Source organism: Zootoca vivipara, chromosome 10, assembly GCF_963506605.1.
Source record: "Zootoca vivipara chromosome 10, rZooViv1.1, whole genome shotgun sequence".
Taxonomy (NCBI): Eukaryota; Metazoa; Chordata; class Lepidosauria; order Squamata; family Lacertidae; genus Zootoca; species Zootoca vivipara.
In genome coordinates this window covers 33,786,338-33,858,426 of record NC_083285.1, presented here as the reverse complement: position 1 = coordinate 33,858,426, position 72,089 = coordinate 33,786,338, and the positions used below count along the sequence as shown (strand labels likewise).

General features: G+C 42.9%; 1 protein-coding gene across 1 annotated transcript; it reads left to right on the top strand.

Moving 5' to 3' along the window:
- Window positions 1-22,789: 22,789 nt before the first annotated feature.
- Window positions 22,790-65,893, top strand: SLC6A15 (solute carrier family 6 member 15). Its single transcript, XM_035128519.2, has 12 exons — window positions 22,790-23,015; window positions 37,018-37,500; window positions 41,639-41,796; window positions 43,271-43,397; window positions 50,483-50,664; window positions 54,221-54,331; window positions 59,992-60,233; window positions 60,347-60,536; window positions 60,833-61,025; window positions 63,147-63,306; window positions 63,438-63,600; window positions 64,588-65,893. Exons 2-12 carry the CDS (start codon window positions 37,212-37,214, stop codon window positions 64,957-64,959), a joined length of 2,187 nt encoding a protein of 728 aa, XP_034984410.2. The 5' UTR covers window positions 22,790-23,015; window positions 37,018-37,211; the 3' UTR covers window positions 64,960-65,893.
- Window positions 65,894-72,089: the final 6,196 nt, after the last annotated feature.

Here is a 72,089-nt window from a genome sequence, read left to right as displayed (position 1 = left end):
ATGTTTGATGGAGAGTGAAAACCATGTTCAGTTGTCTTAACAAAGCCAATAAAAAGGATACCAGGTTGTATAGAAAGTGAGAGCCTTCCCCCTTTCCTGATCAATATTCATTTTGTGAAATGGTTAATCTGTCCATAAATATGATGTTTGTCTAATAAACACATAATTGCGAAATCCAGGCTTCAAAAAGATTTGCATTTGAAGTTTTCTGATGTTTTTTTCAATCTCTAATCCAGCTGCAGCTAATAAATGGAGGATGAGGTCTTTACAGGTTATGTTCTTGAGTAAAATGAGAGAGTAGGGCTATTTTGGGGTTTGGTTGTAGTGACTGTCCCATCATGTGATTAATTGTTTGAAACACATTTTTCCAAAAGGGGGAAAAAAAACTCCACTTGTTTACTAGAGGTAAAATGCATTCCTGCCAGCAAAGGTTGGATGTGTTGTGATTAATTTGTTTTAAACTGTTCAAAACTATAATGGAAATGACTGGTTAGTCAAAGAAGAAGAAGAAGCTTCAAATAGCTTCATAGGCTGGCGTGCATTTTTTTTTTTTTAAGTCTGCAAGAGACACCTGAAAGTCAAAATTGAAGATTTCAGATTAATTTCTGCTGGGGGTAGTGGGGCAAAAATGATCCTTGTATTGGCCAATAGAGGGCAGCCAACATTTCTCCCAATATGTAAACATTAGGAAGAACTTCCTGACAGTAAGAGCTGTTCGGCAGTGGAATATGCTACCAAGGAGTGTGGTGGAGTATCCTTCTCTGGAGGTCTTTAAGCAGAGGCTTGACAGACATATGTCAAGAATGCTTTGATGGTGTTTCCTGCTCGGCAGGGGGTTGGACTGGATGGCCCTTGTGGTCTCTTCCAACTCTATGATTCTATGATTCTAACTGAGGAGAGGGAAGAATCATGTCCACCACCTTGAACTCCTTGGAGAAAAAGGTGGGATATGAATGCAATAAATAAATAAAAATACATCATAAAGCCCTGCCTGTGCATTCAGGGGAACATGTGTGGGGAGATGGGCAAGGAAGCACATGGAAGCGCCACACCTCCATCCCAGAATTCATGCATAGTTTTAGCTCCACTTCTGTCCTTCCTGCATTGGGTGCAAAAGTCGGAAGGAAGAATCTTGCCATGTTCAGCTGAATGTGCCTAGAATCTGCAATGGAGCTAGTGCATGCTGTAATATGGGTCTTATGATTCTATGATTCTATGTAGCATCATTCCCAGGGCTGGATTTAGGTTTGATAAGTCCCTAAGCGACTGAAGATAATGGGGCCCTTTATCTGTCCTTTTTCAACAACAAATTGTCACTGTTTTTTGTGTTAAATATATGCTATTAAGCAGGAGGGGCCCATTACTTACATCACAGGAGCCTACACAACACAAAACACTGTTGCTGGATGTAGGTTTTATTTTATTTGTTTTTTATCTTATACTTTGGAAATGTACATCCAGGTTTTTTCCATTAATTTTTTTTGGGGGGGCAAGAGAGTGGGGTCCTAAGCTATAGCTTGTTTAGTTTATAAGCTTATATGTAAATCCAGCACTGATCATTCCCTTGAGGGATTATGCCAGGCATCCCCAAACTTTAGCCCTCCAGATGTTTTGGACTACAATTCCCATCTTCCCTGACCACTGGTCCTCTTAGCTAGGGATCAAGGGAGTTGTAGGCCAAAACATCTGGAGGGGCACAGTTTGGGGATGCCTGGATTATGCCCTAGGACCACAACTAAGCTGCTGGTCAAAGCAGCAGCAACATGTTTGTTGTTGTTGTTGTTGTTGTTGTTGTTGTTGTTGTTGTTGTTGTTGTAAAAAGGAAGAAAAAGAACACTTCAAATTTAAAGCTCTGACCACCCTAATTCTTACAATTCAACTCCACACCAAAGCTGGCCACATTCATCGATGAATCACCACACAAAAATCTTTTGGGGTATTTGGTCCATTAGTTTTTCCAGTTTTCCTAGTTGATTTCTCCATTACCCTCCAGAACAAAGACATTTCAGTTGCACATCCTTCTAAAATTGGTTCAAGTGCTCCTCTATGGTGTTTCCTATATCAAATGTTGGGTAGCATGGCGAGAAATTTTAACGAGAAATTTTAATTTGCCCATATTCAGGCAGTTTTCACCACCGTCAAACCCTTAAAACTGACGTACCATTTGCACAAATGGATTATGAATTGGCAAGTTCTGACCTGAAATTTTTATTATGTTTCTCTTGTGGATTTATTACCCATATGACTATGACTTCTATTTAACCACATCTTGATCTCTTTCACGTGGATATTTCTTTCCCAGCCATTTGTCTCCGGACACACTTACGATGGAATAACTGTCAGGCAGAACTTCATGCGAAGTATAACTTCCTGATGAAATTCTGAACTAAATCTATGTCATTTGCTCTGGAACTGATACCGGGTAGTCAAAATGCACTTATAAACCTATCTATAGATCATTAATTATTATTATTTTGGATTTTTTTTCTCTGAGAGGCTTACAATAAATAGTAAAATAATAATGATATTAAGGTAAAAGAAATCACAGGTTGCACCCAACATTGCCCATCTGCTAAAGCAAGCCTCCTTTGCAATGGTGGAATTCTGTTTTACAATGCTCCGTTTCATTTGTGTTATACTGTTGTGTTTTGTTTTCATCCAGCTTTTAGGAAATTTTGTTGGATGTTGTTACTTTCCTTTTTCTTTTTTTATGTAAAAAGGCTCTACACACAGCTCTACTTCTCCATAACACCTGAATCATGAGAGGCTGGGAAAACTCTGGACTGATGTTGAACACAAGGATTGATGCTCTGTTGCAGGGGCGCACTGGTTGAGGGCTAGCAAACTGCGCTTGAATTCTGGAAAGATAAGAGGTTTTGTGGATGGGAGGTTCCGGTGTCTAGGACAGGCATCCCCAGACTTCGGCCCTCTAGATGTTTTGGACTACAATTCCCATCTTCCCCAATCACTGGTCCTGTTAGCTAGGGATCATGGGAATTGTAGGCCAAAACATCTGGAGGGCCGCAGTTTGGGGATGCCTGGTTTAGGAGATCAGTAAGTTAACAGAAAAGTACAAACAGAGCACAAAGATGGCAATAGGTAAGCCTCCTCAGGAGGTCTATTCATTGGAAGGTGATTTACACCCAGTAAGACCACGGCTCTAAGAAGTTCAGTATTGTCTACAGTGACTGGCAGTAACTCTCTGGGGTTTCAGACAGGACATTCCTGAAGATGTTGAGGATTGATTCTGGGGCCTTGACATCCAAAGCAGGTGCTCTACCACCAGGTTATTTTGCCCTTCCCTGTAACCAGGGGGCTACAACCAAAAAGGATCTCCTCTCCCTGGTGGTTCAAGCATAATTTGAAATTGCATGACTTCTTAATCCAAAAGGCTTTTCTTGCAGAACATCCCTCTGCTGAATCGCTGGCATAATATTATGCCCCAATAGCAATATCCTTGGATAGCGGCGTGGTATATTCAACAGGCAGCCCTGTTTAGGGAAGTTTTTATTGACTGATGTTTTAATGTATTTTTAACCTTCTGTTGGAAGCCGTCCAGAGTGGCTGGGGAAACACAGTCAGATGAGCGGGGTAGAAATAATAATTAAAAATAATAATGGTGGTGGTGGTTAGTTCTGCTCATAGTAGACCCAGAGCCACTGCAGTTTGCTAAATCAGCTGTCACGTTTTCAGGCTGCAATGGCTTGTTCCTTTCTACATATGCTTTGCAAAACGGAAGCATGACGTGCGTTTTTGGAGGCCAAAGGGCGAGACATTAAGGCAGGTACCAGGCCTGAGTTGCCCAAGTTGCAATGATACCATTAGTTGTGTTGAAGACCAGAGAGAAGGAAGACTGAATGGCATGTCTGCCTGATCAGTAGTCCCTTTCCCTCTATTGGTGGCTTCTGAGCCCAGTCTCTGAGCTCAGTGACTCTTTGGAATCAGGGCCTCAGAAAGTATACAAAGTTGTGGGGAAGATGTGAGACTCTGTAGCTTGCAGGTTACTCAGGATGTATTAAAAAGCAAGCCCTTTGTGCTTACTTTTTAAAAAAATAAAATAAAAAATAAAAAGCTGTTCTTAAAATATTTCCAGTCACATTTCAAATAATCCAACTCACCGAGCTTTCAATTTGCCATTTCCTGATTCCCTTCCCCCCGCCCCACATGTTTTGAAATAGTGTTTTATAAATAATCTATTTAAATGTGTGTGTCTCTTCCCCAAGGGGATGAAAAGTCTCTCTGAAGTTTAAGTAGATACTTTCAGTAGTAATTAGTAACATTTTCCCAGCAATTATCTTCCCCTTCTGTTACAGTAGTACTGTTAATTGAAATCTGTGGGACTCCACGCAGACTGAAGTCCCACTTCCTGGCAGCACATTCTGACTCTGGGGGGAATAGGAACACACTGTGTTCTCCAGCACTTCGTTGCAGAGGTTTCATGCTTCTGCTTTGTTGCTTAGATTTAACACGAGGAGGCACGACACATACTACTTGGCATTGTACATTCAAGCAGAGAAAGTCTGCACCAAGGAAACCCAGATTCTTTGAAATCATGCATGGCAGCACAGCAAGCCCCTTTCAGATAATCAATTTGGGTTTAGCAAATGTACATTGTGTGTTCAGGGACTGAGGGAGGAGCTTCTGTTTCCAACTTGCATGCATCCACTAGACTAGAATGTGTGTGTGTGGGGGGGGGACCTGTGTGTTTATGTCTTGTACATACATAGGCCCTGTAGGCAGCTATAAAGCCTGGAAAAGACACCAGTTCACCACAAAATCAGATTTGCTTCTTCTTGGCTTAGCTGAATGGGTTGATCCCAGCCAATTAGGGATCATTCTATGAATAGAACCATAGCTGCCAAGTCTCCTGCTGAAAAATGCGGGATCAGCAGCGGCGCGGCACCGGAGGTTGCTTCTACGCATGTCTGGACATGCCTAGAAGCGACTTCCGGTGCCGCACTACCCATGTCTGGCCACCGGAAATTGGGCAGCGCCAGCACCCAAAATGGAGCCTCTGGCAGGTAGGAAATCCGGGAGATTTCCGGGATTTTTTTCCATTTGGGAGAACAGTGGGAAACGGATTAAAATCCAGGGTTTTCCTGTGAAAAACGGGAGACTTGGCAGCTATGAATAGAACCAGGTGGCTATGCTATGTAGCCAATCAGTTTTAACTGTGTGATGACTTCACTGAGGGCAAAATTAATTACCTGAGCGACAGAACAAGGCAGCAAAATGTGAATGAGCAGGTCAATGTGTTTGGTTTTTTGCTGAAATTGCCTAACCAAAACAACAATGTTGATAAAGGAAAGTGTTGTTGTTTTTTGTTTCTGCATTGTCAGAAGTGTTCCCAAAAACAGTGACTAGGTTTATGCCTAAATAAATGGACAATGTTAATGTAATGTGTAATTAGCATAGCTGCCAAGTTATCCCTTTTTTAAGGGATTTCCCCTTATGCTGAATAGGCTTCCTCACGAGAAAAGGGAAAACTTGGCAGCTATGGTAATTAGGCCCAGGACCAGCTCTTTAGACATTTTGTTGCCTGAAATGAAGACTCAGAAGGTGTTTCCCCCACCCCATTCCATGCATGGAGTCTGGCTAGAGTAGCAGTTGACTCTTACATCAACACTGGTGATGGGACATCTCCATCATACCTGAGGCTTAGGGGACTCTGGCAGGATGGTTGGTACCTCCGTCCATCTCCACCACCTGTGAGATGTGTGGCTTTAAAGGAGATAGGGCAAATAAAGGTTTCAGTTTCAGAGGCAGTATGCCTCTCTGCATACCAGCCACTGAGAGACGATAGCAGAATAATTCTGTGGGTGGACTTTGTAGGAGCAATTGGCTGGCACTGTGAGAACAGCATTCTGGAGTAGCTGGACTGTTGATCTGGTCCAACAGAGCTCTCTTATCTTCTTAAGTTGTCACACTGAATTTAACAGGAGTTAAGTCCAACTAACCTTCTTCGGATTATGGTTTTTTACTAAGAAAAATCACCAAGGATATTTGATCTTTCTTCAAGAAACTGACAATAGAAATTGGTCAGTTTAAGTCCTTTATGACATACTATTTCCTTTACTGTCACCATTGGAAAAATCTATCTTGTCTTACAATTGTCTTACCCTTTATGTTCCATACAAGAAGGGATAAATTATAAACTAGCCACAGGATTAAACTTGTAAAATTGTACCTTTGCTGGGAACTTAAATTAGAGGCCTGAATTTACTAAATCATGGTATTCTTTTTAAACATACAGTTTGCAGTTTGTTTTACTCCTCCTTCTGCTGCTGCCCAGAAGCCTTTGGCAATAACATAAAAATAATAATAACTTACATGTCTAATTATTATCATCTGAAACTATCCAGAATTACAGTTGCCCCCACAAATAAAAATTACTGTAGGACTTAATTATTTTGGCCAGAATGTTAAGATTCCTATGTTATGAGAAATATAAACAGATTTTATATTTTATGTCAGGGCATGCTGAGCTAACAGTAAGTCTTTTCATTATGATTATTATTTCACAACAATAAAACTCAACAATGTGGACTTTTAATAATAACTTTAGTTCCACTTTCAACAATCTGAGGTGTTGTTTCTTCGTTTGTGACTTATTTGGGCAACTAGCTGAATAACTATGAACAAAAGGTGCTTCTAGACTGACACCGTTTAGGGTGGGATTCAGTCACACATCAGCAAACTCAGGCTGTGCAACTGAAGTTGTTTGCCACTTTTGTGCATCAAACCTGTCCTCCCAATTGACTTTTCATGATAAGGGGAGTGTAGCAAAAATGCACTAGAAACTGTAAAGGTAAAGGTAAAGGGACCCCTGACCATTAGGTCCAGTCGTGACCGACTCTGGGGTTGCACGCTCATCTCGCATTATTGGCCGAGGGAGCCGGCGTATAGCTTCCAGGTCATGTGGCCAGCATGACAAAGCCGCTTCTGGCAAACCAGAGCAGCACATGGAACACCGTTTACCTTCCCGCTGTAGCGGTTCCTATTTATCTACTTGCATTTTGACGTGCTTTCGAACTGCTAGGTTGGCAGGAGCTGGGACCGAGCAACGGGAGCTCACCCCGTCACAGGGATTCGAACCGCCGACCTTCTGATCAGCAAGCCCTAGGCTCAGTGGTTTAACCACAGCACCACCTGGGTCCCTACTAGAAACTGTAGGATGACAATTAATGCAACATCAAATAACTTCCCTGCAAATAAATCAAAATGAATTCTGAATAAAGAGCCAACATCATCTAACTTCCCAGCAAAGCTTTGGGCAAACAAATCAGAATGAATGCTCAATAAACAGATTGGCTGGGAGTGACCAAATCTCCACGTTATCTTAAATTTATGCTTATCTGGAGTATTTGTGTTTCTCACTCACCTGGCATTTGTGGGCAGGGGATTTCATTGCTTTATGTAATTAGGACCCAACCATCTGACAGCTGTTTTTTCCTGAATGCAAATGGAAGGCACATTTCACTCTTTTAGGGTGTTCAAGAATAAGAACTACTCGCCGCCAGAGAAGCCCATCAGCTCTATTTCTGTGTGAGTCAGTGATCTGATTAAAACGAAGCAAGATCTGAACAGTGGCTCTTGAAGAAGCACAAGAGACAGCCTCCCCTAGTTGTAGGGGAAGGGGCATTACCACCAAGCTATGTGTTGTATGAAGAAGATCACTTGTTCATTTCCAAGTGTCTCCAGTTAAAAGCTTCAGGGGGTAGGTGATGAGAAAGCCACTGCTAAACTTGATCAGGGTGGGGAACTTTTTCAGACTCAGGGTCACATCCCCTTCTGTGGAACCATCTGAGGACCAGGGGTGGGTGTGGCGGAGGCCAAAGTGGGCAGGGCAATGAGTGCAAAATTTACCTTTGTATAGCAGCCTAGTTTTACACATACTCACATATTCTGTGGCCCATTCAGGCAAGTAAGAAGGATTATCTGAATTAAATGGCACTTTCTAGCCAGACCTCAGCTTCAGATTGATGGCACAAGGAGAAGGGGACAACAGAGGAAGATGTGGTTGGACAGTGTTCTTGAACCTACAAACATGAGTTTGACCAAACTGCGGGAGGCAGTGGAAGATAGGAGTGCCTGGCGTGCTCTGGTCCATGGAGTCATGAAGAGTCGAACACGACTAAATGACTAAACAACAACAAGCCAGGCCAGGATGCTCAAGGGGAGTCCCAAAGGGCAGAGGGAAATGTGCACAATTCAGTCCCCATAAACAGAATATGTATGCATTCTCCACGAGGTCTGGTGAATGTGCACAGTAGATGGTTGTTATGCACATGAACCCCTCAGCACAAACCATGTAATATAGCAGAATGTGTGTAAGCATGTCACTTAATATGCACGCTATCTCTTCTCTTTGTTATGTTGTTAAATGATATGCCTAGATGTTTCTGACACTACTTGAATGTGTGGAAGCACTCAGTTTGCTACCTCTCTAAGCACCTCACACTTTCCTAGTCAGCTGTTTCTCGGGGAAATGCTTGTTACTGATAAAGTGAGAATAATTCATTCTTTTTTTAAAAAAACACCCCAAAAACTGAATTAGTTAAACAGAACTTAGAAACAATCAAATTGCAGGTGCAGGGTTAAAGCTCAATGCTAGGATTCTGTCCTGGGATATATGTCTCTGCCCCTCTACACTGGTGTACTGGTGTGTGTGTGTGTGTGTGTGTGTTTGGAGGGGGGAGGAGAGCTTGCATTTAAGTGCAACCTGTTTGTTGAGCAATCATCCTGCTTTGTTTGACCCACATTTGCAGGGAGGATATACGGTACACTATCCAGTGTTTATGGAACATCTATTTTGATTTGCTTAAACAGTGTCACATCAATCAATCATTATCCCACCCTTTCCAAAGCATTACCCTCACCCACATTTCCTTGCTGCAAGTTGCCTAGGTTTTTTTGGGGGGGGGGTTCCTTTAAAAACAAACAAACAGGTTTGTTGCACAAGGGCACAAAATCCACGTCAATTACACAACTTAAATGTGTTGTATCTAACAAAATCCCAATTGCAGAATAGTGACTGTCTTGAAGTGGCCTGCATGATAAATAAACAAATAAAAACGACCCCTGGGTGGTTAGGTCCAGCCAAAGGCAACTATGGGGTGTGGTGCTCATTTTGCTTCAGACCGAGGGAGCTGGTCCACAGACAGCTTTCCGGGTCTTGTGGCCAACATGACTAAACCACTTCTGGTGCAAATGGAACACTGTGACAAGAACACACGGAAATGCCATTTACCTTCCTGCTGCAGCAGTACCTATTTATCTACGTGCACTGGTATGCTTTTGAACTGCATGATAAATATCACATGTAGTTTAGTCTCAAAAATGAGGCTGTATTGGGCTGCAAATTTCACTGGAGCAGCAGGTGTGCGTGTAAGTGTGTGTAAAAGTGTAAGTATTTCCCCCAGATTGAAATAGCCTCTCATGTGCTATTCTACCCTCAAGGGGGAAAATATAGACAATGTCTCATCAGACTGGTTGAAATTGAATGAAGATATTCTTCTCCAATCTGCACTGACATAATTCCTTCCTTCTGAAAACAAAGTAGCATTTCCGTTAGCTATACCACTTGGCATGGATCCTGTCTTAACACAAACATACTGCTTGCTACATTATTGCCAGACTTATTTCCAACTGTAATGCAACCTATGTAAATGTAACTTGGAGCTGTCTTGGGTGAGTGGGGGTTAAGAAATACTACATCACAATCTGCACCGATGGTATGGCATAAATAAGCCAACCTTCTCCAACCAGATGTCCTCCAGATGTTTGGAATTATGACCCTCATCAGCCCCAGACAACACAGACAACAGTCAGGGACTATGGGAGTTGTCCAAAACATCTGATTGGTATCAGCTTGGGGTTTCTATCCTCCAACCCAGGCACCCCCAAAACTTTCATCCCTCCAGATGTTTTGCACTACAATTCCCATCTTCCCCAACCACTGGTCCTGTTAGCTAGGGATCATGGGAGTTGTAGGCCAAAACATCTGGAGGGCCGCAGTTTGGGGATGCTTGCTCCAACCCAAAGTTCATGTCTTCCATGATATGGACATGTTCCGCTATATACTAATTTTAAGAGCTTCTCCCATAAATGCAAGTTTCATCAGCCAGCTCTGTTGCTTTCCCAATTTGTGCTTTTTTGCTAAGGCTGTGTGCACCCTAAATTGTTTGTGGCACAAAAATGTAGAGGTTGGTTGGTTGTTGTTGTTGTTTCAATCTGGGATCATTCATGCTCATCCTAAACATGTAGCTTTCAATCTAGATTGATTCTAGAACAGACATCCCCAAACTTCGGCCCTCCAGATGTTTTGGACTACAATTCCCATCATCCCTGATTACTGGTCCTCTTAGCCAGGGATCATGGGAGTTGTAGGCCAAAACATCTGGAGGGCCGCAGTTTGGGGATGCTTGCTCCAACCCAAAGTTCATGTCTTCCATGATATGGACATGTTCCGCTATATACTAATTTTAAGAGCTTCTCCCATAAATGCAAGTTTCATCAGCCAGCTCTGTTGCTTTCCCAATTTGTGCTTTTTTGCTAAGGCTGTGTGCACCCTAAATTGTTTGTGGCACAAAAATGTAGAGGTTGGTTGGTTGGTTGGTTGTTGTTGTTGTTGTTTCAATCTGGGATCATTCATGCTCATCCTAAACATGTAGCTTTCAATCTAGATTGATTCTAGAACAGACACCCCCAAACTTCGGCCCTCCAGATGTTTTGGACTACAATTCCCATCATCCCTGATCACTGGTCCTCTTAGCTAGGGATCATGGGAGTTGTAGGCCAAAACATCTGGAGGGCCGCAGTTTGGGGATGCCTGTTCTAGAAGCATAGCTGCCAAGTTTTCCCTTTTCTCGCGAGGAAGCCTATTCAGCATAATGGAATTTCCCTTAAAAAAAAGGGATAACTTGGCAGCTATGTCTAGAAGCTGCCATCCACAAGTGTGGGTGCGGTTTCTTGATAACTGTTTGAAAACCCTCCACTTGGTTAGGTTACCCTTGCCTTTTCCTCCCTACCCTAGGTGAATAAAGAAGGAAGTGGTGGTTGTGATCCTGGTATACACCCAGCCACAGCAGCGTTGGGCAGGTGTGGATACTCCCCCCCTCCCCCAACACACACATTTGCTGGGACTGCTTATATCTGTTTTCAAATGGACACATTGTGGGGTAATGCAGAATTGCAAGGGGTTTTTATTTTTTATTTTTTAAAATAAAACCAGTTTCTCAAGAAGCACTGTTCACAGGCAGAAAATATGCAACAGATCTAGACTGCGTGTTAGCAATATAGGAAAAAAACAGCTGTCACCTCTCCTTTGATTCTGGAATGAAATGTTTTGTGGATGCAGCCTAAGTCACAAGTGTGCAGTTTTCACGATGCAGTGAATGAATGGCATGATACCTCTTTGTTGCTTAATGCATGCTGCAACGAACCAATAACAGAAGCAGGCTACTCTCAACCCATCCTATGTAGTCATTTACTTCTCTCTTGAACTCTCAAGCTGCATTATTTCTAACTGCAGAGCCTCATCTTTCTTTTGTCCAAACATTGGCACAGAAGCCCTGGCAATACGGGCAACTATTTTTATGTTTATTTCGTCTTTCCGACCGATAATTAAGGACCTGGATCACCCATGCAGTGCACAGGGAAATCCCAAGAACTCTGATCAATATTTCTCCCCATTTCATTGTGCTTAAAGCTTTGCGCAGCTGATCGCATGGCACCTACACCACATAAGAAGCATCACATGCTTTTCTGTTGCTAGGGGTAACTGAGAAGAGAGTGAGAACTGGCTACCGCCTGTCACATGACATCCTGCAAAATGTAATGCATTCGGGCAGCTTGTCCTTAGATTGTTTAAGCCTTGTTATGATCACATGATTACTCAAGTAATATATGACTGCCAGTTAGAAATAAAGTGATTTACTGCATGTTACTGGAACCAAACTGACTAACGTTGTTGCAAATGTAACCATGCCTGAATGCCCATCTCTATTAAACAGAATTGCTGCAAGTCAAGGGTATGTCTCCATACTATTTATTCCCAATAGATTCGACAACTGCTTTATTTTGTAGATTTTTTTAAGAAGCAGGATTTTTTTTTAAATAAATAAATAAGATCCACCAGCTTGAACACAAAGCTAGGACATATTAGGATTTAGACAAGCTAACAAATCATTATCACTTTCTTCTCAGCCACCTTCTTCGGAGAACAAGTGGAAATGACACCGTTAGCCTTATTCCAGCTTCTGATAAATTTGAGTCCCCACTGCTGTCATTCAGTTTGTGTCTCTGCATGTGCATGACAGTGTTTGCTTAAAAGAGGCTTAGGGGCTAATATAGCAGGGCCATTGCAGGTCAAGCTTCACAGGCATTGGCATAAATACAGAATACCTCTGGCCTCAAATGAACTTGGGAAGCACCCATTGAAGTAACGGAACCACGGGGAAAAATGAATTTAATGACACTTTAAGAACATAGGAATTGCTATGCTACAGAAGTCCTTGAAGACTGGTGCTAATCCAGTCTTTCCCCTCAACCCAGTTTTGGGCATATAGTTTTGGGCAATGATTCCCATCAGTCTAAGCAAGCTTGGCTAAAGGTCAGGTTTCATGGTCCAAGAGCATCTGGTGGAACAAGAACATTAGGTTGTTCTTTGTTCGAAGTTGTATACTGCCTATCCCTTCTACACATCCCTGCAGCTGTTCATACACCTCCCTCCCCATATGTTGAAGGCTGAACTTCAAGTGGACTCTGCACAAGACCATGGGTAGGCAAATTAAGGCCCGGGGGCTGGATCCGTCCCAATCACATTCTAAATCCTGCCCACAGACGGTCCGGGAATCAGCATGTTTTTACATGAGTAGAATGTGTGCTTTTGTTTAAAATGCATCTCTGGGTTATTTGTGGGGCATAGGAATTTGTTCATTCCCCCCCCCAAGGTCTGAGGGACAGTGGACCGGCTCCCTGCTGAAAAGGTTTGATGGCCCCTGATTTAGACCCTGGAAGATCAGGATTCTAAATTGCAGAGGAAACTTGAATACAACAGTTCAGAAGCTCAGTCCACAATATATAATAAAAATAACAATAATTTTTTATTTATACCCCGCCCTCCCCAGCCAGGGCTAGGCTCAGGGCGGCTAACACCAAATATGAATTACAATAAAACGTAATAGAAAAACAACAACAACAAACAAGCAATTAATTAAAATACGGCTTAAAATACAGCTTAAAATGCAGCCTTGTTTTAGTAATAGCCCATAAATCAAGACCATAAAGGGAGGAAACATCAAATACCAGTATTCAACTGAGCCAGCTATCCATGCTGGTCCTACATGAACCAGCAAAAAAGCCAAGGGAAAATTTATATACCAAATCCCATATAAGGGGTCAGAGTGGTGGAAATGACATTGGTTATGTACAGGGGGATGAAGCCAACAGGCCACCCCACTTTCTCTGTTGCGTGGTGGCAATATTATGTGTGTGTGTGTGTGTGTGTGTGTGTGTGTGTGTGTGTGAGAGAGAGAGAGAGAGAGAGAGAGAGAGAGAGAGAGAGAGAGAGAGAGAGAGAGAGAGAGAGAGAGAAGACAGAGACAGAGATGAGGACACAGGTGAGCCATACAAGTGCATATAGAAGGTCCTAGGGTCAATCCTTGGTGTCTCCTGGTAGGGTTGGGAAAGATTGTCTGCCTGAAACCCTGGAGAGCCACTGCTGGCCAGTGTGGAGCACTGAGCTAGGTGGGCTAAACCTAGGCAGTTTCCCGTGTTTCTGTAGTCCCTAAGTTTGGAAACTACTCAGATACAGTGGTACCTCAGGTTACAGACACTTCAGGTTACAGACGCTTCAGGTTACAGACTCCGCTAACCCAGAAATAGTACCTCGGGTTAAGAACTTTACCTCAGGATGAGAACAGAAATCGCATGGTGGCAGTGGGAGGCCCCATTAGCTAAAGTGGTACCTCAGGTTAAGAACAGTTTCTGGTTAAGAACAGACCTCCAGAACGAATTAAGTTCTTAACCCGAGGTACCACTGTATGTGGATTAATTGCTAAAGGAGCTGGCAGTAGACATTATACCCCCTCTTATGTGAATAAATTCAAGGGGCAGCTCTGTTATAAGAATGGCCTAGAGCAGGCACCCCCAAACTTCGGCCCTCCAGATGTTTTGGACTACAATCCCCATCTTCCCCGACCACTGGTCCTGTTAGAATGGGATCATGGGAGTTGTAGGCCAAAACATCTGGAGGGCCGCAGTTTGGGGATGCCTGGCCTAGAGTGTCTAAGTGTGACACTGCTAGCCCATCTGCACTTCTAAAAAGTTTCACCTTGCCAGGCGTATGAACATCCATTAAAAGAGAGTTGATGAAGATAGACGTAATTATGGTTCATGCTCTCAGAAGCCTGAGCTAATGAGATCATGGGGAAATGTGGCCAAGGTCCAGTTGGCAATGCTGCCAATGCCAAGGGCACGGCTCTAGATCAAAAGAAACAGGCTCGGTTTCTAGTCTCAGCATCAAAGGATCATGAAATGTGAGCATACTGGCAGTTTCTGCTTAGATGTATCATTTATTTTAGTCAGGCTCCTGGTGCTTGCTGAAGTATACAGATCAATAGATACATATGCACATTTTCAGAGCAGACTATGGATTTCAGCAACTGGAAATGAGTCTTTATATGAAGACAATTGGCTGTAATATCTGCAAACATATCACATAAATATTTCTGAAGGGGACATGTGTTTTCTCCAGGGATAGGCTGGCAGACTTTGGAAAGGTTCACCTGCAAGTAGTGAGCATAATTATCCTCCACTTCAACTAAAACATAGTGCAATTAGTCTGTGAACGCTAGTCTCAAGGCAGCCACAATAACAGTTCTGGCTACCATGGCTAGTCTACATATATGGGGAAGGCTCAGAGCTCAGTGGTAGAGCATTGCCTTTGCATGCAGAAGATCTCCTGGTAACACTGGGAATGAACCCTGCCTGAAGCCCTGGAGAGCTGCTGCCAGTCAGTGTAGACCAGGGTTTCCCAAACTTGCGTCTCCAACTGTTTTTGGACTACAATTCCCATTATCCCTGACCACTGGTCCTGCGAGCTCAGGATGGTGGGAGTTGTAGTCTAAAAACAGCTGAAGACCTAAGTTTGGGAAACCCTGGTGTAGACAATATTGAGTTAGATCAGGCATCCCCAAACTTCGGCCCTCCAGATGTTTTAGACTACAATTCCCATCATCCCTGACCACTGGTCCTGTTAGCTAGGGATCATGGGAGTTGTAGGCCAAAACATCTGGAGGGCCGCAGTTTGGGGATGCCTGAGGTAGATGAACCAATGATCTCAGTATAGGATAGCTCACTATGTACCTAACGGAGTTTATTGGTTTAGTTTTACATTTTAAAAAATCACGATGAGCCCTTTTGACACTGAACAGGCAGATCAGGGAAAGCCAGATCCTAATGGAAGGACAGGTTCTCCAACTACACATGCTCTTTTCAAGGCTGAGAAGGAGCCTCTATAGCAGGCATAGCCAAACTCTGGCCCTCCAGATGTTTGGGACTACAATTCCCATCATCCTTGACCACTGGTCCTGTTAGCTAGGGATGATGGGAATTGTAGTCCCAAACATCTGGAGGGTCGGAGTTTGCCTATGCCTGCTCTATGGCTATACTTGCCTCATAAGACCCATATCACAGCATGCACTAGCTCCATTGCAGATTCTAGGCACATTCAGCTGAACATGGCGAGACTCTTCCTTCCGACTTTTGCACCCAATGCAGGAAGGACAGAAGTGGAGCTAAAACTATGCATGAATTCTCGGATGGAGGTATGGCACTTCCATGTGCTTTCTTGCCCATCTCCCCACACATGTTCCCCTGAATGCAGGGCTTTACGATGTATTTTTATTTATTTATTGCATTTATATACCACAATTTTCTCCAAGGAGTTCAAGGTGGTGGACATGATTCTTCCCTCTCCTCAGAATCATAGAATCATAGAGTTGGAAGAGACCACAAGGGTCATCCAGTCCAACCCCCTGCCGAGCAGGAAACACCATCAAAGCATTCTTGACATATGCCTGTCAAGCCTCTGCTTAAAGACCTCGAAAGAAGGAGACTCCACCACACTCCTTGGTAGCAAATTCCACTGCCAAACAGCTCTTACTGTCAGGAAGTTCTTCCTAATGTTTAGGTGGAATCTTCTTTCTTGTAGTTTGAATCCATTGCTCCATTGATCCCCACAACAACCCCATGAGGGTAGGTTAGGCTGGGGAGCAGTGACTGGCTCCAGAGTCACCCCATGAACTTCATAGCTGGTCTCCCAAGTCCTAGTGCAGCACTCTAACCACTGCACCACAAGGGCTTTCATTCTTACAGTCATCAGATGAAGGACATGTGTGTGTGTGTGTGTGTGTGTGTGTGTGTGTGTGTGTGTGTGTGTGTACCAGCCTATAGTCAAGTGGCAAAGATGTGACAGTGACAAATAAAATTAAATTCTAATAGAAAATAATAAAATAAGACTTTATTGGGACACATCTGTAACTACAGAAAGCATGCTGACTGCGTATCATAGACTAGACATCACAGCTATTAATAAGTAAGAAGACTGCATGTTTTAAAGATGGATAATGCTGGCCTATTGACAAGCATAAATGGATAAAATAGTATTTTAGCATAGTAGTAAAGCAAGTTAAATTACTAATATAAAGGAGTAGTTATGGAGCACTGCCTCTGTCTTCAGAGTTTGTTCCTAAACCAAAGTTTAAAGCATCCACGGCAATTGGGAACACACCAGAGCATCATTATGACAATGGCACTTAGAATTCTAAGCGTGCCATTTCCCCCTTCTCTGTTAGCAGTAGCAAGCCAAAGAAAGAAAGAATCTGCCCATTAACTGAATAACCTGCTTTGTCTAGCTGCTTCATAATCCTCAATTAATAATGCAAGAACAGAAAGGCAATGAATGAGCCCAACCCAAAGATGCTTATATACATCCTCTCCCACCATTGCACACTTGAATCAGCTCTTACCATGCTGAGGATCTGTTAGGGGAGTGGGGGGGAAGAAAAGGGGGCACTCATATTCCATCCACTGATCAATGGTACTAGAGATGCCAGTGCCGAATTATTGTATGCAGTGAAGAAGATTGTATTGCTTCCTGCTGTCCCCTACTTCAGGCAGCTGATTTTGAATGCTGTGCAAGGGCAGCAAATTATTAGTTATTTACCGTGCAATCCTATGCTTGTCTACTCAGAGATGAACCCCAGGTAATTGTGTAAGGGGATCCAGCTTTCATTTATTATGAAGATAATAAGAATCTATATCATAGTTCTAAAGTCAATGTGCTCACAGCACATCTGAATTAGTGGTATTCCTGTGCAGTGTCTGGATTAGTGAATCCAGTGCAGTTGTGATTAGTGAATCCTGTGCAGTTGTGATTAGTGAAGAAGTTGTGGTCTCTGCATGCAAAATTCTTATTTTGTATCCTTAAGATTACACTGGCCGTGCACTGGATTTTACTAGCTTGTATAAGAGGGCAAGGGTGGCTAAAGGTAACGGTAAAGGAACCCCTGACTGTTAAGTCCAGTCGCGGACGACTCTGGGTTGGCCGAGGGAGACGGCATTTGTCCACAGACAGCTTCCGGGTCATGTGGCCATCATGACTAAGCCACTTCTGCCGAACCAGAGCAGCGCACGGAATGCCATTTACCTTCCCGCCGGAGTAGTACCTATTTATCTACTTGCAGTGGCGTGCTTTCAAACTGCTAGGTGGGCAGGAGCTGGGACCGAGCAATGGGAGCTCACCCATTGTGGGGATTCAACAGCCGACCTTCTGATCAGCAAGCCCTAGGCTCAGCAGTTTAGAGCACAGCGCCACCTGCACTACCTGGTAAGTAATAAAGCAATACATTTCCCCTTCCTCCAACAATTTCTCTTAATCCTTTCATTGTGTGCCTCCTTGATTACAGCTTTGCACATTTGTAAAAATTTACCTGGCAAGCCAACCTTCCATTATAAGGAAAAAGAAATCCCACTGTGCGCTAGATGCCTAAGCTCAAGGCAGAACTTAATTAAAGTTCAAACGAGCATGTAAGGTGGTTAAAAATGTGCGGCATACTTTTTTAAAAAAATGCACAAAGAAAATGTTGCTCATTCATCGCATCACATATTTTCTCTTCAGTCAAATGATGTCCCTCCACTTCTAGGTAGTTCCTCCCCCCCCCCAAAATGCTCCAAGTAGATTAGCACTGGCACACATAATTACATTTAATTTTTGCACTTATTGTGCAGTTTCCTTTGCATGTGACAATTATGCTTGCTGATTAGGAAATTAATTCAAGACTAACTCGCATGTTGTTTCAAATAGTGTTTGCAGCTGCTAAAGAATCTGACAGGAGGTACATAAAAGAAGCTCCTTTATTATTATTATTTAAATGCCTATGCTAAACTCCTCACATTTTGCGTTGCTTCAGCTATGTCTTTTTGCTGCTTGCTGAGTTAATTCATGATACAGTGGTTGCCCACTAAACCTGTGCCTTCCATCTGGGTTACTAGGTTACTTTCTCTGTCTGCTGCTACCCCATCTCTGCTGCCTAGTTCCTATGCTGATACACCTTTTCCTTTAACAACTTTAACAAAGACTGCTATTTTAAAACTGGCGACACGGGGACCAGACCCTCATATACTCAAATGAGTTTAGACATAGAGAACACCCATTTAAATCAAGTCCACTGCTTTCAATTGGTCTCTACACGGAGTATGATTTAGTCGGCTATCACTCAGTCTTACAGACAGATGATGGGATTTCTGCAATCAACCTACCCATGTGTTAATCTGTTTTGTGGCGGATTATCCCCTGGTGATAGATGGCACCTGTGGAATCTAAAGGAGCTAAGATTTGCTGGGAGTCATAATAATAATAATAATAATAATAATAATAATACAGTCAGTTACAGCTGCTTCAGGTTGCGTCTTTTTGGGTTGTGCTCCACGCAGACCCCGGAAGTACCGGAACAGGTTACTTCTGGGTTCCAGCATGCGCGTGCATGCCATGCGCAGAAGTGCTAAATCGTGTTTTGAGCATGCACAGAAGCGCCGAATTGCGACCCGCGTGTGTGCAGATGCGGGTTGCAAATGCTGCGGGTTGTGAACGTGCTTCCCGCACGGATCATGTTGGCAACCCGAGCGTCCACTGTAATTTATTATTTATACCCCGCCCATATGGCTGGCTTTCCCCAGCCACTCTGGGCGGCTTCCAACCAAATATTAAAAACAATACAGCATCAAACATTAAAAACTTGCCTAAACAGGGCCACCTTCAGTTGTCTTTTAAAAGTAAAATAGTTGTTCACTTGGGCAAGAGAATCTGGGCTCGCTTCAGTTCATGGGCATAGCCAGGGGGCAGAGAGGGGCAGCTGCCCTCCCAAATCAAGTAAATCAATACAAAATACTTAACTGAGGTTCTGTCCCCCTAACACAAAGCCTGCCTCCCCACATAAACCCTAGCTACTCCCGTGCTCCAGTTTGAGGATGAGCTATGGCATCTCCTCTCTCCTGAAGTTGGCTCCCCGCAGCTGGTTTTCCTGAGTGTGCAATGGGAGGCTGCTGCTGCACAGGTTCCTTTGGTTCTTTCTCATGGCTTGTTCTCTAGAGTCATTACCTTGGATCAGTGCATGTTCACATGGCTTTGGACCTCAGTTTCCTCTATTCTGCAATTCTCTTTGCTGTATCCAAACTTGCTCACCCATATTCCACTTAGTTTGGGTAGGTGCCTTACTCACTTGGGCACCAAAGTGTTGACCCATCAGTCCCTGTGCTTGACCACAAACTTTGTGAAGGTGCATCCAGGATGGCTATATATAGATCAGGTGCCCATGATATAGATGGCTAGATATAGATCAGGTGCCCATGATACGCTGGTTCATGGGATGACTTAGATATGAACCATTCCTTGCTCTCCTGGCTTTCTTCAATTTTTTCTTAGCCATATATTGTTGCACATATGTGAATATGCAGAGTGTGCTGCATGTTCATTACAGTTTTCTAATTTGTGTTACACACACACACACACACACACACCACCACCACCACCAACAATTGTGTAGTAGATCAAGCTGGAGGAGCAAATCAGAATGAAAAATGTACTCATCCATGAAACTCACTGGGCAGTCTAAATACTGTAAAATAAAGCCTTGTTGGATCAGATCAAAGGCATGTCTAGTTCAGAATCTTGTTTTCACAGTGGCCAACCAGATGCATATGGGAAGCCTGCAAGTAGGACTTGAGAGCAATAGTACTCTCCTTACTTGTGATTCCCAGCAACTGGTATATAAAGACACACTGCCTCCAACAGGGGAGGCAGAACATAGCCATCATGGATAGTAGCCATTGACAGCCTTATTATCCATGATTTTGTCTAATTCCATTTTAGAACCATACAACTTGGTGGTTCTGGGAGAACATTCCACAATTTAACTATGTGGTGTGTGAAGAAGTATTTTCTTTCATCTTTCAACATTCGGGATGGCCTTGAGTTCTAATAGTATGAGAACTATGGTTATCTCCACAACCATTATTTGAGGAAAACAATGTACTGTACTGGTAAGCCCCCTGCTTTGCCAGGATGCCCCCTCTAACTTAGAGAAAATCTGATGAAGCCTCTAAATTGGCCAAGTCAGGTATATAAATACCAGGAAACTGGTTTCATCTCTTGCCTGATCAATAGCACAGTATCCTCTACCTGTTGCACTTCAGTTCTGAGTTTGAGTTATGGGTTGTAGAAACAACCTGGACTGAAAATATCCATCCCACATTGGGATTTGGATATGATTGTCATCCAAATCACAAGTGTGGCCCCAACACTACTAAACAAATCTGCACTGATTTTAAAATAATGATTCACACACACTGAGTGGTGTAATAGCAGGGTAGTTGATTAAGAAACTCAATGGATGATAAGTCTATATAGCAACCAGTGGGCAAATCCACAGTGTTCTTCATTTGTAAGATTTTCTGAATTATTTTCACACATTTCCCTATGACTAATTGATTTACTTGTGCTGGTGAAAAAGGGCCGGTAAATTATTACAAATAATTTTCAGCTAGGAAGCCTTGGGAAATGTAAACAATATTTTTGACCATCAGTTTGTTTTGCTACAACAAACCCTCTTCCTTTCATTAAGCCTGCCTTTAAAACCAAGTGTACATCCTCATAAAGCAGATAAGGTTTTATTATGGCAATTCACCATATTCACACAGAGGGTTGCATTTGGTAGATAAGGTGCCAGAAAATCAACAGATGTTCACACTAATTGAACTGCCTTCCTGCTGGTGCTCTCAGTCAAATCCCATACTAATTATCTCTTTATACATATTCTAAATAGGATCTATTCTTTTGCATGCTAAATGGCTTCAGAACACAATAGGGATTTACAGTCTAGTGTTGCCTGGTTTCTTAGTTTTTGCCTCACTAAGTGATAAGACTGGTTCTGCCAGAAGGGGATGGGAGGCCACTAGCCTCTGAGTAGGGGTGGATCCGCCACAAATCAGCCTCTCCAGACCAATGTATTACTGATATTATTCTTATATGTTGTATACTTCCCTGACATATTTGCATGGAAGTGTGGATTATATACTGCTTGGAATGAAGGACAAGATGGCAACCTCACCATGTCCTAAAGCCAACGGAACTAGTAGTTGAATCTTACTTGCCAACACTTTCCACCACCCTTGAGCAGCAGTTCAGATGGGAGGCTACAGAGCAGCCTGAGCAGCACACACAGTGTGTTCTCCAACAGCTCACCACTGCTGCCCCAAGTCATCTGCTGCCTCAGTCTCCCCAATGGAAGAGCTGCTCCTGACCTAGCTGGAGGAAAGTTCTCAAAGGTGATAGCTGCACAAGAGCGAATTCATTCATGCATATGCAGCACTTTTCAATGACTCCCTACAAATTTCTTGCTACTAAATCCACCGGCCTCTTCCGTTGAATCAATACTTAATCCCCGCTCTGGTTTGTTGTGTTCATTTCTTCCCACCAAGAAACAAGGATTCGAGAACTGACCAAATGATGACCTGCCATTATCAAATCTATTGTTCCTGAATATTAAGGGATGGATGAAACACATTCCGGTACACACACTCCTCTTGGGAGAATGGGAAAACCAAGAAGCGCCAGCAATGGGCCGATATGCGTAAAAGGGCCTTCCGAGGCAACCTTGAATGCCAGCCTTCCGCCTCTCTTCCTCGGCTCCTATCTCTTTGCGCGCAGGGCTTCCTTCACACACAGACGTCTCTCTCTGTCTCTCTCGTCGAAAGCACGAGAGCCGGCCTGGGCGCGCGCGCGCTCCGCAAAGGAGCCGCGGCCGCCGCATCTCCTCCGCGAGCACATGGCCCGCCTGGAAAGGCGGAATGTGCCGCAACGTCCCGCTGGAAGAACTATCTACGAGGGTGGGGTGCGGCTGAGGGATCCGGCGGCGGGGAAGTCGCGGCGGCGGGGCGGGAAGGCGCTTCGCTTTGTTCTCGAACAAAAGCCTCCGGGCTGGGTGGCGCGCTACCAGGGGTGGGGGGCGCCTCCGGGCGGCGGCGGCGGAGAGCCTTCTCTCCGGAGGGAGAGAAGGCACGCGCTTCGCGCAGACGGAAGAGAGGGAGGGGGAGAAGATGCCCGCCGCGCTCTAGCGTGCTGCTGCTGCTGCTGCTGCAAACTGCGCTGCGCCAAGGGAGGGGCGGCTCTTTTCGCCCTGCCTTTCCGCGCCCGCCCCCTCCCCACCTCCGAGTCTTTAAACGCCCCTGCATAGGAAGAGCCGCGCACATGTCCGTTCTCCCTCGCGCAGAAATATATATTTAAATAGCTATATACATACACACACAAGCGCGCGCGCGCGCGTCCCACCGACCGACCGACAGCCTGCCGGCTCAGCCAGTCGCTGATTCCTCTCGCCGACCTCCGCCACATTGCAGGGGCTGCCGCTTGTCGAGTCGCTGAAGCAGGCGGGGCACCCCGGGCACGGAAGAAGGTAAGGCGAGGCGGGGGTGCAGCCAGGGCCCCCGGCCCTGGGTGAGAGGGGCAAAGGGGGATGGGGTGGGGTGGGGGCAGAAATGGCTGGGCTGGAGGAGGCGAGCCTCGTGGTCGCCAAGAAAAAGGCTGAGCCGCGCGCGCATAGCGCCACAGACAGGTTTCTTTGATGGGAAGGAGGAGGGATCTTTGCCATCCGTGGACTCTGGATCGAGCGAGTGGGGAATAATAATCTTCACCCCCCCCCCAAAAAAATCTCGTTGGTTTCTGAAGAATAGGCATGGTGTATATTGAGCTAGAGAGACCCATGGTTTGACTCGGTCGATGGCATCTTCCTCAATGGGTAGTGGCCGGTGCCACGCGCCATCATATGCAGAAGAAGCCCCCGTGTGTCTGCAAGGCAGGGCTAAGTAAGGCAACAGGGATCGCGGGATGAATCCCTAACCAGGCAATAGTCTGGATCCATGGTGGGCACTGCCTGTCGCCCTCGCTTGTTCCAGCACCGTCTCGTACAAGGGATTCTAGGCAAGAGATCCCCACCCCCTGTCTCGATCCCTAGTGGCATAGAAAGGTGCAATGATGGCCTCGGCGAAGACACGCTATGGGGAAGTAGACGCGCAGGCTACATAGATGGACCCTGGGACCACAAGCAGCAGACAGAAAGATGAGCAGCGCATCCTGGGCTCCGGATACCCAGCATGAACTGAGCATCCTTCTTGGGCGAGGCGCGGCGAGGCAGCAGGGCTGGAGGCTGGCCAGAGAGGAAAAGAAGAGCCGTGTAGGTTAGTAGGATTTTGAGGTAGCGCTGCTGTCTGTGTTGTGTCCCTGCTCTCCACCCCCCCCCCCCAAGTATATCCATCTGGCCAATGCAAATCGAATTCGTTCCGATCTGGCGATCCTACTATAAGAAAGCAGCAGCATCTCCATACCCTCTCTCACCCTCTTGGCAGACTTGCCAAGCGTGGCCCGAAATCCTCGTGCTCGTTTATTTTCCTTTCGTGGGAGGAGGTGATGTGTGTGTTTGGATCGCCCGGAGAAGGAATCCGGCATTTTACGCAATGACGCGTGGCGGGCATTTTACTTCCTTTCACTGCCATCAGGTGGGAAAGCGTGCCATTTCAACCCCCCCTCCCCCACGGGCTGAACTTAATGTGTGCTGAACTTGGGTCCCCCACCCCCAATCCACACCGCTTGTGGATCTGTGATGGTTAAGGAGAGGTGCACCCCCCGCGCTTCGCTCGCTCGGAGGAACAGGGGCTCGTACTCAGAACTATTTGGGTGTCTCCGGAGCTTATTACGAGGAAACGGGCGTAAATTGGGCAGGCGATCCTTGTCGATCCTAGAGGTTGAGGCACGCCACTCCAAGGACGCCTGCATCGCTTCCCAGAGCTTTCATTTAATAGCAGGTGGAAAGTGGAAGAGAGACGATAACTAGGCACAAAGGGATGGGGTTTGCTTTGTTTTTTCTGGAATCGGGAAAAGGAAGAGGAACAAAGACCAACCCTTTCCGAGGTGTCTAAAGGGGAAGAGCTCCAGTTGGTGATGCTCTGCTCTCCGTGACATGTTACCGGTTGCAATTCGCTACAAGGACACGCTCTGCTTTCCTAGTGCGTCCCTAATCCCAGCCTGCTTGGAGTAATTGTGGGCGGGCTCAAGCCTGGCACGGGGTGACGTCACCATGTTTGGGTGGGTATGTTAATGAGGAGCCCTGCTCGCTGTCTACAGAGATTGCTTTTTCCTTTTTTGCGGTATTGTGAACCTCACCCCTTTTATGGTTCCCAAATATTGTAAAGGGAATTGTTTTTTCTTTCTTTCTGAAATTATCATCTTGCTATAGACCCCGTTTCTTTACAGTGATGCCTGTTGCCTACATAGGGGTATTCCAAAACAGGCTTGTGTTGCTATTGTTTGGCATGACTTGTAAGCCTTTAGAACGACCCAGTACGGTATGTATTTGCTATGAGCTGTGCTAGTTAAGACAGTGCCTGTCTTATTAAATGATATATTTATTATCGAAGGAACTTTACAATACAATACAATACAAAAACACACACATATGCATTATCTTATCTTAGAATGCAATTATATAAATCAATTTAAAATATACACAATATATATTCTCTCTCTCTCTTGGATACATATTTGCCACCAATAAGATGAGAAAGACTTGACTTGAATCCTTATTGCGCAGTCCTGTGAATGTTAGAAGTTCCATTGTGCTCAATGAACCACACTTCCTAGTCTCATTAAGGTCATCTGGGCTTACTTCTGAGTAGAGATGTGCAGGACAGTGTTGTTAGTTGTTTCTCCATTCACACAAGGAAAGGGGCAGTTTCTGCTCAGTTCTCCTTCCACTTGCAGCAGCTGCTGCACAATATCATACACCATTCCGAAGGGCTCCCCAGTCTGCAGGAGTAGATTTTCAGGGGATACAGGTTGCTTCAGGGAGGATGTGGGCAATGAGAGAGCCTCATCCTGTGGTTGTGTGTACCACTGTGCCATTCACAGAAGGGAGGCTACAATTGAAGCTGTTATAAATAGACCCACCTCTCACTAATAAGCTGAGAAGGTGTAAAATGGTTCAGTTTATTAAAAAGTTTTTATTTTCCTGGGCAACATTAATGTTTTGTTTTTAAGTTATTGCATTCAATGGCAGTCAGTGAGGGACAAATGAGCCATTTTAGATAGTATTTAGCATCGATAAATACTAATCATAGTGGGTATATTTAGATGGGGTTATAAGATGTATATGTTGAAGAAAATTGACTTGAAAATAAGAAGGTACTTGCTATGTCCATCTGAAGACATGGCAGTTAAAATTTGCCTCTCCTGTGATGTGTTTAAAGTAGAAAATTGATGACATAAGTCTAAGATATTTCATCAGATCTTATGCTATGCTGTGACAATGCACTAAGATTTGTTGGGGATTTCCCTTACTCTGTAATGGAAGGAAATTGAAAGGGAAAGATTTTACTTCCTATGAAAAAGCAGATTATTCTGCAAACACAGCATGAAATTGCATCAGCAGTTTGCTTTCATCAGCTTATATACTTGCTTTTGCAGATGCTGTTTACTAGAATTATAGCATCAATATTCTTGGGATCAGCATGAATATATGGTTACTAATTGTTAAGCGTGATCCTGCCAAAATCTGACACTTTGCTCTTCCCTTGAAATTACAGGTAATTCACATAATAGTTGTTAGGCACTATTATTATCTGGAATACCGGGAAGCGTTGTGTGGGGTTTTTTTTTATAAAAAAAATACACACCCACATTCCTTTGAGCCTGAACAGTTGCAAATCCAGGAAGCAATTTCAACTGTTTTTAACCTAGGAAACAAAACTGCAAAACTGTGAGCTACTGTATGCATGAGCTAGTGAGCAACTGATGCAACAGTCTCCTCTCCACCCCAAAATTATTTGTCTTCTTTTGAAATACAGAATCTAAACTGTTCCTTTCCCCCAAGCTTTCAAAAGTTAGAAACAATGAATATGGCCTGGTATAAGTAGTGATTCGAGTTGGACCCTTCTACAATGCTAGTTTTATTGTTATGTTAGTTTTATTAAAATACAGTGGCTCAGTAATTCCCTCTCCCCCTGCAAAAAGGAAGAGAAGAACAGAAGCTAACAGGCTCTAGGGGAGACTTGACCCTTGTGATAGGCGTGTTCTCCATCCTATTGGATCACTGAACCACTGCTTCTCTGGCAGAAGCCAAGTCACCTAAGCTGATTCTTTTCTAACTCCATCATCCAATTGATATGATGGAGTATCTCAAATTACTTTCATGCGCTTCCAGGCACCTTTCTCAGCTGGCTTCTAGAACAGGGGCAGGGAAGCATTTTTAGTCTGTGTTACCTATTGGGCAACCTTCAGAGCACGGGTGGGGCAAACCATGACAGTGGGAGGCTCCAGATGCAGAAAATGGGTGGTTAAATGTGGGCAGGACCGGAAGCAAAAAGTGGGTGGAGCAACAGATATAACTCTTAACTATGTGTTGACAGCTACATCCCAGCCATGCAGAAGTCATACATTTCTACACACAAACCATCTCTCCACCCATCCAAGCAAGAAGCATTATCCTAGTTCAAGGATGCATCCCAGCCAGGCCAAAGCTGTTGAGTGTTGACCAGTGCCTTTAAGGGGCATGGCTTGGGAAGAATTTGGAGGGCCAGATAGAGAGGCATTTGACCTCTGAGCCTGGTATTCCCTTCCTCTTCTCTGGAGTGTAGGCATGAATATCAGTGTTTTTTAAAGAACAAAAAAATGGGCACTTTTAATCAGGCAAATACGTTTTTTTATCCTGTAAAAATACATATTTCACAATAAAGCAATGCTGTGCTAATAGTTGGATTCTAATTGTAATGGGAACTGTGTTTTGTCCACATTTTGATTAGGTCTTCATTGCTTTGTTGGAGGTATACTTCCCACCCCAATTTTGTAATTCCTGAATGTTTTCCCCTGAAACAGCAGGGGGAGAGGCACAACATGTTTCTTAATTTAATATATTTCGCAGCAGTGTCTCTATGCTTCAATTTTAGAATTTGGCATTGTGTGCACCACTCACACGAGCTGCTTTGCTGCAGACTTAATATCTTGACTCAGATTTAAAGCTGGCCTCTTACTCTACCCTATGCCTTCCCACCTCTCACATGCAGCAAAAGCGGGCATAGAGTGGCTTCCTTGCACTCTGATTGGCTCTGAATACAAGTTCTTCTGTATTGGCCTTTGAGTTGCCAGTGTATTCCAGGATATGGGCAAGACCAACTTGTGGAGGGGGGAGATTATAGACCACTCCATAATCTGTAGACTAGGAGGAAAGGGGTATTAGTAAAGGGTACAATATATTAGCATCTCTATAGTAGATGAAAACATTCAGACTCCCTCTTTTCCACTTGACATCCAAGATAATGTCTATAAATAATGTACAGCCATACCTTGGTTTTCAAATGCCTTGTGAGTTGAACGTTTTGGCTCCCAAATGCCACAAACCCGGAAGTGATTGTTCCAGTTTGCGAACTATTTTTGGAAACAGAATGTCTGACGGTGCTTCCATGGCTTCTGGTTGGCTGCAGGAGCTTCCACTTTGGTTTTCAAACATTTTGTAAGTCGAATGGACTTCTGGAATGGATTCCATTCGACTTCCAAAGTACGACTGTATCGCAGAGGAAATCTTCAGCAAGACACCCTTTAGCACCAGGGTACAAAAGCCTGATTGCCTGAGGGAATTGGGGAGCCATTTAGCTGCTGGCATCCCAGAGTCTTTTCTGTCCACTTCCTATTCTAAGATAATTATTCAAGTAGGCAGTTAGCATCGCATCTAAAGGTAAAGGGACCCCTGACCATTAGGTCCAGTCGTGACCGACTCTGGGGTTGCACGCTCATCTCGCATTATTGGCCGAGGGAGCCGGCGTATAGCCAGAGCAGCACATGGAAACGCCGTTTACCTTCCCGCTGTAGCGGTTCCTATTTATCTACTTGCATTTTGACGTGCTTTCAAACTGCTAGGTTGGCAGGAGCTGGGACCAAGCAACGGGAGCTCACCCCGTCACAGGGATTTGAACCGCCGACCTTCTGATCAGCAAGCCCTAGGCTCAGTGGTTTAACCCACAGTGCCACCTGGGTCCCTAGCATCGCATCTAGTTCCCATCATATCTAGCGTTCAAGAATCAAGACAGGGCAAAGGAGCAAAGCTCAGAACTAGGAAAGATGTGATGGAAACTAGAACAGCAGCTTAATTTCTATCCATCTCCCCAGTTATCATGGCCCTTGGAGGAGACAGAGTTAGAGTTCCCTAAGAAAAGGCACTGGATGGGACCCAAATGACGGGCAGGGGACCCATGTTCTCAAGGGCCCTTTGCTGCTGGGGAATTCAGGATGATGGGTGTGGATGATGGGATGGAATTTCCTTATTATTTTATATGTGCTTTTTTACATACCTTCACAGAATTGGCTGCATTTGCTTTACTATGCATGGATTGTGGGTATGGAGACACTTTCTTCTTGGCTGCTGTGCTTCTGTCATGCTTTTGAAAGGAGGAGGGGTCAGTTTAGACTGGGCTGAGGCAATATCTCCTAACGGTGCTGGTAGAAGTTTTGTGGAGCTGCTGTTGGCTGTGGTATCCATGTTCTTCATTGTCCCTCAGGAAAAAAAACTACTTCAGAAGTCTCCATAGAACCTCAAGCTGCATTCAAAGCTAAATGACAGAACCACAACCCGTGATGCTGAAATCGACATATGTGTGCCTTTTTGCATGCAAAAGTTGTGGGCATCTGTCAGAACTGTTACATTCACCCAGCTCCATGCCAGAGGCAGTTTTGAAACTAGAATTACTACGCTTACTGGAATTACTAACTATGTGATAGCTACCTACGTACTCACAGAAGTGTTCACAAAGCATGTAAGAAGAAAACAAAACAGCATGAGACTACTTTTCTCCCTCAATGTTCAAGAAAAGGTTTCTTTCTTAGTTTCTACTAGAACTGAAACTGACATAGATTAGAATATGTGTATGGGATTAGTCACTAGGGGAGCTCACAACATTTTGGGGGCCCTGTGGTACATTTGCAAACCAGCAAATCTTTCATGTGCATCATGCGCACACCACACCACACCACACCACACACATGCACGTGCAGATACTGCCACACTCACTCTCCCCAAACAACATAAATTAAGCTTGAAATCAAGCTTTTTCAAAGCATAATGGGGCTGAACTTTCTGGAAGCTGCTGCTGCAGCAGTTAACCTTCTCTCCCCAGCTGTAATCTTCAGGAAGTTTACCCCACACTGCAACAAATAGGCTCACTAGAAAGCTTTCTGTTGGGATGAATAGAAGGTTTTTCCAAGTCTCATTAAAGCAGGGGAGGGGTGATTTGGTCACAGCTGGGGACATAAGGGCTCCCTGTCCCCTCCCATGCCACAATTGGGTCTGAAGGCCTCTTTCAATCCCCATTTCAGCAGGTGGTGGGCTGGGAGCAGGATCCTGCAGGCACGAGGGCAGGCTGATTGAAAGCTGATGCAAGAGAGTCATCAAGTTCCTTCACAGTTGTGAGGCAGCTATGGCGGGTGCTCTTTGGAGAGGAATCGGTAGCATGAGCAATGGGGATTATTCTTAACCAAGGTTGTCTCCCTTCTCCTTGCGTTAGACAAAATAACAACAACAACAACAACCCCCCCATTTGTTCTGGACCTAAAGAATCATGCCCATGCTCCTGAGAGAAACGTGGGAAGCACCAGATCCTGCAATTTCATCCTCACAGTTATAGTGAATGAGTGCTGATGACAGAAGGAACTCTGCTCTTCCAAACTGGAATGATGGGCATGGAATTTGTATGCCTGCTGTCTCATTCCCAAGGAAAACACTTGCAAGTGGAGATCCTGCAGTCTCCTAAGAAACCAGCTGGACTTGCCTCTTGTCTTGACAATTTCATGGGTTTATGCTCTCGTCTGAGTGTCCTAACCTGGTTCTGACAAGGGCCCATGACCTATGATGGTGGTTTCAGCACCACAGAGAGCTCTGAGTGAGCAACTTGCTCTGGCTATGGCTGGAGATAGAGTGAGGTCTTGAGCCTCTGTTTCCCAGTTTATTGACCAAAGGTTTGCTGTCCTTGCAGAAATACTGGAGACTCTTAAGGGGTCAAATGTTTGGACCAGAGATGTGTGCTGCTTTCGTGTTCCGTGGCCTGCTACCTGCACCACTACCTGCACAACCGTCAAGTGCAGGCTAAGAGAAGGATGTTTGGTGACTTTGATTCAGTGGGCTGTGGTTCAGTAGGCTGAGGTTCAATGTCAGGAGCTTGGGCTAGCTCTTCAGCCGGTGGCCCTGCAGTCTTAGACTTGGTTGGCTCTTTCTCCTCTGATTCTGAGGACAGAACCATGATACCTTAAGGGTTTGACAGGGTGGATGGAGACCATTGTTGCTCAAGCTGCAAATGCAGTGCCTGGTATTCAAACCCTTCCAAACCCCTGGTTGCTTTTGAGAGGTCTGAGACTGGGGCCAGGGTCTGGCTGAGTAGGATCCCTCACATAAGCCTCCAGTGATGCAATTCTGTTATATATGGAAACATCAAAATTCTGTGTGGAGCAGAAATGAACAGCTGCAGTTTAGACAAACAATTAGTGCGTGCACAAACTATGGTTTTCGTTTTCTGATTAAAAGTTTTGATACTTTGATTTGTTTCTGCCATAAAAGTATTGGCATAAAATTACTATTAGTAGGAGCAGGTTTTCCCTTTCTTTTCTTTTAAAGGCAAATGCACTGGCAGTTATGCAGCTCCCTGGAGGTCTTTCATGTGACTAAACTATTTCTGGTTATTAATGTAGAGTGTTTTGACTTTGCCTACTGCATTTTCCATTTTAATCTCTTTTAAAGTATGAGAACATAAACTGTTCTTTTAAAAAGTTGATTCTGTACTTTTTAAAAAAACCCCACAAACTTGAGTATTAATGTGTTTGAAAGTTACTAGGAAATTGGCTACATGTGAAACTATTAAGATGACTGTCAAATGAAGCACATCAGCCTTCCATTGATGATAGCAGGCTATTTTTTTAAAAAAAGGGGATTGTCTATTTAATTTATGTTGATCTTTCCTCCCACCTAAAAAATCGGTTATACTTTATTAAATTTTTCATATGATCTTTGTAAGGTCTTGACAAACTTGTAAGGTGATTGGGGGCAAGAAGAAACCCTTCTGAATTATCATGGCAGTAAAGTAGGAAACTTGATTCAAAACCATTTCACATTCATCAACACTTCTTAATATCTGGTTCAGATACTAACTTTTAAAATGGTCTAATAACACATGAAACAATAAATGGCTCAGACATGGTTTTATGAAGATGAATGTCATGATGTGTCCAGGTTCTGGATAGAAATGTTTTCAGAAAATTTCCATTTCTTAAAAATGCATTGCTTCATTAAAAATATATATATTTACAAATGAGTAAAACAAATGGGGTTTTCAAATCATCCCATTCACATTCACATGAGGCAGGTAATTTAAACAAGCAGGTCAATTAAATTAAAACAAAATAACATATTCAAACATGCTAAACCATATTTAAATTAATTTAGGACATTTCCAAAGTTTTCCAGAAAACTCATGTTGAAAGGGTTGATGGTTTCAGTTTAATTGTATTTATGATAACAGTTTTGATACACTAATATAAAGAGGTTAATTTTGCTTCAAAGTAGAAGCATGTCAAAGTGAAGTTATATAAGAAATACACTTTTATCTGGATCATTTGCCATCTTTCATTAGTGAAAGTTCACATCACATGCAGCTTGAGACTGCATCTGTTTCTAGCAGGTTGGGGGACAATATGTTTTGGAGTGTAGCCTTGGAGACAGTATGATACGACTATATCAGGTTTCCATAGCAGATTTTAGATAGTAGTGTAAGTGGAAATTTTAATACAATGAAGAAAAGGTCTACAACATTCTGTGCTTCAAAAAAAGAGTATTCTAGAGTAGTCGCACTCCAGAACTGCATTAGAATTTGTTTGAGGTATCTGCATACAGACATAATTCAGAAGACAAACTGAAAGTTTGGAGCTGACATAAGTGGACTTATTATTCCCTAACAGTGTGAACTTATCCAGAAGAAATTGTCATTGTCTCTGTAATAAAGGGACCCATGACCACTAGGTCCAGTCACTAATGTCTCTGGGGTTGCGGCACTCATCTCGCTTTACTGGCCGAGGGAGCCGGCATACATCTTCCGGGTCATGATTAAGCCACTTCTGGTGAACCAGAGCAGTGCACGGAAACGCCGTTTACCTTCCTGCTGTGGCGGTACCTATTTACCGTATCTACTTGCACTTTGATGTGCAAACTGCTAGGTTGGCAGGAGCAGGGACTGAACAACGGGAGCTCACCCCATCGTGGGGATTCAAACTGCTGACCTTCTGATCAGCAAGCCCTAGGCCACCCACGTCTCGGTAATAATTTCTCCTAAATCCCGTAGCACTGGTAGAACACGATTCTACATTGGTGGAAATACTGACAGCCAGTGAAGTGAAGTGGCTAAAGTGCTGGGCAAGGACCCGGGATACTAAGATTCAAACCTTCACTCAACCCCCAAGCTCATTGGGTGACCCTGGGCCAGTCGTTAGTAGGAGGCTATCTCCTGTGTAGCCTCTATGCTGGAGGAACAACATTGGTATGGAGGGGGGTGGGGAGGACTTGGTAGATTCCTGTATTTCTGCAGGGCGTAATTTCAACTGCCAATGATGGCTAAAAATTAAGTGTGCATGCACACGAAAGCTCATACCAAAATAAAAACTTAGTTGGTCTTTAAGGTGCTACTGAAGGAATTTTTTTATTTTGCTCTCTATGGAGTTAAAGGAGAGCCCAAGATGACAGTCACAACAGAAGATAAGATTCTGACTAACACACATGGAGAAGATGTGAACTGAACTTGGGACCTGTTGCAATCAAAGCAGGTGCTTTACTAGTGATCTACAGCTCCTCCCCTAAATTATTAGCAAACCAATTGACATTAAATACTTTATTTTAAAATGGTACTTTCTGTGCTTATATTTATTTTCATGATTATTTTACACTTGTGTTGTTATTTAATTTGTATCCTCCATGCGGTATGTGTGTGTTTACAATGCTGTGTCATTGGAGAAGGTAGTGTTTGGTTTTCACTTTCTTTTTCTTTTTTCTTTTGAAAAGATGGGCAAATTGACCGAGGAAACTATTTTTACCGTTCCTATAGCAAGGCATGCTAATTCTGTTTTGGCAGCAGAGAGCAAATCACCGGTGTGCTCCAAGTGTGGGCAATTGGGATTAGCATGCCTTTGACTTGCCTGGGAGAGAGGAAAAAAGTTGACCCCCTGTATAGCTATTAATATTTTTTTAAATAGGCTACTTCTGTTTCCTTCCCATATATTAAATTGCAAAATATCTGTGCTCTTCTAATATTTCATCAGGCACATCTCCCATCTCAGAACAGACATTTAAAAAAGAAAAGGTATGCATATTCAGCTTTTTTGGGGGGGCGGGAGGAAGGGAAAAGAGATTGTTAGCCGCTTTGAGATGCCTTAGGGAAAGTACCCCCAAACTTCGGCCCTCCAGATGTTTTGGACTACAATTCCCATCATCCCTGACCACTGGTTCTGTTAGCTAGGGATCATGGGAGTTGTAGGCCAAAACATCTGGAGGGCCGCAGTTTGGGGATGCCTGCCTTAGGGTATATCAAATCCAAAGCAGGATATCAAATCCAAAACTCTTCTTCTTCTCTTCTGTTGGCAAAGCTGCTCTATAGAAGTTGGCTGGTAAATAGCTCTACTTTCTATTATTTTTCCATTATTAGGCTTTAATGCCAGCTTTTAGTAGGTTCATCCAAGTTATCTAGAGGCCACATTGATCTAAATGTACCAGGATCTAGCATTTATCAGTGTTTATGAAATGAGATACTGTTTTCATCCTTGTTTTTGATGATCTCCCGTGTTATGAAAATGCTTGATTGGTTTGGTACATTTGGTACATTTCCCATTTATATTAATCAGGCAGGTTTTATTCATTCTCCTTTGGCTGATGTAATTCAGACTAAAAATCCTTTATCTACTTACTATAGAGGTTTTTTTTTACTAGAAATAGTCAAATAATGGAATCAGGATTTTCATTTTATAGGGGCAGGTGCTTCTGAAACTTACTGGACTTTTCAGTTATTATTAAGGTCTGGAAGCTAGAAGATAAATGGAATAACCTTGGAACAGCTTAATTTGCATTTTTCTTGTCCTTATAGTAGAAATGATGAAGAAGCCTGAAAACATTCAGCTCTTCAGAAATCCAAAGAGCTAAAATTTCAAAGCCAAGATTGGGTGAATCTTAGAGTTCAAAACACTTGCAAAACCATTCCTGTAGATCACTTCATATGAAATAACTTCCATAGTTTCAGGACTGTAGCTTGAAGGGCATGACACCTGCTTAGTAAAACTGCAAAGTTGCCCTGGGAAATTTGACTACCCTTATCCATTATCTTGTTCTTAATGCAAGGCAGACCTGCATTAAGAATTTAAATGAGGCATAGTGACATTTCAAGAATCTCAGGACCAATGCACACGATCAAACTGATAATAGAATTGTAGAACTGTAGAGTTGGCAGGGACCATGTGGGTTATCTCATCCAACTCCCTGCATTGCAGGAATCTTTTGCCCAAGATGGGGCTTGAACCCATGACCCTGAGATTAAGTCTCATGCTCTACTGACTGAGCTGTTATAATGTTGTCAGCATGTAAGTGGGATTTGGCTAAGCGGATTCAGGTACTGGTAGCTTTCTTCCTCAGTCCCTTTGCAAGCTGACCCACATTCTCTACAATACACTTTGTACACTACTTCAAATCCACCCAAAGTGGGTTAAACTATGCCATTATTCATTTGGACTGTATTGATTTCTTTGTAGCACATGTTGAAGCAGTTATGCGAGTATACCTCTTCTTGCCAAACACAGACCTCTGAATCTACTCAGGCCCCTGATGGAGGAAGGGGGCGTGCAGGGGTGTGGTTTGCCCAAGGTGTTACCCCTAAGGGGGGTGACATCGCCGCCGCCGCCCCCCCCGGGATGCTTGTCACAGGCGGCACCCTCCAGAACGCTCGCCATGGGTGGCTTCCCCCTGGGAGGCTTGCTGTGGGCGGCACCTCCGGGACACTCGCTCTACCCCCATGGGCAGCTAGCCCCACCCCCAGGTGCACAGCATGTGTGCCACTCCAGGTGCCAGAGCAGCTAGCTCCACCTCTGACTCGGGCAGCATATAAACATTGGCAATTTGGTTTTTGCAAAGTACTATTTCTGAACAGTGAAAGATAATAATAAAAAACAAGTAAGATTTTAAAGCAGGCATCCCCAAACTGTGGCCCTCCAGATGTTTTGGCCTACAACTCCCATGATCTCTAGCTAACAGGACCAGTGGTCAGGGGTGATGGGAATTGTAGTCCAAAACATCTGGAGGGCCGAAGTTTGGGGATGCCTGCTTTAAAGCATACATCTACTCATAAAGGGTGATAAAGCTATAACCAGTCAATTCTACCATGGGTTTTGAATGCTTGTGGCAAAGATGCAGCTTCTCACTGGACATGACATATAATAAATATTTTGCTAAAGCACATTACATCTAGACCTCCTATCTAAAAATGTGGCATTCGCACAATTGACGTCAAATATCCGCACGTTTCCCATTTTGTCACAGAAATGTAAATCTTACATTGTCCTGTGATTAAAAATTATTCATGTACACGTTAATAATATTCACACATGAAAATACCAGGAGAGATACCAAATATGGTCTTACTTGTGACACATTTCAATTAACATTCATATAGGAATTACCATATGGCTTCCTAGAAGTTGAAAGCAATACATTTCAACTTTGAATGGCATTTCCACGGTTAAGAATGCTCCATTAAGATAAATTTATCCAAACGTGCAAGGCTCCAAACGTACCCCCCCCCCCCACACACATGCAAGAGCTCTTCTTGCACACATCTGTAGGACAATGATGTGATCACACAATCTAGTTGGGTCATTTATTTCTCAAATTTATCACATAATGTTTTACTTTTTAAAATATATTTTTATTATTTTTTGTGATGAGTAACAATAGAATATATATATATATATATATATATATATATATATATATATATATATGGAGAGAGAGAGAGAGAGAGTCAATGTTTTCAAGTCATAGAACCATTCAAACAAAATCAGTCATATTCAGAGTGAGACATTAGTGTTGTAGGAAATACGGAGTTGAGGGGAAGAAAGAGGGAAGGAACTGGGGAACAATGAGATTTTATTCTTTTACATGTTTTCTTTTGCAGTCTTGGGAGATTTTTTTATGGAATAATGCAGCCAAGAAATATTAGCAATGGATATTTTATCCATCATTTGGGTAAAGAAAAGAACTAAAAAGAGAACTACCATTTTTAACAGAATGAGATAAGTGCCCTTTTCTACTGTCATCTGATTAGTTGTTGTTGTTGTTTTTACAGGTATTTATGTTAACAACAAGCTATTACCAACATCTTGATTACATTGGACAAGGGACACTGTTGACACTTCCTTCACTCAACCAGTTCAAGCAAACATTCAGATATTTTTGACTTGGCAGAACAGAGATAATAACTGAGGCTGGATAGCCTGTCTGAAGAGAACGTGATCTGACATTTCCGCTTCTTTATTGCAAATGCCTAAGAACAGCAAAGTGGTTAAACGAGAAATAGATGATGATGTCATCGAGTCAGTCAAGGATCTCCTATCAAATGAAGACTCTGTGGAAGATGCTTTCAAGAAAAGTGAGCTGTCAGTTAATGACTCGGATGACAAAGATGTAGATGTGGAAGAGGGATCTGACGTGGAAGATGAGAGACCGGCTTGGAACAGCAAACTTCAGTATATTCTGGCACAAGTTGGATTTTCTGTAGGCTTGGGAAATGTGTGGCGATTTCCATATCTGTGCCAAAAAAATGGCGGAGGTAAGGCTCTATATTTACTCGTTGACTTTGGTTATGTAAAGATTGTGGCTGTTGGTCCCTGTAGTCTGTGAATCCCATTTCTACTCTTATAGTAATCTATGCTGTCTCCCAGACACAAACCAGATGCAACACCAGCAGAGCAATCCTTCTGGACATATATGGTGAGGGTAATGTTACTACCATCACTGTTGCCCTACAGGTTTGCTGTGGGCAGGGCAGGAGTGGGGGAGCTTATTCCTTTCCATTGGCTATAATTGGAGGGAATTACGTAACTATGCCAGCCCCAGATAGAGGGTTGGACTATTTCTGTGGACCAAGGGACAAGAGCGGTAAGACTCGTAATCTGGGGAACCAGGTTCACATCTCTGCTCCTCCACCTGCAGCTGCTGGGTGACCTTGGGCCAGTCACACTTCTTTGAAGTCTCTCAGCCCCACTCACCTCACCGAGTGTTTGTTGTGGGGGAGGAAGGGAAAGGACATTGTTAGCCGCTTTGAGACTCCTTCCGGTAATGATAAAGCGGGATATCAAATCCAAACTCTACTTCTTCTTCTTATCCATTTCTAGCAGTGTTCCACCCCACTGGCATACATACTTTTCTTGCTGGTGGGGAACCACTAATTTCACTTCCTATGGCTCCTCAGTGGGTTTTCTAGTGGAACTTGGATTGTATGCTAACCTCATATTTAAAGTTTTTTTTTAAAAAAATTGCACTCTAAATATTTGCATTTAGGGCACATTTTTTAAAAAATTGCAAATAGCAGCAATGGGGGGGGGTGATAAGTATCAGGATCACAGCAGGTAAGTATCATGAAAGTATCAGGATCTCTTTCTAGACACTGGTTACAATGAAAAAAATCTTTTCTGTTCTTGTTTAAACCATTCCTAAAAGTAATACATAATTCATTTGATAAGTTTTTTCTAGACCTTCACAGATCGAGATCGGCACTATTAACATGCTTTTTGGCTTCAATTAAGTAAATCAATCAATTCATCAGCTGAAGACAAAGGATTCATCACAGGATGAGCCTGACAAGTTTCTTGAATTAAGTGATTTTAGACTGGAGCACACAAATCTACCATTCTGGATCATGAATAGATTAAAAGGTGTCCCCGTTGCCATGTGGGATCTGGAGTAAAAGAGCTAAAAGCAACTGCTACAAATCCATAGCACAAGTAAAGGACAGAAATAAAATTACTTAATGAACAAATTCAACACTGATCAGAATTACATTTATTCAGAAACAAGCTGCATTGTAGGATTGCAGCCTTAATTTTAGTGCTGCTGCCATGGATATGCTACAACTGATGCTAAACCTGCACGCTGTCCACAACAGTTTGTGGTCACCAAAGAACAAATTGGGGTTGCCCCCAGCCCTGAATTAGCTCCCAGAGTTGTGGGGTGGGGAGAGAAAGTAAAACACACACATTAGGATATGTCAATAATTGATTCCCCCCCCCAAGTGCATTTCCAAAGCTTTACAATTTATTTGTCAGTTCTTTTCTTTGCCAATATATGAACTTCTGTTTGTCCTGCAAATTACTAGCAATTATTCTTCCTGTAGCTGCAAAAAAGGGCTTCTAAACTTCCTGTTGCTCTTCAGAGTTATTGGATTTCTCATAATTACTGGCTTGCCCTGACATTTCTTCAAATGGGGACATTTGCAGATCATGTTGCTTGGTTTGCAGTGTGAATATGTGAAAAATTGTGCCTGGATATCGGAGCAATGCATGCAGGCATGTAGAAAGAAAGTACCGTATTTTTCCATGTATAAGACTAGGTTTCCCCCCCTAAAAATAATGTCAAAAATTAGGGGGCATCTTATACACAGATACATCTTTCCCCCATTTTCTTAAATCTGAGTCCCCCAAAATAGGGGGCGTCTTATGCTTGGGGGCCTCTTATAGACGGAAAAATGTGGTACATTTATTTTTACATTACAAATACTGGAATATAGTAACTAAATATCTAATCCATGGGAAGTATTGTGTCAATTCCAACTTCAGAGTAGACCCATTGAAATTATTCAACATGACTAACTTAGGTCCATTAATTTTAGTGAGTAGGACTAGGATTGGGTACAACCAGTCATGTTATTATTAGAGAGTTGATCCTAGAACATTTTGATCATTCTCACTTCATGTTTGAAGCAGTCCATTTTCAGCAGAAGAAGAAAGGACAAACTCTCTTGAGTTTGGCCCTGCTTACCCCGGCAAACACTTCTGTTACTCTGGCACCTGCTGCAGTTCAGCAGCACAGGAACTGTAATGAAACAGTCACAGGAATTGCGAGCAAATGTGCCACAGGGTTACTTACTCACAAGAAGATCCAGGAAAGGTGATGCTGCTGCTTGAGTTAACAAACTGCAATGATCCCTCAATTGAAGACTGATATGGGAGTCTGAAAATCGAAAGCAAAAGCTTCGAATTAGCATCTTTTACCCCATGGTGGCAGACTACTACTATCAGCCTTCCACTGATGAAGCATCACAGCTTTTTATTTAATGCCACATGAAGGCCTTTACTGCCAAAGTGATTTCCCCTACATTATCTCAGCAAGCAGGTTGGCATCTTTATATGATGCAGTCGTCAAAGGGTGAGTGCATGCGCGTGCACAAGGTAGCCACTTGTCAAAACATCCACAGCTAAGCTTGTCTCCCCACAATATTATTTCCAGCAGTGATTGCTTTGCATGGTTAGCGGTGAACAGCTGATAAAACTACATAAAAATCAAGATCCATTGAAACAACAGCCATCAAGAGTTCCGTATGAAAAGCAGTGTCTAAAAAAATAACAGCTGAAATAGATAACTGTCGGCTACCTACCAAAGGAAGCAGTGATGGTGCTTGGTGCATTTCCATTTAGCAGGGCATCCTATAAAATCAACACCATGACAGAAATAGCTGTGTGCCCTGTATGTACACTCAAGATATTTGGGACCACCCTCCCCTAACTTAGTGCCCTGCAGGTGTTGGAATCCATCAGATGCAGCCAGGGATGATGGAAGTTGCAGACCAACAACCTCTGGAGGGCACCAGGGTTACAGACATTTGCATTAGGTGGCCAGGGATATGGAACAGGGCATTCAAAGAAGATACAGTATAGAACAGACATCCCCAGACTTCGGCCCTCCAGAGGTTGTTGGACTACAATTCCCATCATCCCTGACTACTGGTCATCTTAGCTAGGAATCATGGGAGTTGTAGGCCAAAACATCTGGAGGGCTGCAGTTTGGGGATGCCTGGTATAGAATGTTGGGGGAGCTGATTAAGTAATCACTTCTCTTTCAGATCCTGAATGCACATGGAAAATGTAGCACCATCAGGCTTTCTTTGGCTACATTTAGACGAAGGTCACATATATACATACAACAGAGTACTTTAAAATGTGTGAATTTGTGGCTTAATTTCCAAACATCTCCGAAACTGTGTGGTTGTTAATGGGAAGTAGATCTTGAGTCTTTGAGAGGAAATAAAATCTTGAAAGAGTATCATACAGATTGAAGTGAAAAGAGTTGCTTTTTATATGGTAAATTATGAGTAAGGTGGCATCTTCTTGTCCTGCAGACCCAGAGCAGTAGTTATTCCTGATCAGATTCCCTACAGCCAATATTATAGCCAGGCATGACTCCGGAGTGCTGATTGGTCACCTGGACAAGGATGCACCTGATCCGGAAAGGATACACAATGATCTGCTTTGAGGAACTCAAGATGAAGATTATATTGCAGGGCCCTTCTTTACAAGCCCTTTCCACCAGTAATTTGTCCACATACCTCACTCATTAATTATACTGTATGTACTTCTTTCTATGCCGAGTCCACCATGCTACTACGTTCTACATCAGGCTTCCCCAAACTTCGGCCCTCTAGATGTTTTGGACTACAATCCCCATCAGTTTGGGGATGCCTGTTCTACATATTTCCTCAATATCTCTGAGCTACACTGACTCCTAAAGTGATTTTGATTTTTGGGCCTTGATATTGGAGATAGCTTATTGCATCCACCTATTAGTTTGTACAGCCTTTGTTCCAGCCTTTGCAAGCCCCACCATAACAGATATTTATGCAAATTGTTCTGCACTCCTTTCTAAAATACATTTCTGTATTCTCAATGTTTCTCAACATCTTCTTGGTTTGCCAGGTGCCTATCTTGTGCCATATTTAATTTTGCTGCTGGTCATAGGGATACCGCTTTTCTTCTTGGAGCTTTCGGTGGGTCAGAGAATTCGGCGTGGAAGCATTGGTGTATGGAATTATATCAGCCCCAAGCTTGGTGGAATTGGTTTTGCAAGCTGTGTAGTAAGTACTGCTTGCCTAGTAAGTAATCTGACCTGTTTCCCAAGCCTTAGTGCATACCGTGAGTTTTCCAAATACCTTTTTATTTCAAAAAGGAGCTAATATGCTGAAGGATTAGCTTTGTGATTTGCAGAGTACCTAAGATTTATATATTAAAACTAAGGAAGGGATCTGTCTCAGTGCCCACATAACTATGAAACTAATTAGCTGGCATGCCACTTGTTTAGGCTACAGAAGCCTCCCTTCTTGTGCCCTTCAGATGTTTTAGGCTATAACTCTCGTAAATTCTTGGACATTGTGGTTGATGGGTCCAAAACAAATGGAACTGACAGGTTGGGGAAGGCTGGGTTAAGCAGGTAAGGTGCTAAAGAATATTATTTATCTATTTATATACCGCTTACATGCCCAAATGGCTTCTAAAGCGGTTTACAAGTATAACATCAATTATAAATTCCATACATAACTAAAATACACAGTAAAACAAGCCAGTTAAAAAGAATAACAATTAAAACAGTTAAAAGAACAATTAAAACAATTAGATCAGGAAGCTCAAGTTCAAGGGAAGGCTTGCCTAAACAGGTGTGTGTTCAGGAGCTGGTGGAAAGCCAATGCTGATGGCACCTCTCCGCAGGAAGGGAACATAACTTTAAAACAAAGGAAATGCACATAAAATGTTTGGAAATTGCAGGTGCTGTCTATCTTTTAAAGTGTATTACCTGGTCATGCAATCATATAGATTGAAAATCTCTTTTAGCTCCTTGGTTTGTGCTGAGGCAAAAAGCCAGTGGCAGAGTGGAGACAAAGGCAGAGTAACAACTGTAATGTTACTTTTGTACCATTGGCTAGTATGTATACATTTCCATGTACCCCTTCCTGTCCTTTATCTAGGCAAGCAATGATATTCAGCTAGGAAGGGGGCGAGGAACACTTAGGATTTGAAGCAGGGCCAGTGAAGTTTGTTGTTGGGGAGAGTTTGTTTTGTCATGAGGAGAGTTCCGACTGCCAGACAGAGCGTTTTGGAGGCCACATTTAGCTCCTGGGCCTGAGGCTTCCCACCCTTGTGGTACACTGTAAGCTCATGACTTAGGCCTGGCCCTGCCACAAAATGTGGTGAAGCAACTTGCTTCAGGCAGCACCATGGCAGGAGAGTGTGTCTAAATCAGGCATCCCCAAACCTAGCCCTCCATTTGTTTTGGGACTACAACTCCCATCATCCCTAGCTACCAGGACCAGTGGTCAGGGATGATGAGAACTGTAGTCCCAAAACAGCTGGAGGGCCGAGTTTGGGGATGCCTGGTCTAAATGATGCATCAAAACTTCAACATGTTCTTTCCAAAGCTGGTGTTTGTTTCTGCATGAGATAATAGAACTTGACCATTAGAGAGCCTTTTAAAAAATGTTATTTTCTATGTTCAATACTAGGAAAATTTTCAATACTAGGAAAATTGCTTCTGAAAATATTTTACTTTCCCCACAGGTATGCTTTTTTGTGGCCCTATACTACAATGTCATCATTGGATGGAGTTTGTTTTACTTTTCTCAGTCCTTTCAGCACCCGTTGCCATGGGACCAATGTCCTTTGGTGAAAAATTCTTCACATACCTGTAAGCATCCAGTGTATTAACCTTCCTTCCTTCCTTCCTTCCTTCCTTCCTTCCTTCCTTCCTTCCTTCCTTCCTTCCTTCCTTCCTTCCGACTTCCTTCCTGACTTCCTGACTTCCTAGCATTTAGATTAAGAATATTTGAGCACTGTAGCACTTATGTTTTGTATAACCATGAGCTGAACTGGAATGTTTCATATTGTTAAATTAAGTTATTGATCCTTCCCCAAAATAGTGCTTTTCCAGTATGATTCTTAGCAATAACACTTGATAGTTATCATAAACAATGTTCTAATTTAGAAAGGAAAAAAAATCCATAATATTTCCAGATTTTTTAAAAAATTGGTGGTCTAACTCTTTATTTTTGACATATAGACACTTTCATTGATTTCCTTGTGCATTTAGTTGCTCCTTGATTCAATTTCCCCTTATTGGGAGCTTTAAAAATCATAGTACCAGAAATGAAAGATTTCTACTTGTTTAGTTTGGCAGAGATACTTATCGTAGATTTTGTATGTCATTGTAATACAGTATTATACAGTACCTTTAAAAATGTTTTGTTTTGTTTTTTTTAAAAATGTTATTAGTATCTGGCATGTCAGAAAAGCAAAATCAAAGAATTATGATATGGTAGAGTTACAGGTAGGTAGCCGTGTTGGTCGGAGTCGAAGCAAAATAAAAAAATTCCTTCAGTAGCACCTTAAAGACCAACTAAGTTTATATTTTGGTATGAGCTTTCGTGTGCATGCACACTTCTTCAGATACACTAGAAACAGAAGTGTCAGACCCTATATATATACCGTGTTTCCCCCTTTTTAAGACGTAGTCATAAAGTAAGCCATGGCAGGATTTTTAAGCATTTGAGAAATATAAGACATACCCCGAAAATAAGACATACTTCCACACCGCGGAAACCAACCCCCACAGGCACCTCCACTCACAGAGTCACTCCTTGCAGCCGGCACTGCAGGAGCGCGCTCAGTTGTGAAGCCATGCTCCAGTCAGCTGTTCTGCAGCACTCCGATCCGACGCAGCGGAGGCGGCAAGCACGGGGAAGAAAATGGTGTTTAAAAACGCCATTTAAGAGGACCCTGTTTCTTGTCTCCCTGAGGGCAGCGGTCCCGGTGGCGGGCAGCCCCTCTGCCGCAGGAAGACACTGTAAAGTCTCCCTGGAAGAAGCAGTGAGCCCAGCTCCTTGATTCGGCGCCGCTGCGTCTCCAGCATTTTCTGCTGGTTCTCTATGTTCTTGAGCTCTCCACGGCCCGGTTGGGGCTCTCCGAGCCGGGCACCCCGGGGCCGCCCCCCCGCTCCCCCGTCCATAGAGAGTGAGAGGAAGTGGGGCGCGCGGGCACATGGCGCAGCGCAGCGCCCGGCGCCCCCAGCTCCTGATCACGGCAAAGGGCACCACCCCGCACCAGCTACGGACCTGCCCCGCAGCCCGCCGAGGACTGCCGGGCTACGGCAACCATCCTGCCTGCGGGAGCCTCGGGGAAAGAGCCTGCGGGAGCGTGAGGAAGAGCCGCTACTGCCGCTGCTGCAGAGGCACTGCGAGCGCGCCGCCCGGCGAGCCCAGGGCGAGCTCCAGCCCTGCGGGAGGGGCCAGGCACGGAGCAAAGGGGCGACACCGGAGGGTGGCCTCGATGAGTCCCGGCCTGGCGGGCCATCTCCCGGCAGACTCGAGCACAGCCCGCCGCTGAAGGAGGCGCCGAGCGAGAGTCCTCAAGGCTGAAGCACTAAGGAAGGGCTCGCGCTTCCCCTTCTCCCTCCCTACCACCGGCGCGCGCTCCCCTGGGGAGGGGGAAGGGGTCAGGGGTGCTCAGATCACGGATCTGGAGAGAAAGGGGCGTCAGGGGCGGGGAGGGGAAAGGTTGCATGGAGTTTGGTTGGGGCGCTCCCTTGGCCAACAAAGTTTCCCGAGGCCCAAGACACATCAGAGAAGATGTCTGCAGCTGCAAAGGCAACTGCAAAAACCCTCTCCTTAATTTTTGGCTTGGCTGCGAGGGAAAGCGTCGGCACTGATTTTGGGTGCCGTTAAAGGCGACATGTTGAGAGATGCGCGCTATGAGGGGCAGGAAGCAAAAACTCCTGTGAAGTTCCCCTGCACAAGCACCCTCAAAAGGAGCCACCAGTCGCTGCATCCTGGGAGAAGCGTGGTGTTGCTCCTTCCTCGCCATCTCCAGGGGTGAGGGAGAGGAAAGCCCCCTTTCCTTGACAGCCACTGGGGTCCGATATGGGGGAGTGTTTGCCCACAGACGGCAGCTTGTTTGCCATCTCTTGTCGGTGGCAGAAGGCTGGCTTTCTCCTTCCTCCCTCCCTCCCCACGCATGGGTGTGTGTGTGTGTACCGTAAAAACTGTATCGGTAATAATAATAAAAAGACATCCCACCAAAAGTAAGCCACCCTGTGTTTTTTTGAGAAAAAAATGTTATAAAACGGTGTCTTAAAAAAGGGGAAACACGGTACAGAGGGTGGTGGGGGTGGGTGGGAATGGGAGATGGGCTGATGGGAGTGGTAAACCTGTAGATGGGTGTTAATGGCTGCTGATGGCTGCAATTAGTCCTGGGCTGAGGTGCTAAAGAAAGCTTGATCATGCATAATGAGATAAGAATCCAATGTCTCTATTCATCCCAGGTGCTTCCATGGTTTTAAGCTTGGTAATGATTTCCAATTCAGCAACTTCCCTTTCCAGTCTGTTCCTGAAATTTCTCTGTAATAAAACAGCTGCTTTGAGATCTTGTATAGAATGTCCTGGGAGATTGAATTGGAAATCATTACCAAGCTTAAAACCATGGAAGCACCTGGGATGAATAGAGACATCGGATTCTTATCTCATTATGCATGATCAAGCTTTCTTTAGCACCTCAGCCCAGGACTAATTGCAGCCATCAGCAGCCATTAACATCCATCTACAGGTTTACCACTCCCATCAGCCCATCTCCCATTCCCACCCACCCCCACCACCCTCTGTATATATATAGGGTCTGACACTTCTGTTTCTAGTGTATCTGAAGAAGTGTGCATGCACACGAAAGCTCATACCAAAATATAAACTTAGTTGGTCTTTAAGGTGCTACTGAAGGAATTTTTTTATTTTGATATGGTAGAGTTTGTCTTAAAGATGACACTTTCTGAACATCCACAATGGTCCCTTTTGACTTGGCCTGATGCCAGAATTTTGACTGCCCATGTTTGGGAACCACCTTCAGATGCCACTTAAAACTTAATTCAGGGAATGTTACCACACATTTATGAATGTTGTAAGAACATGATAGTTTTGATCTGAGAAAAGTACTGTGGATCTTGAAGGTGACAGTCCCAGATCTTGCTCTGGCAGGTCACATCAACCAATTATGTTGACAGGAACCAAATGATATGGAAATATTTAATTTTTTCTTATTATTATACAGTTGTACTTTGGTTCTCGAACGGAATCTGTTCCAGAAGTCTGTTTGACTTCTGAAAATGTTCGAAAACCAAGGCGCGGCTTCTGATTGGCTGCAGGAACTTCCTGCACTCACTTGGAAGCCACAGAAGCCGCGTTGGACGTCCGGTTTCCAAAAAAACATTCACAAACTGGAACACTCAGTTCTGGGTTTGCGGCGCTCAGGAGCCAAAACATTCGAGTCACGAGGCATTCGAGAACCAAGGTACGACTGTACTTGTGATTATGCTTTTCATATTATATACATCATTAAAATTGTTTTAAATATGGAAAGATGCTATGGGTTTTGAATTGTGGCTAAAAGGGAGGATTCAACTAGTGAACCCCACTAGTGGAAGCCCTGTGCGAGGGCTTCTGCTTTTGCAATGGGGCTTCCTCCTGTCTCCTCCAAAACATGCCACTGCACCCCCCAAATTGGCTCGGGAGGCAGGAGAACCCCAGAACATAATGTGAGGGGGAAATCACTTGCCCTGACAGAACGATCACCATATCATCACATTGAATTCCACCCAATGAGTTTATTAAGTAAGTAAGTAAATATGGATCTGACTCAGAAATACATGTTTTGCAAAACATGATTTTAGCCCAGGAGTCACTTGGTAGCCCACCACTGATCAGGGGGTGACCCAACTGCCACATGTTGAGGTTACATAGGCCTGCATCATTGGTTTACAGAATGATGAGCTTGAGATACCTGTCAGTCTCAGCAACATTAACCCAGCATATAGGCTGGGATTTTGATCTCAGGCTTTCTGAGGACTGGTTTATTTTACCTATGTTACACCAAATGTAATGAGCTATAACATTCAAGGATCTCTTCTCGGCTCTTGGTCATCTGCTGCATCAACATTTATCGCTCACTCTAATGGTTTGTTTGTTTTTAAGGAGTAGAGATAGTCACATCTATTCAGAAAAGTCTCTACATACAGGTGAAACTCAGAAAATTAGAATATCGTCGAAAAGTGCATTTATTTCATTAACACAACTTTAAAGGTGAAACCAATATATGAGATAGATGCATGACATGCAGAGCAAGATATGTCAAGCCTTTATTTGTTGTAATTGTAATTATTTGTCGTAAGGCAGATCAATTATAAATGGAATGTAATTAATGAAATGTAATAGCGATGTTTATTTTTGTATTATTGTAACTATTTGTTTTATTACTGTGGAATTTCCAAAAGAAAGCATTTGTAAAAATAAAAATAAAAATAAGTTGCATTACTGAAATAAATGCACTTTTCGACGATATTCTAATTTTCCGAGTTTCACCTGTAAATCCACTATGAATGTAAGCCTATGCAGGAACATAACAGGAATTTCCAAGTTGCAGTCAAAGTCCTTAAAAGTTCAAAATTCTGAAAGCAGAAACAGATGAATTGATTAACTTTTTCTTTAAAGTTTCTCCAGAGGCAGGGTTAAAAGATACATTCTAAATTTACTTTGCTAATTTTAATAGTAGCATTTGCATTGTTTTTGCCCGAAACAGAAAGGTGCAAGTTCTGAAACGTTTTTGTATAATATGCTACACATTTCCTGTTGCTCTATCAACTTTTACACTAAACACATAAATAAGGGTAATTGAATGTCACACTAATTATTTCCTTATTATATTTATTCAATTTTCCTAAACATTAAGAAGAAGAAACCCCAAGAGAACATTTGAAATGCCTGTGAATAATCAGACTATATTATGTCTACTTTTATATCTATGGGAATTAGGCAATAACTCATGGCCATAATGAAATAATTCCATTCTGGCATATCATGAAGCATAATAGAATGCAATCTATCTCTAGGCCTTAATTACCTCCTGGTGACCACATGCCTTGATCTCCAAATAATAAGAGAAACAAATCTTAATTGCATTTCTAATAATATTTTTTCCTTTGCCTGAAGCAAGTATACCAGCAACCTTGAAAGCTACCTTGACAGTTTGTTGCACAAATTTTCCTTATGAGATACTTGATAGCTTTGTGTTACATCTCAGTACAGTACTCAAATGTTCCCTGTGCAAACAGAGTTTATGGTTACTGTAAAGTAACAGACTTTCCTTCTCTAAATAACTTGACATAAAGTACATAGTTTCAGGAAGAGGTTTTAAAAATTGGCTGCACTCTATCCTCTGCTTAATTCAGTGGCAAAGCTCACATTCATGTGATCATAGCAGGATCACAGCCTTTGGCTAAGTTCCTTATTCCAGAGGATCTCAACTGAGGTCTCGCTGAACGGGAATTCCCTGCAAGAACAGAATTCAAGAATATAGTACTAAAAGAATAAATACATTTTAAGAACCATTTACATTCATATAAACACTGTATCAAGATTCCAATGTACAGGATTCTCATATTCTTTACAAAAGTTGCATCGTGGAATTTTTAAGTCTGCAGTACTTATGCACAGTTGCTTGGGACACAGTCTCATTGAACCCAATCAAACTTATTCCTAAATAAACGTTTATAGGGTTGGACTTTGACAAAGTCTGATATAGTTCTTGTTCTAGTTCATGCATCATTTATAAAGCACTATATATAGGTATGACGCTACATTGCTGTTGCTAATAGTTGTAAGTGGTGGTGTAATTGAAAGGAAGTCCAATGGACTGTATATGTTTTGCTGTTCAACAAGTAAATGCATGTAGAAACCCTTCTGAATGTCTTATTTTAGTAGCAAGGTTTTAAAAAAGCACTTATTAGAGAATTAATACCTGTTTGTCATGATCACAGTCCCATAGTAGGAAGACTTATTGCCTTGGAGAACAGGGCTCTTGGATGGATGGATGGAGTAATTGATTTGATTGCATTTCAATATTGCCCTTCCCATAAACAGGGTGGAAAGCAGCAGAATAGCAAAGTAATGCATTTTTTTTTAAATAAAAAAACACCTTCTAAAAATTAAGTTATTTAAAAACATTAAGAACTTCTAGAGCTATTTAAAAAGTTCTCTAGAAGAGGGAATTATGGCAGCTGCAGCTTTCCTCATTCCTACAATTTGTATGTGCTAATCCCATTTTTTACAGATTCCTTAAAAGTACTAATTCCAGATATGAGGCAGGGCCCAGTCAAACTATCCTCTTCCTCTGTCAATGGCCCTGACAGGTTTGTCTGCTGGCAGTGGCACAACACTGAGCAGTTGACTGGAGACACCTTTTTCATTTCCCCCAATGCTTCAGAATGATGCCTAGATTCTTTTAATCAACACTGCTCAGGTTTGGACCAAGAAAAAAAAAATAGATAAAGGGGAGGTGGCAGAGCAGGCATTGGGGGTGGGCCTTTGCAGCTCCCCTCAAAACACTAGGTGCTGATATTGGCCCTGGGCATCAGTGATCTCTTCTCCTATGCACCCTGCCAGTTTACAAGATGGACATATTCCATGAAGGCTAGAAATTAAAAACACACACAACTCCCACCTGGCCAAGATAGCATACCTGCAGATGTGGTGTTGTACTGATTCAAAAGAATGGAAAAAAACCCAAAGCACTTGACTGTTTCCTGCATTTTTCAATGTGTGTGTCTGGATAAGCTACAAGTGGCAGTACCATGATAACAAACTACAGGAATTAGAATGTTTTGTAGAACTGCCTACATGTTGCTTTCTATTTAGGATCCAATTAATATTTTAGATTGCCTTTTCCTTTTCTGATCAGTTGTGGAGCCAGAGTGTGAAAAAAGCTCTGCAACAACATACTACTGGTACAGAGAAGCACTCAATATTACCAGCTCTATCTCAGAGAGTGGAGGTCTAAACTGGAAAATGACGATCTGCTTGCTGGCTGCTTGGGTTATGGTGTGCCTAGCAATGATTAAAGGGATCCAGTCTTCGGGCAAAGTGAGTAGTTCCCCTTTTGTTTTCTTTAAAACTGATTTAAGTCTTCTTCATGCTTGCCACCTGAATTCCTCTCCAGCACACCCCTTTGCCTACCCTCCCATAAAGTTTGCATGGAAAGGCTGGCAGCTACGGTATGACTCACCATGCTTTTCTGTAACCTCTCCAGTGGAGAAATGTTGGGTACATCAACATTAAGATCGTAGTCTATTAACTACAGAAACCATACTTGGATAAAAAGAGAGAGGGAGTGTTGCGGTATGAGAACCTTTGCTTTGTTTTGTTTTCATTTGCCATAGATAATTCTTATAATTGCATCTTGGTGTGTAATTTAAAAAAAGGGAAGAAACACAAGAAAGAAATGGGATTTGTAGTTGGCTTTCTCAAGTTGGCTTTCTGTTTCTGGATATGAAGCAAGCTGCCCAAGACAAGTGTCAAAGATTAAGTGCTCAGGATGTCAGTGCCCAAAGGAGACACCCAAAAGGAAGACAGGGAACCACATGCTAGACTGTGATTCTTCATGTGGCCTGCAAGTGGAGAAGCGGATATTAAAAAGCATTTGATCACACCAGTTGTGTATGGGAGGCTTGTGAAAAATGAGAGCCCAGAGCAGCAGAGGCATTGGATGAGGCAAGGAAAACTAGAAGCCTAGTTTTCAGAGGCATGGTTGCTCTGGAAGAAAAGCAGAAGCAGTGGAGATGTGAGTTCAGCATTGGAGGCAGAGCTAACCACATAGGGCACACAGGGAAGCAGAAGGTCAAGATGAGTAGAAGCTCCAGCACCATTTGCAAACAAAAATGTCCAGCCCTATTTCACATTTCTCATTGTACATTCCATGCAACCATAATATTTTGGGGGGTCAAGGTAAGAATGATAAAATTGATCTGAAGATAATTCCATACAGAGTGAGCCTCCACAGTCTCTGCACCTACTTTTCCTCTGCCGTTTGTCAGTTACTAAATTGCTAATACACATGCCTGATGTTTGATCCATCTATGATTGTTTTGGTCCATGTGGCAGTTTGCTTAAAGCTTAGGATTGGCACTTTTTTTTGTTTCTATTGCAGTGTGGGCGATGCAGGGGGAGGGGGGGTGCTCTTTATGGAATGTGTAGATACTGTACTTTCTTTGGTGTACTTTGCTGTGACATGTCCCAGATTGAAGATAGGAGTTTGTCAGGGAAGTCATACATACCCTGCCCTGATTCTTCTTTCTGCAAGTGGTCCTGACTCACCAGTCAAATGAGTTGGGTGAAAATACTCACATGGGAACTCTTGTCCTGGCCACCTTCCCTTAGGGCTAGAGGACTGAGTCATGCCAGAATGTGGTATAATAAAACCAGTGGCAAATAAAAAGCAGATTATTATTATTTTTATTTTTCACATGGTGCTTCAGATAAGCACAATTCACTGGGAAATTCTCTTTCACAAGCTTCATTTTTAGTGGAACGTACACATTATGAGTCCTTCACAGATTATTCTATTAGATCCGAGACTCATGACTGTACAATGTAATCTAACTTTCATGGGACTAAATCCCCATGTGAGGATGTATACTATTGCACATCCCTACAAATTCAGCTTCTCAATTTCATCTTTCCAGATTATAGATTTATATAAGAGATTGTGGTAGAACAGTTGCTAAACTCTTATTTCAGGAGTAATATAACTTCTGGTACAGAAATGGTTTCCTATTATTACTGTTATTAGTTTATTTTCTTAACTAAAATATAGCCAGTTCTGGTACAGAATTGTTGTTGTTTTATGATGATGATGATGATGATGATGATGATGATGATGATGATGATGATGATGATGATAAGACTCAAAAGGCAGACTTTTTAATATCTTTTTACCAGGCGGTGATTATAATATCATGTTTCTTCCCACTCCTTCCATCCTCAGAGTCATAAGAGCCTTAACTCCTAAATTTCCTGTTCGTAACACAGAGCAGAGTTAAAAGACTTCAGCTCAGAACAAAATGGTTAGCAACAGAGTCTTGGACCCAACACTTCCTTCCCCTGATAGAAGGCATCCTACTGGTGGAACAAGATTCCCTCAAATGGAAATTGGGGCCACGTATGCAACATACATTTAAAGCACCATGATATCACATTAAATAGCCACAGCTTAACCCCCACAGTCCTTGGAAGTACAGTTTGTTAAGAGTTGCTAGGAAACCCTCTGTTCCCCTCACAAAACTATAATTTCCAAAGTGGTTCATTAAACACTTTCTCCAGGGAACTCTGGGAATAATAAAAAATTATTATTATTTAATCTTTGACAGACTATTGTATTTTAATATTTTGTTGGAAGCCACCCAGAGTGGCTGGGGAAACCCAGCCAGATGGGCAGGGTATAAATAATAAATTATTATTATAATTGTAGCTCTGCGGGGGATAGGGGCCTCCTTACAATTACAGTCATACCTCGGTTTAAGTACGCCTCGGTTTGAGTATTTTCAGTTTAAGTACTCCGCGGATTAATCCACTTTCCATTACTTTCAATGGGAAAGTTCGCTTCAGGTTAAGTACGCTTCAGGTTAAGTACAGACTTCCGGAACCAATTGTGTTTGTAAAGTGAGGTACCACTGTATCAACATCCTTAAGAAGCTGCCATTCCCAGGATTCTTAGGGGGAACCCATTACTGTTAAAATTTTATAATAGTGTTTTAAAGGTATGGTGTGGGTGTGGCCTTAGATTTAACCCAGAGGCTCCTGTGTGCCACCCTTTGGATGTGTATTGCTTTCCCATCTCAGCAACAATTTCCTTTCCCTTCCTTGTATTAACTGTCACTACAATTTACATGTGCACTGAAGTAAACCATAATAAAAGGCAAACATTGTTTCCTCATAACCACAATGTCCCACTTTGAACCATGATTCCAACCCCTCTGGGAGCGATGGTTTATTTTAGCCCCGGTTGTTATCCATGTAGCATGAAACAATGGTTAACTCTAGAAAGGTAGGAATGGGAAGGAAAAGAGGTCAAGGGGCACATTCCTGGTGTTGACTTCCAATGTGCAAATTACGCTTTACATGTATGTTGATGTGTTGAATACAAAACAAGGATCCTCATTTTCCTGTTGGGTATTTGAATAAAGTTGGAGCCTTGATCAGAAAACAAGGAGGAGATGTTGCAAATAATACATTGGTCTAATACATGGCCAAATCACTAAAATGCATTCATATTCTCTCACATAATAGAATAGAATACAATAGAATAGAATAGAATAATTTTATCGGGCAAGTATCAACCATACTTGGAATTTTGCTTCAATTACAAGAAAAACGTCCCTTTCTTAATAGCACCGCAAGTGGCAAGTGTTTCAAAATAGTTCTTATTTCACATGATTTGTTTCTTCTGAAAAACAAGAGCAATGGATCCACAAGCTATAATTCTGCAATTCTTCAGATCTCTGAAGCAAGCACACAATGCCATGATGGGCTTTGGGAATGTCAGATGACCTTAGGTTTCTGAACGCACTACAGATGTGGTTAGACTGTGGAAGACAAGGGCCATTAATGGGTTTTATTTTAACATTCTTTTCATATTTTTCAGATAATGTACTTTAGCTCCCTTTTCCCTTATGTGGTACTTATATGCTTTCTAATCAGAGGGCTGCTCTTAAATGGATCACTGGCTGGCATTCGTCACATGTTTACACCTAAGGTATGTAACTTGGTTTCTGCCTATTATGTTTGATTGCTTTTGACATTCGTTTCATGCCTGAATAGTTTGCATGAACTCTTGTTTCAAGAGCAGATTATATTGCAGTTAAGTGGAAGAAGTCAACTGAGTTGGTGTGTATCTGCTATACAGCATAAGTTCCATTAACACAAAATTAAAAAAAAAATCTCATCCTTTTTACACATTTCAAACCAAGGCTGTGTACACACTACCATTTACTCTGCATCAAATACACTCCCACCACTGGTTTGGTAAGCAGTGTACACATGATAGTAGCCACAATCTATATCTATCCTGTTATATGTCCTTAAAAAAAAAAGTACTGCATCTAGATGCATTTCCCACTTAAGGGTTTAGATCCGAACTGAGAAAAAGCACAGCCTAGCTGTGCTTTAAACTGGTAATGTCTACACTGCCGAAGTCTCAGCCCACAGGGAATAGGGACTTTTCTACCCAGTTAGCACTGTCTGCACAGCGACTTTATTCACACCCATTCCAGTGGTGTGGGATCACACAACAGGAAAGCTGCTGTGTGTGTGTGTGTGTGAAACCTACTTCATATTACAGCCTCCACTTCTCCCATAAACATATCCAGTCAATCTGATTGGGATTACATAGGGTAGCATGGGGAAATTAATCCAACATTTGACAGTCTTGAGTATGGTTCTACAGACAGTTGCTTATGCCAAGTATAGTCATTCACCTCTGGTGTTAAGTGCTTCCTGTGCTAGGGCTGGACAAAGATTCTCAGAGGGGCATATCAAAAGTGACCCACAGCATGACCCATAAAGCACAAAGCCTCTGCCTCTATGCACTACCCTCTTGGAAAATTCCCATCCAACAATTCTTCCCTTTTCTCAGCATCCATCTCATAATTTCACTCTCCACAATGGCTACCCCACTTAATCTTGGCCAATAAGGATGTGATCTTTTATTTATTATATTTTAATACCCAAGAAGTTCAAGGTAGCATTCATGGATCTGCTCCCCATAGCATTTTATATTCTCAACAATCCTGTGAGGTAGGCTGAAAGGTGGTGACTTGGCCAAGTTCACCTCGTGGCCAATGACTGATTGAACTCCCCTGACCATAGCGAGTGGTTTCATAATTAGTTCAGTTTAGAATATGGAGGCTTCCTGCATCATTCATGAACCTGGTTTAGTGTGTCAAAATCCACTCAAACAACAATCTCATTGACTTTGCCAAAGGTCAAGTTATGCTCCCACATTATGTACATTCTAGAAACATGTTCTCTTAATTTACTGCATTTATTGAAGAAATCAGGATTTTCAGTTGCACTGTCTAGAAGCCACAAGTGCCTCCCAACTCAGTTTCATGCTTATTCACCTACGTACACACACCTCTGCATATGCAAAGGCTTACGTGGTCTCTGTCCTGTAACAAAGTGGGTTAATGTGAAAGCATCAGGTAGGACCATAGACTTGCAGAGTTGGAAGGGACCCCAAGGGTCATCTACTCCAACCCTCTGTAATGCAGGAATCTCAACTAAAGCATCCATGGCAGATGGCCACCCAACTTCTGCTTAAAAACCTCCAAGGAAGGAGAGTCCACAACCTCTCCAGGGAGACCATTCTGCATGATAAAATGGACTGCATGATAAAATGATGGCAAGACTCTAGAACAGGGAACCTATAGCCCTCCAGATGTTGCTGGCCTACAGTCTTCCTCATTCCTGAGCATTGGTCATGCTGGCTGGGGCTAATGTGTGCCCAACAAACTCTCGAGGGTCACAGGTTCCCCACCTGTAATCTGGGAATAAGGCCCATTGAACACAGTGGAGCTTACGTTGAGCAGACATGAATGAGGTTGCACTGGAAATCTTGTTCTGTTGGGATGTTATAAAATCTACTTGTGTGTTCAAATGGTTGGTTTTACTCACTATCTTCTTAGTTTCTGTTGTGGAAAACTCACAAGTCCTTAGTCATTTGTACAAAGTTGCCACAAGTGTCTGTTAAAAAGACACTCCCTTCCCTGAAGACAAATACATGGTAGAAAACTGGGAGCATTACTCATGTCTTAATGATGAAAAACTAAGCCAGAGAATGATTAAGAGATTTAGGAAAAGTCACACGGGAAGTCTCAAGCTGCAGTTTGATTGAACTGAGATCTTGCTAATCCCTCTGTAGATGGGAACCCCTGACAGTATATAAGATTTTTCTTTCTTTCACATTTTCTATGCACACCTTAGACAAGTAGTTTTGTGTGGACAGGTTTACAGAGAAGTAATGGTCTTTTGGCAGACAGAGCTGATCACAAAGTCCATTGGGTAAACCGCTTCCTTGACAAAATGCTGCTTTTCCTTCTACTTACTTATTATTACATTTAGATCCCACCTTTCCACCAAAAAAGTTCAAGGTAGCTCCTTCTCCCTCTCTTCGTTTTATCTCCACATTGTCTTCAAGAAGGAAAGAAAGACTGTTTCTGACATTTTGCTGCTTGCCCCCCAAAGGGTCAAGCAAACAAAAGTTTGCAAAAGAGAGAAAAAACTAATAATAAAAAAATCTTGGTGAGCACGTGCAAAGCAACCTCTATCACCATCCTTCCATTCCTCTGCCAAGGCCCAGAAACTTGGGGTCTAACAGCATGTGACATTAAAGATGTGATTAGTAGTAATAACAACAAGAAGCATGGTGTATCAAGATTGCTGGGAGGGGATATTTGAGCCTATAGTGATAATGGGAGCCCCTCCCTAATTTTAATTGCATAGGAGGCAGGAGGATTTCATGAGGACTCTAGATAGAGAGGTAAGGTTTAAAGCAGGCATCCTCAAACTGTGGCCCTCCAGATGTTTTGGCCTACAACTCCCATGATCCCTAGCTAACAGGACCAGTGGTCATGGAAGATGGGAATTGTAGTCCAAAACATCTGGAGGGCTGCGCTCCCCTGCTATAACCTCAAGGTCTTCTAAACATCTCTCAGTGTGCAGCAACTCACCCATGCTTGGTATTTTTTTAAATGAACAATATCTCTGCCAATCACAGCAGCTATGTCACATGTAGTTGGGCTTTTACCTTCAGGAAAGGTAAAAGAAGATAGACGCAGTGGGCCACCTCCTTCTCATGTCCCAAGGGTGAGCTTGTAGGCCTTGGCATGGCCAGAAGGTGAAGAGACAAGAATGAAACTAAGCCTCTGGCTCAGTGGCTAGCAAGGGCAGAAATTCTGGTCCTCAGGATCTTCCTCAAATACCCACTGCTTTAAGCTGAGACATCTTCCTAGAAGGGCTTCCTGGACATTTTGTAATGTCAGGTTCCTTGAAGTCATCTGAACACAGGCTAGTCACATCAGGGGCAGACTTTGGTCTATCAAATTACAGCAACACCCTGTGCGAAGCAAAAATTTGGCACCTTCCCTGCCTCTCGCCTTCCGTTTTGCTCAGTTCACTGCGCTGAGGCATCTCCTAGAACTGGTCATACTGCCTAAACTCACCTCTCATCACATTTAAAGGTAAAGGAACCCTGAGCGTTAAGTCCAGTCGCGAACAACTCTGGGGTTGCAGCACTCATCTTGCATTACTAGCTGAGGGAGCTGACGTTTGTCCACAGACAGTTTTCCGGGTCATGTGGCCAGTATGACTAAGCCACTTCTGGCAAAACCAGAGCAGCGCACGGAAACACCGTTTACTTTCCTGCCGGAGTAGTACCTATTTATCTACTTGCACTTTGACGTGCTTTCGAACTGTTAGGTGGACAGGAGCTGGGACTGAGCAGCGGGAGCTCACCCCGTCATGGGGATTTGCACCGCCAACCTTCTGATCGGCAAGCCCTAGGCTCAGTGGTTTAGACCACAGCGCCACCCGCGTCCCCTCATCACATTTACCTAGGACCAAATTCCATTAAACACAATTGCAGTAGACATAGACAGGATTGCACTTTAAACACATAACTTAATCCTGACAAGCTACTTTATCCTGTCAAATCATTGGTCCATCTAGTGTTAATGTCATCTGCCTTGACTGGCACCTGCTGTCTGGGGTATCGGAGGTCTTGCCCAGCCCTACCCAGGGTTGGCAGGGATTGAATGGAGCCCCCCCTCCCTCATGCAAAACTTATGCATTCCCACTGAACTATGTCCCACCCACCAAAATTCTGCACATGTTCACTCAGAAGTAATTAGGGCTTGCCAATCAGAAGGTCGGCGGTTCGAATCCCTGTGACGGGGAAAGTAAACGGTGGTTCCGTGCACTGCTCTGGTTCGCTAGAAGCGGCTTTGTCATGCTGACCACATGACCTGGAAGCTGCACCGGAAGCTCCCTCGGCCAATAAAGCAAGATGAATGCTGCAACCCCAGAGTCATCTGTGACTGGACCTAACGGTCAGGGGTTCCTTTACCTTTACCTTTAAGTGTGCTTAAGAAGGTAATTGTACGTAGGATGGCACCCTAAAATCTCAACTTCTCTCTACTAATTGATGGGGTTATAAGGCTTGATAGATAGGTTCCCCTGAATTCCGTGACAATTACTTAACATGCATTTAGGGCATAATTACTAGGGAGAGCTTTTCCAATTACATGTATAATTCCCCAAGCCTTAGTTAGATTTCTTCAAAGCAGAAGGATGACATCCCAGTTAAATATACATACTTCATTCAAGCAGAATGAAGTACAGTATGTATATTTAGCACCATCTAGTGAGCAAACAGTGCTATAACTGCACGGTGATGATTTGCATCATCTGTGGCACTGTGTAGTGTTTCTGTGGGGGAAGTTTCCTGTCTAAGTGTTTTTAATTATACTTTATAGTACAGAAAAATCTCCCTTTAGCTGTGGAAAAGATTTAGGAGATTATTCAGAAAGTTTTGTAAAGCTGAAACATTTGCTTTTAATAGAAATAATAATGCCTAATAGAGATGTAAATAATGGAACAATGGTTTGTTTTGTTACTCTCTATTTACCATTAGAAGGCTTATCTAGAAGGAAATCTATTGAACTCAGTAAGACTTTCGTCCAAGCAGGAGTGCATAGTACTGCATTATAGTAATACTACGGTAATGACATCTAAAATATATCTAAAAATCCACCTCAATCCTTTATCTTGCTAAAAAATTGTTCAGTTTCATTGACCTTCATAGAAGAAATCTCACATACTGTACTCACATCAACACTAGTTGTCCCAGTTTCATTATTTATTTATTGCATTTACATGTGCAAATTCTAAACTCCCCTTCATCAGTTATGATCACATGGCAATTTCCAGTCAAATACCAGTACATTAAAACAATAAAAATCCAATAATGCTTGGAAAACAGTTACTGGAATGACCGTTTGCCTGTTGCTTTGGCAGTGATGATAATTTGCACACAATTCAATTAACAACATAGAATTAATAATAATGCATTAGTGTCTAAATATTTTTTTGCTGCTTATAATGAAAGCTGTTTTTAAAGTGTGTGTGTGTGTGTGTGTGTGTGTGATTAGCAAATGCATTTCTTGTGATACATTTTGACCAACCTGCAATGCAAAAGAATGAGCCAATGTACAGAATGCCAATTCAGTTTGTGGATTGAACATTTGTGTGTAAAATTTAGGATGCTGGGGGTTTTCTTCCTGGATTGTTTGTTGCCTCTCCATTTAGGAGAAATGCTGTATTTTGTAGCTGACATATATTGTGTCTAATTTCAAACAGCTTGAAATAATGCTGGAGTCGAAGGTCTGGAGAGAAGCTGCTACTCAGGTCTTCTTTGCCTTAGGGCTTGGATTTGGTGGAGTCATTGCCTTTTCAAGCTACAACAAGAGAGACAACAACTGCCATTTCGATGCTGTTCTGGTGTCCTTCATCAATTTTTTCACTTCTGTGCTGGCAACATTGGTGGTGTTTGCTGTTCTGGGCTTCAAAGCAAATATCATAAATGAGAAATGCATTATCCAGTATGAACATTCATTTCCTTATCCATTTTTATACTATATATCTCACTTAGGAATTCCCGCAACAATTCTTTGGACTGACGGTGTGTATGCCTGTATTCCCTTGTGTTTTGCAGAAATTCTGAGAAGATTGTCAATCTTTTGAATGCCGGCAACCTGAGCAAGGCTATTATACCGCATCATATTAATTTATCGAGCATCACAGCAGAAGATTATAATTTGGTTTATGATATAATACGGAAGGTAAAAGAAGAAGAGTTTCCCCTTGGTCTTAAACCCTGCCAGATTGAAGATGAACTTGACAAGGTGAGAGTGATACTTCTATCTTTGATGCAAAGATTACAAACTGTTTTAATAATCCTTATTGACTGCAGGACAATTTTGATATTTAAAGATATTTTCCACTTCCTAATAGCTTTTCTGACGCCATTGTTCTGCTCCCTCTTTCCTCCTCCTCCTCCTCCTCCTCCTCCTCCTCCTCCTCCTCCTCCTCCTCCTCCTCCTCCTCTCTTCATTGATTTTGCCCACCTTATACAATATTTTTACTTGATTTGCCCCTGTTTTGCCACCCAAGTTTAATCCTTTGGCTTTCTCCTTGACAGGCTGTTCAAGGAACTGGTCTAGCTTTCATTGCCTTTACAGAAGCCATGACCCACTTTCCTGCTTCTCCTTTCTGGTCAGTGATGTTCTTCCTCATGCTGGTTAATTTGGGGCTTGGCAGCATGTTTGGAACCATTGAAGGCATTACGACACCAATTGTTGATACTTTCAAAGTGAGAAAAGAAATTCTGACTGGTGAGTTGTTACGGATTTCTTTTCTTCAGTTCTACTTCATTCTAGGAAATGTTAACTATCAAAATGACCCGGTTGGAGACATGGTGGCAGAAAATTCCATTTCTACCAACACAAAGGTAAAGGTAAAGGGACCCCTGACCATTAGGTCCAGTCATGACCGACTCTGGGGTTGCGTGCTCATCTCGCATTATTGGCCGAGGGAGCCGGCGTATAGCTTCCAGGTCATGTGGCCAGCATGACAAAGCTGCTTCTGGCAAACCAGAGCAGCACACGGAAACACAGTTTACCTTCCCACTGTAGCAGTCCCTCTTTATCTACTTGCACTTTGACGTGCTTTCGAACTGCTAGGTTGGCAGGAGCTGGGACTGAGCAACGGGAGCTCACCCCGTCGCAGGGATTCAAACCGCCAATCTTCTGATCAGCAAGCCCTAGGCTCTGTGGTTTAACCCACAGCGCCACCTGTGTCCCTACCAACACGAAACAAGTTGCCAAAATTTTGCCCCCATAATCTTCACAAATAAAAATAAATGAGACCTAATTATATTAGGGGTTCCTATATTAAAAAGAGTGACAAGTGAGCCACATATTCTGAACTCATATATCTGACAGTGGCTTGTTAAGAAACATAGTAAAGGGTAAAGGAAACATGGATACGTCATTCAAGGACATAACTTAGTACAGAAGCCTGAAATCTTTCTTTTTCAAAGCAGAATGCTATTTTCTCCTGTTCCTATTACCATTCATCCATTCCTGAACTATTTAGCTGAAGGGTCACATTTCAATGGTAAGGCATTTGTTTTGCATTGCATAAAGTCCTGGGTTCAAACCCCAGTACCTCCAGGGAGGGCTAGGCATGCCCCTGGTCTGGAACCCTGTAGAGCAGTGTTTCTCAACCTTTTTTGGGCCAAGGCACACTTGTTCCATGAAAAAAATCACGAGGCACACCACCATTAAAAAAGTTAAAAAATTTAACTCTGTGCCGCCCTATATTGACTATATAATTATGATTGTAAGAAACACTTGCCAATTGCTGTGTTGGTTGCAATCTCCTGTAATAAGGCTTCACAAGCTGCTGATTTCTCTGCCAGCACAATCCTTTGCTCAGCAAGTTTCAGGTTGAGCTCATCCAGCCAGCTTCTTTAAGTTTGTATAAAACCACCCTCCCATGGTGGTGGCTGTTGAGAGCTGCGCTCGCCCCGCGTCGTGACCCGGCCGGCTTCCTTTCCGGCGGGTCAGCGTTGAGTATTGGCGGCCGCCAGGCACGTGACAATGCAAATCGCCCTTCTCGTCGCCGCATGTCGCAGCACACCAGCCAGCGTCTCGCGGCACACTACAGCGGTTGAGAAACGCTGCTGTAGAGTCACGGCCAGCCTGTGTACACAATATTGGGCTGGATGGACCAATGGTCTGACTTGGCAGCTAGGAGATACAGTACTGTAGTTTGTTTTGTTTCTGAATTCAAGAGCACCCCTCCTCACAATTCTGGATACTGAAACCACTATCTCTACATTTGTTTGTTTGCTTGCTTGTTGTACTTATTTATAAAGGATGAGTCCTTTAGAAGAGGCCCTGTGGATACAGAGTACAAATGTTCCACGGGGCCTCTTTTAAAAGACTCACCCTGTAGTTATTTGTGTATCTTCATACAACATGAAACCAAGCATAAGAGCAAGAATAAAATAAGAACCTAAAATGCTCATCATTAAATATCTATATCTATATCTATGGGCAGATCCAAATCTAGCCCAACACACAGCCAAGTTGAGCATGATCATTTTTACAGTTAGAGGAGGTACCACATTCACTTAATCATGAAATCTCCCGTGTCAGGTGTTCACTTCTAGCATTTTGAGGGGGGTGAGGGTCAGAGTGGAGAAAACCTCAAGTCCATTCTCAATCTCACCACATCTGGAGGTGAAGGGTAGGAAAGAAATGAGAGAACAATCCCCTTGTATTCCCTTACTTTACAATAGCCACTTCCATGCAAGAAGAAAAGATGCCGTATCCACTAACCCAAGAAAATAATAATAATCAAAGAAGCACTGTATCTATTCTAGACTATATCAAGAATATGAATGGATGTTTGATATCTCTCCCTTCATCTTCTGTGCTTTATTGCAGTTGTCTGCTGTCTTCTGGCCTTTTGCATTGGCTTAATATTTGTACAGCGGTCTGGTAATTACTTTGTAACTATGTTTGATGACTATTCAGCCACATTGCCTTTGCTTATTGTCGTCATTTTGGAGAATATTGCCATGTCTTATGTTTACGGGATAGACAAGTAAGTGGACATATTGAGTTGTTCAAATAGCTAACATTGTTGGCAATTATGAGCATCACAAAACCATACATTAGCAGCAGCCCACTTGAGCTAATGATGTTTTTTTTCCTCCACTGCCTCTCCCACCCCAGATTCATGGAAGACCTAAAGGATATGCTTGGCTTTTCACCAAATCCGTACTATTACTATACATGGAAATATATCTCCCCACTTGTTTTGTTATCTTTGCTGGTAGCTAGCATTGTCCAAATGATATTAAGTCCCCCTGGTTACAATGCATGGATTGAAGATAAGGTGAGTGATGATTTAAAAAAAGGAACATGCATCACCAATGATTGTAAGTTTTAGGCATATAGAGTGCATATAGGACCACATAGATTCTTTTTGCATTGTATTTTATAAATACACACAAAGTGCACAATGCTGCTAGATCACGGCAGCAACCTTGTAAATAACCCTACAAAAATAAAATAAACTCTGCAGAGAGATTAATAGCTTGAATTTTTATAGTAGCTGTTGAGAAGGGGATGTTTCTCCTCCTCTGTAGCCAGCATGGAAACATAGAATAGGACATCTTAAAAGCCTGGAAAACAGACTTGTGAAAGAGAGATGGAGTGATCTGTTCTTCCTCCATTAGCCTACTGTGTTTTAATGCTTGTTGTGAAGGAAGAGACTTATCGTCCTCCGCTACTGGCATAGAAACCAAGAGGACTTGCAAAAGAATGATAGAGTGATCTAGAAGGGAGCACCCACCCCCTCTATCAGCCTCCTCATGAATCCTGCATGAATCCCTTGTTGCCAATGGCTGTCAGATGAATTGTTACATACAAGGCTATGTGGACCAAAAAGGGACTTGATCTATTAATCCTACAATCACATGAAGGTTGTCTTTTAACAGTGTTTTTTTAATGCACATATATGTGCATTGGTGATGTGGAGGATGTAAAAGGCCTGTATGAATGGAAGGAACAGTGTGGCGGACTGTGGTCACAGAGTTCACAACTGCAGTTTGCAACATAAAAAAGAAGCACAACAGAAGATTCTTCATGCATTGATTATACTTTGGGGGTGGGGCAGGGGAATTTTGGAATTCCAAAAACCAGGGAGAAATTTGGATAAGGAGAATTTTGGAAACACCTCTGTTTCTGAACTTACAATTTGGGGAGGAATTAACGAAACATCATAAAAAATAGAGTTGTCTGAGAGGGGTTGTACAAGACTAGGCTTAAGGAAGGCAGATGTGCCAATGATCTTTCTGAATTTTTTTCTTGGTCTATGCAGGCGACCGAGGAATTTCAAAACTACCCAACCTGGGGGCTGATAGTCTGTGTGTCCTTGATTGTTTTTGCAATGCTCCCTGTCCCGGTGGTCTACCTGATTCGCCGCTGCAACCTTATAGACGATAGCTCTGGCAGCTTGTCCGCGGTTTCCTACAAAAGGGGGCGTATTATAAAGGAGCCTGTGAATCTCGAGGGAGATGACACCAGCCTGATCCATGGCAAGAGTCCAAGCGAGGTGCCATCTCCAAATTTCGGCAAAAACATATACCGGAAACAGACTGGTTCTCCAACTGTGGACACTGCCCCCAACGGCCGCTATGGTATCGGTTACATAATGGCAAACATGTCGGATATGCCAGAATCTGACTTGTAGCTGCAATGCAGTGTTAATGCCTCTGTTCTTGGAACATTTGTTTCTCTTAAGAGAAGTGGTCAGCCTCACTTACCAGAGTGCAATCTCAGGTGCCCCATGACTCTGTGCTTAAAAACATCCTGACATGTGGTACAAAAAAAACAGCTTGACAATTCCCTTTGGCTTGATTTTTTCTGGTTTCCATTTGTACTGAAGGGAATGCACATAAAAATATCAGTCAGTGATGGCATAGCCTTGCCAGGATTGCCAATTTTTTAAAAGAATTATTTTTGCATTTAATTTGAAAGTTTTCTATCTTTAAAGTACAGGTGTTACCTCAGTTTGTAACAATTTTTTAAGTGAATTCATATTTCTCTACTGCTGTAACTGGAATTTCCTTCTTTGTTCCTGCAAGTTGACTCCCCCTGTATTGGAAGAAAAAATTAGCTCCAAAGAGTTCGCCAATCCTGTCTCGACTGCACTTATTTTGTACATACGTTTTGTAGATATCCTGTACTTTTTTTAAGCACTCGCAATTCCTTAGGCTATTAGCTGAGTAAAAAAAAAGCAAAACAAACAAATTTTAAACCCTGCAGATTATTTTCTTACATGTAATAGCTGTATAGAGCAATAGTATTAGAAAACCAAGTATAATGATGCTGGAAACACAAAATTCCTCACATTCTGGGGAACTGCATATGATGTGGCTGTATTTTACATACTATATTTGGTTTTTTCAGTGTGAAAATTATGTAAGACTGAGTCGCTCCAAGACTCTTAAAAGATTGTGCAGATTCTGCATTTTTCTAAGCTGTGTGCCTAAAATAAAAAATAAAAACCCTTCCTAATATTTATTGTGGTTACAAGATTATATATATTCTATTTATATATAATATACTTGTAATGTACATATGTATAGTAATGTTGTATGTAACAGCTTCAAACCCTGAAGCAAGATGGCTTTAAACCTGGTTTTTTTTCTTCTGTTTTGCTTGTTTTATGCAAAAAAGAAACCCCCTCCCAAGTCAGTGACAATTAAAAATTGTATACCATTACATTTAATCTAGGAATAAAGAGTGTGGAAAGGTGTTTTCTTTGTACTTTCTGGAAATTTGGGGCTGGATTTGGGGCAGGTAGTCCCTAGCTGGCCCAGGTTGGTGGAGCTAAGTATTCTTAATTAAACATCCATAATTAAAATGTACAACAAACAAGCCCATTAAACCAGCACATAAATTAAAACAGCAATGAAACAATTAAAACAAGAGGTTAAAGTCTGGAGATCTGGGAACTGCTTGTCTATACAGGCGTGTCTTCATGAGCCGGCAGAATGCCAATACTGATAGGGCCTCTCATGCTTAATACATTTACTGGGCAGTGGAGGGGATGTACCAATGTCTCTGCAGGACAGCCAGGCTGAACAAAGAAGCTGCATATTTGAAAACAGACTCAGACGAATGGAACCACCAATGTTTCTGTGTGCTTGATTGCTGGAGCAGAGGCATGCTGAATTCTGGGCCTGTCTCCAAATAGCCAGGCTTTTGTGTAGCTGTGAATCCTGCTCTGATATTGAGAGGCAGAGTGAAGCTGCTTTCAGCAAAAAAGGGCCTGTGAAGGAAAGCATACTGTGTCTGACTTCAGATCAGAAGACTGCAAGATCGAATCCTGCCTGGCCTAAACTCCAGGTCACTGGCTTTTGCACTGAGGCTGTGCACAGTTTGTGGCCCTCTTTCCTGCTGGTCTCTCAAAAGTATTCAGGCAGCGGGAAGCATGGAGTATCTGCTGGACTTGATCAGTGGCCATTGTGCTCTGTGTAGCAATAGAGGGTTGCCACTGTGTACAACAAGGCTCAAACAAGATCTCATCATTTCACACACACACACACACACACACACACACACACACACACACACACACGCTCTCCCCATTAAATGGTGGCCAACTCTAACCCTAATCAGTCTGAGCTTTGGAAGTCGTCTTCTTGTTGTTGTTTATTAAAATTGTACAACACCCTATACCTGTAGATCTCAGGGCAGTTCACAACATAAAATCACAATATAAAAAACAGAAAATACGTAATAAAAATGAAAGCAACAACCACCCAATAATCCCCCTTCCACAGAACATTTTAAAATGGCATTGGATGTCAGTCAGCCAAAGGCCTGGTTAAAGAGGAATGTGCCAGCTGAACCTCCTTGGGGAGAGCATTCCACAAATGGGGAACCACTGTAGAAAAGGTAGTGGCTTGTTATGCCAAGCCCCAAGCCCCCACCGCCCTGGTTCCAGTCCAAAACACATTAGACAGATGCTCTTACTTCATTCAGGCAAGTAGCAAGAAAGATTCTGCAGCAGGCACAGGATTCAGGAGTCAAAATACAGTTGAGGAGTAGGCAAGAAGCTTGGAAATGGATGGAAGTGACAAAGATGTCCCAATATCCCCCCTCCCGGTCCTTCTGCCAAGCTTGTGTGGTGTGCTCATGTGCAATACTCTCTCGCCTTGTGGTAATATTGAGATTTCGAGGGTCTGTTCCCATCTGTGAAAGCAGTGCCTTGTTCTAATGAAAAGGCTGCATCCTTCTGTTCAGGCTGCTGTCCAGTTGCTTCCGCCTCGATCAAAGCCCTTCCCAGCCTCCATTGAGACTCTACTTTGCAAGAAGGTCACAGGGGATAGCTAGCACTCCTGCTTCCCATCCAAAGCATAGGTGCAATCTCTGAGGGGCCCTGGGTGCCAAGGCACCCACAATTTTTTCACTGTGGGTGCCCAGGTGGGCACACCAATGTGGTGCGCACATGATATCACAGTGTGCTGAGACCTGATGGAGCCCTTCGTGCCCTCTGAAAGGCCTGGTCCTTTGGGAGGGCATAACAAGCCCCATCAGGCCCATCAGGTGGTGTGACATCATGTGCACACCGCGGTGCAGTGTGTGACGTCATGCATACAATGTGCATGACAGCACATGTGCAAACCGGGCACCCACAATGTGGGGCAGAATCTGGCATGCCTGCTCCAAAGTGATTGAAGTTGGGGTGGAAAGGGAAGGTCCAACCCAGGTTCTCCCAATTCATCCCCCCTCTATTTCTTCTTTCCCTTCCTCCTGCATCAGAGCTTGCCTATCCAAGTATGATCCTGGCATCACTTCAAAGCTCAGGAGACCCACGTCCTAATTCAATCAGGGCAAAACTCTTCCATTCACTAGAGGTTCCATTGCAGCTGAAGCTGTACTGTTTCGTTCTGTTTCAGGCCGATTAAAGTTCTAAAATCAGGTTGGCGCACATGAACCAACTGGTTCAGTTCTGGTTCACTTAAGAAAATGTAAAGATAAAGCACATTATTATGATTATTTGTGCAATGGAGCAGAGTGAGTTAATAGATCTCAAACTGTTACTGCTGTCAGCAATAAGAACTACTAAGCATGCTTGAAATGAAACAATTTTTAAGAAGTACTGGTACATTTGACATTCTTATATATTCTCATAGTTTAACAATACAGAAACATTTACACAGGTGACAAAGCAACCATGTTTCAAGGGGGAGGAAAGGAAAGGTGTTAGAAAAACAATCACAGAACTGTCACCATGAACAACATTATAAGCTTCAATTGATTTAACAGAACTGATGTAATAATTTGAAACCAGGTCACTTCAGCCATTCAGCAACTGTGGGTACCAAATGCATGGAAGGGCTCTCTAGTGTGGATTGAATAGCCTTGTACCCTAGATGCCAATATACATGCCGGCCACTTGCCTGCCTAATACATTCAATTGGTGCTAAAATGAACGGGACCTTGTGTGCACCAAATGCATGCATGTAAGTGGGAGAGTTAAGTCTAGCTAACACCTAGAAGCAAGGAACTTCACAGAGGAGAGCAGAGGAACCAGGAGCCAGAGCTGGCCCACCAATGAAACAAAGTGAAGCACCTCCCTAGTGGTTTAGTGTCAGCTCCAATTTTGTTGGCACTCCATCACCTGAGTTCTGGAGATGATGGTAATGGGAATATATCCCCTGCGATCAAAGGGAACTCTGCACACTTCCTGAAACAAGGCCCATACACTTGCCAGATGTATTACTTCTGTACCAGTTCAGAAGGCAGCACTATGGGCTTCACAATAGGAAGAGCAGAAAAGACTGCACTCTGCTGCATTTGTGACCTGAACTGGAGGCAGCAGAATAGAAACATTCAGGATATCTGGGGAATCTGGGAAGGTTGCTCCCCAATCTCATAAGTGACATTCAGCATGCTGGTAGATCCTGTTCTGATTTTATTATCATGCCACAATACCCTTAAAAAGGTAAAGGTACCCCTGACCATTAGGTCCAGTCGTGGATGACTCTGGGGTTGCGGCGCTCATCTCACTCTATAGGCCGATGGAGCCGGCATTTGTCTGCAGGCAGCTTCCAGATCATGTGGCCAGCATGACTAAGCCGCTTCTAGCGAACCAGAACAGTGCATGGAAACATTGTCTACCTTCCCCGCTGTAGCGGTACCTATTTATCTACTTGCACTTTGATGTGCTTTTGAACTGCTAGGTGGGCAGGAGCTGGGACCGAGCAACAGGAGCTCACTCCATCACAGGGATTCTGATCGGCAAGCCCTAGGCTCTGTTGTTTAGACCACAGCGCCACCCACGTCCCTCTCATAATACCCTTAGGGTTGCCATATTTCAAAAAGTAAACCCCCAAAGTTGTTGAGCCTTAAAATGACAGCCCTATTCCACCTTCTGAGCTTGGTGAACGAATGGCCTGGCTCAAAATAAGGCAACTTTTCCCATTCCTAAAATGCTGCTGTTGCCATGGGAAGTTTCTTAATGTTGAAACAACTTTGCATGCTATACTCTAGTCACTAAACAAGTTTAATAATATGCTCTGCTACGGAGTCCTTTCACAGTTGTATCTATGATACATTATAACCAGCTCCTCCTCCTCTATGTGTCAAGCGTTTTTAAAGTGCTAAATATTATTAAAACATCACCTTTGTAGCAGCAAAGTGCCTCCCCATCATTTAATAATTAAAAACTGGAGTTAGGTTTCCCCCCAGCCATGGACTTCTTCTTGTTAAATATTTTACAAAAGTAATTGCTTTGCCCTCACTCCATTTTTAACATCCACTGAATGGCTTTAAAACCTCAATCTTTTTCACATGACTCCAATGTGCTTTTTGCCAAAGAGCATGTTAAAAATTTACCCAAAACTCTTGCTCTCCATTCAATCTGAATTTGAAACATTTTGATATTTAAAATTTTTATACCTCCAGAAAATACTGCTTTTTCCAGCTCTCAGTTCTCTCCTAAATGTGCTCTCCAGATCATATGTGCTCTGTAGCACATTTTACTGATAACAAACTGTTTATGAGCAGTAACATCTAACATCGGGTGGGTGAGTGTCAGGTCTAAGCCACTGCAGTCCATTTATGTGCTTATTATTGTGGCTGTAATTTGCTCTGACCTGTCAGGCACATGTTTCTGTTGAATTCATTCTCTGAGTGTAGATCTGTATGTAGCCAAAATGCCACCACCCACACATAAGAGGGAGGTATCCATAGGTTTAGGAAAGAGCAATTTTGGAGAAAATGCCAAGGGGCAAGCGCCTCCCAAAACTGCTCAGTGAGAACACTCCATGCTGCAGTGTGTCAATTTTGCTCACCCTTGTCAGCCCCAGTTTGCGTTCACCAGCCATCTCTTTTTCTGAAGTCCAGCAGATTCCAAATTTGGTAGGATTCATGGGTAGGTGGGAGAAATGGCCAGACAACTGATAGAGCTGAGAGGAAGAAAAAAGAAAATGGGGGGAAAATCAGAGGGGGGTGGGAGGGAGGAATGACACCCTGGTAGAAAAGTGGCATTGTTTGGGTGATAAAACTCATGCCACATTATGTTGGCAGGCACCCCCATGCATACTTTGTTCTATTACATAGCACTTTCAAAACAAAACAGTGTTTTGCTGACAAGATCCTGAGTATATGTTTTATGGAAAATAAGATCACATTTGTGGGGTGGGAGAAAAGAAGGCTGGAACACGTGTTGTAAAATGCGTAATGCAAAGAATAAGTCTATGCAGTGGAATGAATGAGAATAGCAACAGCACGAAGTCAGCGGAAATAAAAACAAAATGAAACGGGAAGAGACTATTCAAGTAAGTGCCAAGTTGAAAACTGCCATTAGTGAATTGGGATGCTTTTGCAAACGTTGTTAGAACTTGCTTCCTGCCCTTAAAGCTGATGTTGCAAGGTAAAGCTTTAGTTAATTTATTAATCAAATCAATCGGTATTATATAGAAAAAAATTGCCTTACAATGCACTGGAAATGTTAGTTAATTTCACTGTACTGCACACCAGCAGCATGATTTCTGGGTGAGTAATATCTTATCGCACAGATGGTGGCAGTAGAAAGCCATGCATTTATTGTAGAGAACAGTTTAAAGTTTGAATCTGCACAGATTATATGTTTTCTGCCTTCATTAGTACCCACAAAATCACCTGAGTAGTGTCTTTGGTCAGGACGGCTGCATGTAACTGAACTCCACCTGCCCCATGCCATCATATCCAGCTGTGACCCACCCTTTCTCTCCCTCCCAGCAATCCATAATATCGACTCAGTTCTCTTTGCCATTCCAGGAACACCCCACCCCCCACCTCCTCACCCAACACCTCTCTGTTATAATACTGCTTTATCAAATAGATATGTCATGACCAAAGATTTTCACTCAAGGCTGTGAAACTCAGCTATTACGAGTGAGGAATGCCTGCCCAATAGCTTGGCAGAGAGGTGGTCTGCAGATTGTGCATCCTTTGTTCTTCCCTCACCATTTAACACTTATTTTCTACATGCAGTTAATGCTTCCAGGACTGAAAACTAATCAGGTTTTTAGGGAGAAATGACTGCCTTTGGGGGTATGCGCAGGTTGCAAATATTCTTTATTTCATGGTAGAAAAAACATGAATTTGCATGTAATAATCCAAGAATCTTGTGGGAGAGCCACATCTCTCTCTCTCTCTCTCTCTCTCTCTCTCTCTCTCTCTCTCTCTCTCTCTCTCTCTCTCTCTCTCTCTCTCTCTCTCTCTCTCTCTCATCTATCTATCTATCTATCTATCTATCTATCTATCTATCTAATCTATCATCTGCTGTTTTTATTTGTTATCATGGCACAGAAGATAAATTTT

Bases quoted from the DNA above. Each gene is read 5' to 3' on its own strand.
- SLC6A15 (XM_035128519.2), top strand. From the start codon at position 37,212: ATGCCTAAGAACAGCAAAGTGGTTAAACGAGAAATAGATGATGATGTC. The intron at 60,537-60,832 runs GTGAGAGTGATA...TCTCCTTGACAG, and splicing joins TTGAAGATGAACTTGACAAG to GCTGTTCAAGGAACTGGTCT. The intron at 61,026-63,146 runs GTGAGTTGTTAC...GCTTTATTGCAG, and splicing joins GAGAAAAGAAATTCTGACTG to TTGTCTGCTGTCTTCTGGCC.